The following is a 72,089-nucleotide window of genomic DNA, read 5'->3' as shown; positions in this document are numbered from 1 at the left end:
CTAGTTGTGCTTCACAAGAACGGTGTTTTCTAAATCCATGTTGACCGCGTGTCAATAGACAGTTTTCTTCGAGGTAATCCAAAATGATCGGACGCAGTATATGTTTCAAAATCCTGCTGCTAATCGACGTTAATGATCATCATCATCATCATAATCATCAGCCAATTCGATCATTAGATGATTTGGCCTCTTCGAGTCGTGGATTCAGGTAGGCTTTCAGAAGTCTTCTCCAAGTGGGACGATCTTGGGCAGTTCTCTGCCAGGTGTTACCAGCTATCTTCTAGATGCCTTTGTCCCATCTGTCTGGTGGTCTTCCTCTAGGCCTCCGGTGCTCTCTCGGACTCCACTCCAGTACTAGCTTCGTCCACCTGTTGTCTTTTCTTCTTGCGACGTGGCCAGCCCACTGCCATTTCAAGGAACCTACTCTCTCTAAGATGTCATTAACCTTCGTCACAGACCGGATGTCATGTGCCCTTTTCCTATCCTTTCTTGTATAGCCCAGCATTGATCTCTCCATGGCTCTCTGTGCTGTCCTAAGTTTCCCTTTTGTGAATGAGTTCAGTGTCCATGTCTCGCATCCGTACGTCATCACAGGAAGAATGCATTGATCAAATACTGCTTTCTTCAGATTTACTGGCATTTTTGATCTGAATACTTTTGAATTCTTCCCAAATGCTTGCCAACCAAGCTTGATGCGTCGGTAGATTTCTGGTCTTATGTCTCCCTTCATATTTATAATCTGGCCAAGGCAGACATATTCACTGACCTCTTCTAGTAGACTGTCCTTGACTTTCACATCTCCAGCTGGGACCCATTTGTTGGAAATTACTTTTGTTTTGGAAAGGTTCATGTTCAAGCCAACCAGCTGACATTCCGATGCAAGATCTGTAACTAAGTTTTGGAGCTCTGCGAAGTCTTTGGCCAGTAAAGCAACATCATCAGCAAATCTCAAGTTGGTAAGCCTTCTTCCATTAATTCTAATTCCCTTACCTTCCCAGCTCAGCTTTGACATAGCCATTTCCAATACAGCAAAGAACAGTTTTGGGGAGATAGGATCGCCTTGCTTGACACCCCTCATGATGTGGAATTCTTGAGTTGATTCGCGGATGTTAACATAAGCTGAAGAATTCTCGTAGATTTTCCTGAGCACTTCAATGTATGCTGCTCCCACTCCTTGCGCACTCAAAGCTTGGAGGACAGCTACATGGCTAACGGAGTCAAATGCCTTTTCAAAGTCAGCAAAGGCAATGCAGAGAGGCAGTTAATGATATGACTCTGTAATTTAGTGGATTACTCCTACTACCTTTCTTGAATACTGGTGTGACCTGTCCAACTTCCCAGTCTTTGGGTACGGATCGTTCGCCTAGCGAACGGTTGTATATGATTGTTAAGTATCGAGCTAATGCATCAGCGTACTCCGAAAGGAACCTAATTGGTATACAGTGTGGACCAGAAGACTTGCTTTTATTAAGTGATTTAAGTTGCTTCACTACTCCGAGAATATTTACTTCTACGTTACTCGTGTTGGCAGCTGTTCTCGATTCGAATTCTGGAATATTTACTTCGTCTTCTTTTGTGAAGGCATTTCGGAAGGCTGTGTTTAGTAAATCTGCTTTGGCAGCACTGTCTTCGGTAGTATCTCCATTGCTATCGCGCATAGAAGGCATTGATTGTTTCTTGCCGCTAACAAACTTCACATACGACCAGAATTTCTTTGGATTTTCTGCCAGGTTTCGAGACAAAGTTTCGTTGTGGGAACTGTTATAAGCACCTCGCATTGAAGTCCGCGCTAAATTTCGAGCTTCTGTAATAGATCGAAAATCTTGGGGGTTTTGCGTCTGTTTAAATTTGGCATGTTTGTTTCGTTGTTTCTGCAACAGTTTTCTAACCCGTTTTGTGTACCGAGGAAGATCAGCTCCGTCGTTTGTTAATTTATTTGGTATAAATGTCTCAATTGCTGCAGATACTATTTCTTTGAATTCAAGCCTCATCTGGTCTACACTTACAATGTTAATTTGTAAGTAGTAGTGATTGTCTCTCAGCAAGGCATCAAGTGAATTTTTATCTGCTTTTGGGAGTAGGTATATTTTTCGTTTACTTTTGGAGGATTTGTATGTCACAACATTCAGTCTCGTTACGACAACCCTGCGTTCACCAATCCCTGTATGCATTTTGATACTCGTTATTAACTCAGGATTATTTATTGCTAAGAGGCCAATCATGTTTTCAAAACTTTTTACTATTCACGTGGGCTCATGAACTAATTTCTCGAAATAAGTTTCAGAGAACGCGATTGGCACAATTTCGGATCATGATTTATGCGTACCTCCAGAATTAAACATGTATTTTCACCAACGTATCGTGGGTAGATTAAAGTCACCAACAACTGTAATCGTATGAGTCGGGTATGTGTTTGAAACAAAATGTAAGTTTTCTTTGAAGCTTTCAGGAATTGTATCATCTGAATTGGGAGGTCGGTAAAAGGATCCAATTATTATTTTATTCCGGTTTCCAATAATGGCCTCTGCCCATACTAACTCACAGGAACTATCTACATCAATTTCGCGGCAAGATAAACTACATCTAACAGCAGTAAACATGCCACTGCCAACCGTGTTTAGCGTATACTTACGGAAAACCGTTAGGTTATTCGCAAAAATTTCATCTGAGCTTATCTCCGGGCTTAGTCAACTTTCAGTGCCTATAACGATTTGAGCATCAGTGCCTTCTATTAGCGCTTGGAGCTCTGGTACTTTCGCAACACAGCTACGTTCTTCTTGTGTTCGGCCTGCACCCTTTTTGAATGAAGCCCTTTTTGTGTTTTCCCCATACCCTCTAACCCAAAAAAAACCGCCCAGTCCACGCCACACAGCTCCTGCTACCCGTGTAGCCGCCTCCTGCGTATAGTGGACACCTGACCTATTCAGCGGAAACAGAAATCCAACCACCCTTTTGGCGCAAGTCAAGGAATCTGCAGCCTACAGGGTCACAGAACTGTCTGAGCTTCTGATTCAGACCCTCCACTCGGCTCTGTACCAGAGGTCTGCAATCGGTCCTGTCGACTATGCAAATATCACAAGCAAAACTGGCAGTCTTTACCACTTCTGTTAGCCGCTCGAAATCAGAGAGTCTTTTCTGATCCAAAGTGACACACGTCATTGGTACTGACGTGAGCCACCACTTGTAATTGGCTGCATCCTGTGCTCTTCATGGCATCCCTGAGGACCCGTTCCACATCTGGAATGACTACACCCGGTATGCACACGGACTGAACATTGGTTTTCTTCTCCTTCTTGGCAGCCATGTTTCTAAGGGGCCTAATGTTGGAACTCCCAACACTATCAATAATACCACCCTCTGTCATTGTCCAGATCTTGCAGGCTGAGAGTTTCCCTCTGAAACAGGACAGGTGACAGCATCTGGCTCATTGATGGTGTCAGCTACAGACAAAACGTAGAGCCTGTTTGTCAGATTAACCAGGGAGGCCTTACGTACGGGCCCCTGGGAAGTCTTTCGTCACCTGCTACGCCCTGGGGTGACCTCCCACTCGATCACAGGTGAGAGGTCAGCCTCAGTGCCAGCAGTAACTGGGTTGGTCACCGGTGAGGATCGATCGGTGGACTCGGACGTTCTGGACGTCTGTTGGATCCCTGCGGCTCGCCCACAACAGTGGTGCCCATCCACTGCAGCCTTAAGCTGTGTAACCGAAGCCGTCGCAGCCTGGAGCTGCGAGCGAGGTGTTACCAACTAGGCTAGCATCCGCGCACAACTATCACAGTCTGTATCCATACTAAAGTCCATTGAAAACTAAACTACCCAGATAAACAGAATATCGGCACGTGCTGTGGAACTCTACTGTAGAAACTGACGAAAACGCAGTAACTGTGTTTAATAATTTAGATTAATACACAGAGATTAAAAAACCTAACTATTGAGGCACTCAGGTGCAACTAAATAATTCGCCCCTGATTAGGAACTTGTAATATGTCACAAAATCTGTTTATTTTCTGATGCAAACGAAAAGGTGACGACTGTGGTTATTAGATATTAAATTAACTCGCAGAAAGTCAAGAAACTAAGCTATTAAAGCACACAGATGACATTGTAAAAATCGCTCCTGGTTAGGAACTCGTAAAAGTCACAAAATCGGTTACTTCCCTGTTGCTGTGTTTGTCTCGGCCAGCTGCTGCTGCCTGACTAGAACCACAAATAGCTAATAGCAGTTAAAAGTAGCATTTAATATTCAACGTCATCTGCCATCTGTCGCTCGAAATTGGCCAAATAAATGAACCAATAAGCTGATTTGCTCTGACAAAAAACACTTGGTGTTTTACCTGGCAGCAGTACTAATATGTTTAACACTACTGTATTTACAACACGGATATTTTTTCAGTACTCAGATAAACTTTCGTATCTTTAGCTATTCCACTTTAACTGTTCTTGTCGAAAACTTTTAATTGTGAGATCTGTACTTCATACTCATTTCACTTGCCAATCATCAACCTTAAAACACTTAACCAAGACTTTGTCAATAAGTACATGGCCGAAAATCTAGGGTAATGGGACGGCTTTAACAAGTGGGGAACGGAATTTTCATGATTCCCTTATTGTATTTCACATTTATTCATCATCCCGTTCAAACTGCATAACGCTTTTTAAGCGAGACATTGTTGACATATCATTTTGCGCATGTTACAGGCGAGAACACATCATTTCCGTTACACTGACATAGATCACCTGGCATGATACGCCATTTAGCAATGCCCGTTTTCAGTTGCTTGTGACTAATCATAGCGTAACACTTACGGTGATAAATCATAGAATCTTATTTTAACATTGGTGGACCGCAGGGGGATACAAGTTGTGAATTCGTAAAATGTGGTTTTAAACCGTGTCAAACCGCAAGAAAAAATTGCAGTTACAGAAAATAGCATTTAATCAAATTACCGATATCGGGAAGTCACAATTCAGTCCATCCCCAATAGCAAAACCGATCTCGTAAACTGACATACGGCCGGGAGAGCGGTGTGCTGACCACATGCCCCTCCGTATCCGCGTCCAGTGACGCCTGTGGTCGGAGGATGATACGACGGTCGGACGGATTTCAGTTCCAATAACAGCAGAGTGCAAGCGGGAAGTCTCGTGGTGCAGATGAAGGTATAAATTACTTTTATTATTTTTATATTTTATAACAATTTAACTTTGAATAAGACTGATGTTATTTCTTTTGTAAATTTTCGAAAATTATTGTATATCTAAGAACTATGGTTATTCGTAGTAAAGCACGTAAATAGATGTTAATGATTTTCTTACGTATGTGACGGCAATTTAATATATTTGTGCCTAATTGATTTTTGTCTGTTACCTTCGTGCTTCCTTTCTTTGTAATGGTGAGTGGAATGTCACGCGCAATGCAATGCCCTGTACTTGTTATTCTTCTAAAGGTCAGTGTTAAGTTTTCTATTTACTGTAATTGAACAGTGGAAAATTTCATACGTTCCGAAGTTGTAGGCTCTATACGATTGATTATGAATCGCTACTATACCACTTCCTGTAATAGGTACGTGAAACATAAATGAGATTAATATTCAACGTATACTATCGCTTACAGATCAGTAAGTAAGAAGATTATAATTCTCACCAAAATATATTTAGACTCTACTGATGCCTTGACAACAGTTAATAAAGCACGTCAATTCCAATAATCATTCTGATTATAGTCTAAAGTGTAAAGGAATCAAATTTCGTCTGTAGGTGTACTCGCTGAAGCGATATTTTCCTGTATATACATGAAATTTGGTTGCACTGTTTTGATTCTGTTATTTTACTTTAGATTTCCTATCAATGTAGCTAAATTAAGGAAAACATTGGAATATGAAAGCAGGTTTTTCGTGTCACATACTTCTCTTGTTGGTTATTCAAAGCGTAGAACAAAAAGAATGTTACATCAAAAAGGGGAAATGTGTCTAATTGCTGGATCAAATATGCACTTAAGACCGAAAAAGCGTCTGAAAATAACTTCCTGTCGCTTATTATTCACGAAAGCAACGTAAAATTTTCTATTTGAAACAAGTGTTGTGTGCCAACGGCAGAAATTCAGGACAAGAAGCAATTCTCTTCTAACGTTTTGGGGTATCTAACATGGTGGCGCCAGCTTCAAAGCAACGTACAGCTTAAGTCCGAAGTGCGATCTCCCAGAATTACAGAGAGCGCGCAGAATAACGTGACGGGTAGATGCACAGTCGACAAGGCAAGTGTGCCGGAGAGCAGTAGTGGTGAGTGGTGAGAGTTGCAGGCAGGTGGTGTAGGGGAATTGCCGAGTGCCAGAGAGAAAGTACCGTTCTAAACGGAAACTTATACTCAAAGGTTCAAAGGGCTCTAAGGACAATGGGACTTAACATCTGAGGTCATCAGTCCCCTAGACTTAGAACTACGTAAACCTAACTAACCTAAGGACATCACACACATCCATGCCCGAAGCAGGATTCGAACCTGCGACCGTAGCAGCAACGCGGTTCCGGACTGAAGCGCCTAGAACCGCTCGGCTACAGCGGCCGGCAAACTTATACTCACATTTGTCGCAAATATTAAGTGGAGCCCCTTCAAGCCTACACTTGCATCGTGACCATCCAAAAGATCTACTGTCACCTCTGCTGTGGTTAGTACCTAAAAAGAATTCCGCTGAAAATGCAACAAAAACAGTGATTTATTTCAGCATGGCTTATAAATCATTTGTAACTTTCAGAGGGGTGTCGTCAGTGGCGAATTTTAAGTAAAACCTACAGTTGTCTTGTTACCATGTTAAAATTTGCTTCTTTTGCCAAAAAACAGTGCAGTTTACACACTGTCACTTCAATAACATATTGTACAGACACAGTTGCGACAGAATTCTGAAACAGTTGTTTATTAAGTGAGGAACTGAGGAAAGTAAGGTCAATAGCTTATGAAGAAGCAAATCTTCGGTTCAAGAATAAACGTGGAATGTCTTCACTTACGTTATTCCAAAACCCACAGCATTTCTCGTTTCACCAGCTATCGATGGCCCTTAAAAATTATAGTATTTCATCTAAAAGCTCTGCAGTTTGTTCAATGACATGGTAGATAATGAAGTTTTATGTAAGAACCATATGGCAAAATACCCTCCTCTTATGTGCTATCACTGGGCAAAATTTCATTTCCATATTTCGAACTATTTATGAGTTATAAGGAATGTCGTGGCTTTATTGCTGGTGCATGCGATCGCAAATAAGTGTGCTACGTAGATCAGTTTTATCTAGACTGATGACAGAGACTCCCACCCACGACTAAAGAAAAATTCGATATGTTAGCTAAATTTCATATGCAGCAACATGTCATGTAAATGCACCAAAGGCAAAATCATAGCGATCCCTATTTCTCACTGCAAACTTTTTCGAATTTTACGTAGTGTGTTACTTAAATGCAAATATCACAATAACTATGACTATTTACGCAGTGGTGGGCACGTCATCATGAAGATGATATTTAAAGCTATAAGTAATGCAAAAATTAAATTTTGTTACCCAATAGTTATTGTAAAATCGTTTGAAAAAGGATGCAAGAGTTGCGCCTAGATTCTGTCATCGCAGCGCATTACCGATTGACCGAAAGCGGGCAAACAATGTCGGCCTCCCCTTGCGAACAAACGAATGAACTCTCCCAGCGCTGAGGACAAAAACTGATCACCGGACATCGGCCACCGCATCCTGCACGAACTTTACCTTCATGATTCTGATAAAGAAGCTATCGGACAAACGACAGTAGCAGCGATAATAATGTGCTCGGAAGCGTTCTTAACTGCGATTATTCGACAAACAATTACTATGACCTGCACTTGGCGAACAGCTTTCTAAAATACGAGGGTCACTACAAAAGAAATGCACACTATTTTTGTAAAAATACAGTTTTCATTTTGCTTGTGTGAAAGTTTTACAGTGTGTAGATACATCCTTCCCGCTTGTTTTCAAACTTAGTTCAACCTGTTCCCGTGAGTGGCGCCGTCACAGCATGTCTTCAAGATGGCTGCTACACTTGACGCTCGTCAGAAGCAACGTGCTGTCATAGAATTCCTGTGCTGTGAAAACGAGGCAGTGGGAAACATCCACAAGACGTTGAAAAAGGTGTATGGAGATGCTGCTGTCGATCGCAGCACAGTTAGTCGGTGGGCAAGCAGGTTACGTGGTGAAAGCGGGCACGGCAATATTGAGGATTGTCATTGCAGCGGCAGGCCTCGTATTGCACACTGCCAAGTGGAACCACCATGAATTCAGATGCATATGTGACGATACTGAAGAAACTTCAAGCTCGACTGAGTCGTGTTCGAGCACATCGGCAAAAGCAGGATGTTTTGCTGTTGCACTACGATGCACGACCACATGTCAGTCAAAAAACCATGGAAGCGATCACAAAACTCGGATGGACAACACTGAAACACCCGCCTTCCAGTCCTGACCTGGCTCCATGTGACTATCATGTCTTTGGGAAACTGAAAGACTCTCTTCGTGGGACAAGGTTTGAAGATGATGACTCCCTTGTGCACGCTGCCAAACAGTGGTTCCAACAGGTTGGTCCAGAATTTTACCGTGTGGGTATATACTGGCGCTGGTTCCAAGATGGCGTAAGGCAGTTGAGAGGGATGGAAATTATGTGGAGAATTGAAAATATTGTTCCTAAAGGATGTATCTACACACTGTAAAACTTCCAAACATCCAGAATAAAAGATGGATTTAAAAAAATACTGTCATTTCTTTTGGTGTGACCCTCGTACTACAAAAGTCTGGCAACCACGACGCTTTCTGTGGCTACATGTCTTGCAGGATTGGCGGAATGAGTGCCGTTCCTTCCGCAGTTGCCTTACCCCGCTACTGCCGTCGAAGCTGTCAATGCTAAAGTAGCTCTGGACGGATTACGGGCAGTGCGCGAGCGCGCGCGGTAACACGGAGGCAGCAGAGGCGAGGGGGTCCAGGCCGCGGGGCCCGGCAGCTAATGACACGGCCGCCCGCGCCATGCATTATTCATGCACGCCGCTTCCCCGCGCCAGTCCGTCCCTTTGTGAGCTCGGGTGCGTGCTGCGTGCCGTATGGGCACGCATTTGTCCGCAGCCTCTCGTAAGGCGCGGCCGCAGATAAATCTTGGGACGCGTCCCGTCCGCCACAGACTCACAGCTTTTTCTCTCTTTAGCGGGAGCGAAATGGTTTCTTCAGGAGCAAACAAAAGCCTCAGGGTCTACGGACTGTGCGCCGTGTGTAGACTCTAGCCGACCGCGAGCTAAAGCCGTGCTCACATTCTCACGCACGTCTAAAGCCCGGTGGAATGCTGCGAGCTGTAATTTGTTGTCATTACCGCTTCGCCTCTTACACCTGAAGCAGACGAATATAATACGGACGAAACAGAGTTTTTTTTATTAAAAGAACTTTCTATATCTGCACCTGAAACGTTCTTACGTCTGTGTGCCGGAGGATCTGTGACGATGCACAAACTACGAGTGCTATCCGAAGTGCATTATTGGCCATTGAAATTGCTACACCACGAAGATGTCGTGCTACAGACGGGAAATTTAACCGACAGGAAGAAGATGCTGTGATATGCAAATGATTAGCTTTTCAGAGCATTCACGCAAGATTGGAGCCGGTGGCGACACCTACAACGTGCTGACATGAGGGAAGTTTCCAACCGATTTCTCATACACAAACAGCAGTTGACCGGCGTTGCCTGGTTAAACGTTGTTGTGATGCCTCGTGTAAGGAGGAGAACTGCGTACCATCACGTTTCCGACTTGGATAAAGGTTTGATTGTAGCCTGTCGCGATTACGGTTTATCGTATCGCGGCATTGCTGCTCGCGTTGGTAGAGATCCAATGACTGTTAGCACAATATGGAATTGGTGGGTTCAGGAGGGTAATACGGAACGCCGTCCTGGATCCCAACGGCCTCGTATCACTAGCAGTCGAGACGACAGGCATCTTATCAGCATGGCTGTAACGGATCGTGCAGCCACGTCTCGATCCCTGAGTCAACAGATGGGGACGTTTGCAAGACAACAACCATCTGCATGAACGGTTCGACGACGTTTGCAGCAGCATGGACTATCAGTTCGGAGACCATGGCTGCGGTTACGCTTGACGATGCATCACAGACAGAAGCGCCTGCGATGGTGTACTCAACGACGAACCTGGGTGCACGAATGGCAAAAGGTCATTTTTTCGGATGAATCCAGGTTCTGTTTACAGCATCATGATGGTCACATCCGTGTTTGGCGACATCGCGGTGAACGCACATTGGAAGCGTGTATTCGTCAGCGTCATAATGGCGTATCACCCGGCGTGATGGTGTGGGGTGCCATTGGTTACACGTCTCGGTCACCTCTCGTTCGCATTGACGGCACTTTGAACAGTGGACGTTACATTTCAGATGTGTTACGACCCGTGGCTCTACCCTTCATTCGATCCCTACAAAATCCTGCATTTCAGCAGGATAATGCACTACCGCATGTTGCAGGTCCTGTACGGGCCTTTCTGGATACAGAAAATGTTCGACTGCTGCCCTGGCCAGCACTTTCTCCAGATCTCTCACCAACTGAAAACGTCTGGTCAATGGTGGCCGAGCAACTGGCTCGTCACAATACGCCAGTCACTACTCTTGATGAACTGTGATATCGTGTTGAAGCTGCATGGGCAGCTGTACCTGTTCACGCCATCCAAGCTCTGTTAGACTCAATGCGCAGGCGTATGAAGGCCGTTGTTACGGCCAGAGGTTGTTGTTCTGGGTACTGATTTGTCAGGATCTATGCACCCAAATTGCGTGAAAATGTAATCACATGTCAGTTCTAGCATAATATACTTGTCCAATGGATACCCGTTATCACCTGCTTTTTTTCTTGGTGTAGCAATTTTAATGGCACAGTAGTGTAGATTACGTTTTCGCCTGCAGCAACAATGGGTGGGGCTTACGCGGCCATATTATTGTCTGAATGTTTGTCTCTTCAAGCGGCATCCAGTCATGCCAGACTGAAGTTCGTGTTATTTCACAGTAAAAATTTTAATTGTGTGCCGCAACTGAAAAAACCGCGAGTTGTGAAGTGCAGTCAGTAACCAGGGTTTTGGGCAAGAAGTCTCAAGACTGATTGAATTTATCGCCAACTGCTTGAAGTGTACGAAACAAGATAATCGCTGAAGGGGGAGTGCGCCAATGGCGCACTAGGTTTAAAAGTAGCCGAATTGATGTTCATGATGAAGAGCGACGACTAAGTTTTGTGACTGACAAATTGGTTACACAGCTCTTCTTTTTCTCTATCGTTTGCCCCGTTTAGTGACAGGATTCGCTGAGTGGATTCGCTGTCTCCATTTTGTTAAATCCTCAGTCATGTCTGAATGAAGATTACAGGTTTCAGGTCGTTTTGCAGTGTGTCTAGATCGCTATCTAGATCGTCCCTTGGGTCTCTTTCCCATGACTTGCACTGTGTATGCTGCCTCTTCAATGGTATCGTTGTCTGCGTACAGCACATGTCAAAACCATCGCAGACGGCTCCCTCACATTTTCATCTGGACCGGTGCGATCTCGAAACGTTACCTGATAATGTCGCTCGAAACGTGATTCAGTCGAGTGATGCTACTTGTCCACCTGGCCATCTTATTCTCTAGGACCCCCACTGCCTCTTTTGGCCAATACTCGGTGACGTAGAGAGCAACGGGACGGATGACCGCTCGGTAGTTCTTTGACTTCAGATGGTTCTTAATCCGACGATCGCAAGTGATGCCTTTTTAGTTCACCACTTCACCCAGGCCGCCTGCGTTCTTGCGTTGAACTCGTCTGTAAGCTCGCCATAGTCTAGGACCGACTTACTTAAATTTTGATACTCGTGGTAGATGTCATAAACGCAGGTTTGTTTTTGTTTAGCCACTGGCCATACCGCACGAGTCGGTCGTTTCACTCTTGTGTTAATACTGGAGATAAAATTTGATCTCCACAGCCAACATGAAATCATCATCATAGAGAAGTGTCCATAGTAGTAGCATGTGCAATGTCTGATATGACAGTGTCCAACACAAGAATATATAGCAATGGTGATAACGCCGTGTCTTAGAGGACTCTTACTATGATGCGGAAGTCGATAGTCGAAAAATTCGATGTAAAGATTGAAGGGAACCAGCCGACTCACGATGACAGAGCTCTCGTTTAGTTTTCCACAAATTTCGTGAAGTTTATTGCGTTAAATCGTTGCACAGAAGCTAAGCTGGTCACAAATTTTGTGCACGATGGTGACTGGTGACTCGTTATTTGTTCTAAACTTCGACTTGAATCAAACATGGGAACTGCGAGACCAAACTGCAGTCTATGGAGAGGGGCACACAAATCCCCCCCCCCCATACCTAAAAAAAAGCAAGAAAATGCTTGCAGACGTTGTCTGCAAGAAAGATTATGGCGACTGTTTTTAGGACACGAAAGGGGTGCTTCTTGTCGATTTTATTGAGCGTGGCACAAAAATAAACTTGAAACGTCCCCTTTGAATAATTTATACAAGACTGTGCTTATAAACCTCTTACACTATTTGCTTTTCAAACAGCTGAGCAAAACTGAACGTACTCAAACATTCACTAAAGTGACACACAATGTTTTTAGCGCAACGCAATCTGACTATCAAAGATCCCTGAAAAAGAATGGTCCTGACTAACATTAAACTATACCTTTCAGAAATCACTTACCTCACAAAAATCTTCATTACTCGAACTACTGCAATACTGCGAGCGCCACTACTGCCAGCTAAATAAAAGATTCAAACTACGGAAGGCACTAACTACTGATAGAGATAGTTAGCAAATGAAAGATATTAATAGAGAACAAACAATGTATTTACCTTAATAGTCATAATATATATAGCAGTTCATGACAAATTACAAAACTCCGCCATCTCTCTCCCCACATCCACCACTGCTGGCGGCTCACCTCCAACTGTGCAACGCTACGCGCTGTTCACATCCAGCTGCCGCTGCCTAACACTACAATGGCAGACAACAATGCAAACTAGCCACAGGCTGCACACAGCACAGCCAGTGATTTTCATACAGAGCGCTACGTAACGTTGCCAATAAGAAAACATAAACAGCCTACTTACATAGCCCCCATGCTCCCCACAAAAAATTTTACAAGATGGTGTTGGGCACTGGCCAATACAGATTTGAAAAAATTTTTCACAATTACAGTAACAATGATATAAAATGCACACACTTATTGATACAATGTTGGTCAAAAGCTAAAATTTTCTCACAGTCCATAAAGAAAGTCCTGATCATTCATCATAATAGTAATTACAGGTTTTTTTCACAAAGTCTCATTAGTAAAAAAAATTGCACACAGAAGTAGTGGATTTGCATGCAGTCTTGAAGAAGTAGTGGTGTCCTTCCAACGGAAAGACAGTGCTGACTCTTGACATGCTGACAGGTAATGGGCCACAACAGAGCAAACCCACAGCAGAGTCATTCGACGTTTTGAAGAAGATTGGTAGGTAGGTCATCACAGAGTAGACCCACTGTAGTCCTGGTAGAGATTGTGGTATTGGTGGGCCACCAGAGGTGCAGACCCACTGCAGTCCTTGTAGAAATAATGGTATTGGTGAGTCAGCAAAGGTGTAGACCCACTGTAGTCCTTGTAGAAATAATGGTATTGGTGGGTCATCAAAGATGCAGACCCACTGTAGTCCTTGTAGAGATGGCCAGCAGCCATCTGCTGCGACTGTGCAGGTGCACAATCACCATCGAAGAGTCTTGCAGAGAAAATAGCAAGTCCATAAACCACCACTTGTGCACGCACAAAGTTTTTCGAATTGTCCTTAGAAGTCTTGCAGACAATATAGCAAGTCCATAAACCACCACTTGTGCACTCACAAAGTTTTTCGAATTGTCCTTAGAAGTCTTGCAGACAATATAGCAAGTCCATAAACCACCACTTGTGCACTCACAAAGTTTTTGGAATTGTCCTTAGAACCAGCAATGCTGTTATCCAGTCCCTTGCTGAATTATTAACACACGTGCAAACACTAACAGTCCCTACTTCTCACATATTGTCCATATACTATGACCAACAGAATGTGTGCAGTGAAATGTAACGTACAAGTTACTTAATTAGATGAACTGGTGTCAATTACAATATTATAACATAAGAATACAATTACAAAGATACAAAATACACCATTAAAGAACATAACAATACAGATAACATTTGTAGTACAGGCTTTACAAAAGAATTGAACTAACGTATACATCAGTGTTACAGGAATTATGAGATAAGTACATACATAAAAGATCAGAATCACTTTCGAAACATCAACTCCACACATGAGCATTAAAACAGAATAAATAATGTCTGACATCTTTACAAAGTAAATAACATATTATTAATGCCAATTATATTTGAGGATAACAGTATTCCTCATCATAGTGAATGTAGCTTAATATTAAAAGAAGAAACAATTCTATGAAACTACACAGAGACAGGAAGAAAACAACTACACAAGGGTACACAAACACATAGTGGGATAACACGAAAGGAAAGGACAGGGTTTGTTTCATTGCAGTATTTTGCAAACAAAACTTTCTTTGCTTCTTGGAGATCTCCCTTCAATTCATCATTATTCCCAAAAGTCCTATCTAAGCCTGCCTTCTGTATTCTGTTCACATCCTCTGTCAAAAATAGTTTTCTCCACTGTACAGTATCCTTCTTTTTCGCCCAAACCATTTTCATATAGCTTCTCAATACATTTCTTCCAAGTCATCATAGTTAGTTTCTTATATAGTCTACCCCTCTTAAGCTAACTTAAATCTACTGAGCTCAGATATATATACCAAGGGTCGAGGCAATGCAGCATCACATAAAACAATTAATATAAACAGCAATGAAAAAAAAAAACGCAATTTGCGAAGCAAGCAGCATTAAGAAATTAGCAAAGCAAGCAGCATAAATTACAACTAATATAAGGCAATGAGCAGCAAACAATAAAAATGAATTATTAGTAAAACTGGCTTAACAGAATAATACAAAGTCAAATTCAATAACACTATGCCTGGCAAACAGCAGCAACTTATACCTAAACATGACATAGCTCAAGCAGAAAAAATATTACAGTAAAAACAACAATGCAGATAAGGGAAATGTATATTCACATCTTAATGTCTATGTAATCAAAGTGGTGCACCACAACAACTTATTGTAAAAAAAATATTACCATGTACTTGAAAAGAAAATTATGTGTCCAGTTACTGTCACTAGTCCCTTCTTATTGTTCTTTCCTTTCCAAGTGCTCCTTTTTTAAAGAATGTGGATTACAAAATTATCATTTAATAGATCTGTTGACAGAAAGTGTTCACATTAGCAAATGCATTTTATTTTATAAAACTAATGCTGCAACACAGCTGGAAACCAGATATTAAACAAAATGAGCAATCTCTTAACTACAAAGACAATAGATGTAAAATGTTTCTAATCATTTCATTAGGCATTTTAGTAAATATCATAAATTACGAGCTCCACAGTGTAATCATATGTTTTCAAGTTCGACCATGTCGTTTTTGCGATGCTTTCTACAAAGGAATGTCATTAGCGGGAGTATAGGCCTCCTTTTTTTTCTACCTGTGCTTCCGGAAAGGCACACCCTAATGGCTAGTTCTCCAGGTGTCTGACACAGCTGTGTGCCGACGATGCACGTGCAGGTGGTCACTTAACTTTCTTACGGAAATATTTACGACAGCAGTTTCCGCTACAGTGACAGTCTCATATAAAAATTTCACAGGTCGAGAATTTACGTTGCAAATGTGTAGAAACAAAATCCTATGAATATAACAGTGTCCAAAAAAATTTTCGCCGGCATTGTGATACATTCATGCATTTACACACATTTCATAACTCTTAAAGTACGATTCTTGGTTTCCAACATCCTTTTTCACAAGTCAAGCGTCGCTAACTTCTATTCATTATTCATATACATATAAACACGTAATCACATTCCTCATATATGGTAGCATCATCTTATTGACATAAACATAGCTCAACAGCATAATACACATCGTCGTCGTAAAAATAACATCATAACACCTTAGTCAAATCTCAAAATCGTCGTAGCTTCCTCCAATAATTTCAAAACCTAAAGAAATTCTCTGCTCATTTCAGTAGTGTCATCTACCTCAAACGTACTTTAAAAATCATGATCTCATACCAAATATATCATTCAAAGCTCTCATAGTATCACAATGGTTCCAAAAAAATATGAACAGTGCACAAAGTACAGACAAAATACAATTTCATAAGTGTGAAGTTATCCAACGGTGTAATTGAGTAAACATGTGTCACTGATGTAGTAAAAAAAAATGTTTATCTCTCAGTTAAATGATCAGATAGCTGTGTAATTTGTGTGTTAGAGAAATATGGTACCGATGTGTAAAGTTGTATAAATCGGGCGCTGATAACCACGCAGTTGAGCGCCCCACAAACCAAACATCATCATCATCTCAAAGTTGTATAAGCAAATACCATATTAGCTAGGGCTCCTTGTGCTTGCCAAACACATGGTACACAAAGCAGGCGTGTACCCCCCTGAGGATTATTGTAATTATACCCTCAGCTGTTACAGATTACAGCAATGGAATGAAATGTATCACGGAAAACTTTCTTTGTAATTCAAAAATCTTTAAAAATAAATGTTTTAAGTACAAAATTAATCACTCAAATACGTGTCCTGTAGCGCTATATGTGCGTCTTGCTGTAAGATAATCTCTGTGGAAGTGTCGTAGTTATCGTCCTCCAAAAGCTAAGTTCTGCAGAAGTCAATGTACTTACCTCATGATAAACAAAAGTGAAATGCTTTGCGTATAGATATCTTAGTTACTACGCTTATTGTTGTGATGAAGAAAGTACTGTGCTGTAACGTATTGTTGTGCTACAGAAAAGGCTGTCTCCTTGTAGCTGTACCACAAAAGTTACTACTAAAACATGTTTTGCTTTCCAGAAGAATTCAGAAAAACTGTGCAGATATAAAACAGATACACCGCAAAAGCAACATTGTAAATTGTCACACATTAGTAGCGTCGTGATAAAATCGTGTAGCTGTCACATAAACTAACCACTGTCTCATCTGGTATCTCACAGAAAGTACTTTGAATCCAGAATGCATTTTCAAGTACACCAAAATGGTGCATTAAAATCTCATTAGCAGTACTGGTAAATGTTCTAAGTATGTAAGCCTTATAGTCGTTACGTAATCGTGCAACTAACAAGCAAGAATGCACACACACAATAACGCTGTGTCGTCTGTTCACAATAACAATGCATTCGTAATTTCTGTTTAAATAAGTTCTCTTGGTTCTTGACTGGATATTTAATTTCAAACATTGTTGCATGTTAACAGTTTCTCAGTGTGACAAATTGTACAAGTAGCGTGAAGTGAAAATTGCAAAGACTAAGTTAAAAAGCAGATTATCTGTCAATAAATGGTTTTACATGTGAAATGTGGTGTAAACCTTTACTCTTCCTAGTACGCAGAGTTTCAACTTCAACGCAATTATCATGTGGTATACGTCGGATTCTGTAAGGTCCATTGTAAACTAGAAAGAATTTGTGACTCAAGTGTTTCTTCTTATGTGACAATGAATGAGCTTTAATGAGAACTTTCTGACCAATGCATAATTTCTTTGCATTTACTTTACCGTGTAGTTTTCTCCTTTTGTCTGCTGCAGATTTTATATTTTTAAGAGCCATCCAATTATGTCTTTGTGTCGAACTTTACGTGTATTTGGGAAAGGTACAAGCTCTCCGATTCTGTTCGGAGGTTCTACATTCTTTAGTACAAGAGTAGGTGGTAAAGCAGTGGAATCATGAGGCATTCAGCACATTTTGAAATAAGTGTAAATATCTGTCCCAATGCTGATGCTTTCTGTGACAATAAAGTCTGCAAAGCTTTTTGATTTCTTTCATAATCCGTTCAGACGGGTTACAATGTGGTGAATACAATGAAATAAAAACAGGTTTGATTTTATGATTCCGAAGCATGCGTGACCAAACAGCAGATCTGAATTGCGGTCCGTTATCTGAAATTACTTTACTAACGTGTCCAACTTCACGTAAGAAATTTTTAACAAAGGCGTTGGATACAGACCGTCCAGTGGCTTTACGTAACGGAGTGAAAGAAACAAATTTTGAAGTAAGTTCAACAGCGACTAGAACGTACGAAAATCCATTCGATGTTCTGACAAGGGGTCCCAAGAGATCAACAGCAGCAAATTCTTTTAATTTAGAAGGAATAATTGGAAACAACGGAGCACGATGTGAGATAGTAGACGGTTTCGCCTTTTGACAAAGTTTACAAATAGACAAGACTCTTCGAATTCGCTTTTCCATATTGTTAAAATAACAAGTCGTTCGAAGAATATGATAACATTTTCGTGGGCCAAAATGTGCATAGCTGAAATGAATGTACCAAATGAGCTTATTAACAAAATCGTCTGGAATGCAAAGTACCCATAGCTTGTCATCAACAGTGCAGCGTTTGAAGAGTATGTTGTTTCTAACCAGGTAATAATGCCGAATCTGAGTGTGTGTCTTTTCATGCCATTTACTTTTGATGTCTTTCCAAATCGGATCTTTATCTTGTTCATGAGCAATGTCCTTTAAAGATGTGGTGATGAAGTTTTCAAAGACGACTTTCTGAATGTAAAGAATACTGAAATTTTTCTCGAGGTTGCCTTCTGTGTTACTTTTCTCAAGCCCAGCCGGTGCGCGTGACAGTGCGTCCGCAACAATGTTCTCCTTGCCGGGAATGTAGACTATTGTGAAGCGGAATTCTTGCAGAAACAATGCCCAACGTTTTAACCTGTCATGATTTAATTTTGAAGACATAAGAAATTGTAATGCACGATGATCACTGTATACTTTTACGTGCTTACCAGAAAGAAAGAAACGGAATTTGTTAAATGCCCAAACGATAGCTAAAGCTTCTAATTCAGTAATGGAATAATTTTTTTCAGATTTTGTTAGCACTCGGCTAGCAAAAGCAATGGTTTTCTGAACAGTAGTGTCATTTTCTATGGCTTCTTGAAATAAGTGGGCACCAAGACCGACTTTAGAAGAATCCGTGCTAAGGCAGAAATCTTGTGACAGATCTGGATGAGCTAGTATTGGCGCATGGAGTAACGCTTCTTTCGAAGAATTGAATTCCAACTGTGCTTGTTCGTCCCAGTTCCAAATAGTATTTTTTCCAGTGAGAGAACAAAGTTTTGGTGTAACTAGAATTTGCATATTCAGAAAACGACGGTAAAAATTTACGAGACCCAGAAAACTGCAGACTTGTTTTTTTGTGGATGGAACTGGAATGACTCTGATTGCTTCTAACTTTTCAGGATCCGGCTGAATGCCTTCAGAAGAAATAATATGTCCCAAAAACTTCACCTTTGACCTACCGAATTCAGACTTTTCCAAGTTAACTGTAATTCCAGATTCTGCAAAAATACGTAACAAACTGTTGAGGATGCGGTTATGTTGTTCCCATGAAGCTTCTGCTATTAGGATATCGTCCACATATAAGGTGATGTGCCGTTTTAAGAACTCAGGTAATATGGAATTTAACCCGCGAATGAATGCTGCCGAAGAAATGTTCAAACCAAAAGGAAGTTTCCGAAACTGATAACAAACGCCGAAACAAAGGAAAGCTGTGTATTTTCTACATTCTGGATGAAGTTCGATCTGATAAAAACTGGATCTGAGATCAATGGAAGACAACACTTTTACACCATTAAAATTTTGAAGAAGTTCTTCCATCGTCTGCGGCCTGTCTGTTTCAGTAATGATGATAGTATTGATTTGTCTCGAATCTAAAACAAGCCTGATCGATCCATTTTTCTTCTCAACAACATGTAATGGGTTGTTGTATAAGCTTACTGCAGGATCAATAATGCCCTCATTAAGCATAGATTGTATTTCTGTTCTAACACGGTCCCTATAATGCGCCGGAATTACGTATGGTCTAACACAAAATTTAGTATGCTCACGAACACGAAATTGGTATTGAAATCCCTTGATTGTTCCTGTTTTGTGAGTAAAAACTGTGGAATGTGCTTGTAAAATCTCAAAAAGGTCCTGCCTATCAGTGTCATTACAATTCTCAATTGTTTGAATTTTATTCTGAATTAACTCATTGGTTTCAAATATGCCGTCGGTATCATCCCTGTCAGTACTTGCAGAGTGATTGTTAGTGTCTAGTTCCGTAGAAAATTCCGAACTGTTGTCTAACAGAAGGTAAAGCCGATTAATTTCCTCATCATGGTTTGAGAGCCAGTCTTCAAATTTCAAAGCTATTGACTTACCTTCTTTCTCTAAAATTATTTCAGCATCGTGAAAGCTTAAGATTGCTTTGTATTCATTCAAAAAGTCTACTCCCAGTATAATTTCCGTCGACAATAATGGAACAATAAGAAAGTTCATAGAGAAGCTGTGGCTTTGGCAAAAGAATTCTAAGTTGGTTTGTTGGCGTACATCTACACTTTTTCCAAAGATTGCACCTTGTAATTTAATCTTACATAATGGAAGTGTGGGGCAATCATTCGATTTGTTGCACTTGCTAAAAGCTGTTTCACTAATTACTGAAATGGGACTGCCAGAGTCAAGTACTGCCGTAAATTTTACGTCATTTACTGTAATGTGAATCACAGGATATGCAATGTTGTTATGTTTTACGTCGTGTTCCTGTAGTAAGATGTCCCTAACGTCTTCCATTTTTACGTAATTACTAGCTACGGCAGCTGTGTCTTCAGTTTCATAACTACGTTTTGTGGCTGCCAGCGATGTGAGTCATTGCGTATTGTCTCTTTGTTGGCGCGCGTCATTATTGGGATTAGGGGGCCTAACTTCCACAAATTCGCCTTGCCGAGAGGGCCCAGCTCTGTTAGGAACCCGCCAGTCCTGATGAAATTCACGTCTGTCGTTTTGTCGGTAGTTTACATAGTTTCTTGTTTGTCGGTCATGTGGTGGAGAATTTCTCCCTGAATTACCACTGCACGGTGGACCGTTGCGTCTGAAGTTATTCTGTCTCTCATGATAATAATTGTTCTGGTTGCCAAATTGTCTGTTTCTATGAGTGTCTCTGTCATATTGATTACTATGGAAATAGGATCTCTCTCTGTAACTATTACTCTGCCAGTGGTTGTCATATGGGTGGTTTCTGTTTTGGTCACGATTTACGTTGTAAGAATAGGCTTGTCGTGGCCATTTATTGTTTCTGTCGTCACGGAATTGTGACGGATGTGACCTGTAGTGATTGTTTTCCTGTTTTCGCATCCCGCGACTGTCAGTGTCAATTTCTAGTTCTTGTAACAGTCCCTGAAAAACTTCAATGTCGTCTTTGCAACGTCCTGCCAAAATAATATGCCGTAAATGTTCAGGTAGTTTGATTAAGCAAATGCGGATGAGTTCTGAGGGGCTGTATGGGTTTGAAAGATACTGATTCTTGTGCAACATGTCTTCAAAATATTTGACAAGACTGGAAAATTCAGATTGTTCGAAATGTTTCATTATTATGATGCTATGTTTTACTCGGTCTTGTGTAGCTTGAGACCAATATGCTGAGAGGAAGGCATGATAAAATTCTCCTTCACTGTGACAATCGTGAATGACCGATCGCATTCTTACAGCTGGTTCATTCTCCAAGTAGCCACACATAAATTCTAACCTGTGCTCCAATGACCAGTTGGGAGGAAAACAATGAGAGAATTGATGGAGCCACGCTTGTGGATGAATGTCGTTGGCAGAATTCTTAAACGTTTTGAATTTACGTGTAGTAATGAACAGCTTATAGTCAAAATCATCGTGTCGGCGAGTAGCATGTCGGTCATTGTTACGTCGTGTCGGCGGTTCGATCTCAAAATTCGGTGCACATTGCCAATTTCTTTCATAACTTCCGAAATGCCCTGTGTTATTATTTTGTGGCTGTTCCGTATTTCTATGTCCCTCTTCCCGTATTGGAGCGCGAGTGTGTCAGCTGATCTTGTACTTCCCGGATTTCTCTTTGGTGTTGCGTATTAATTTGATTCAGATTTTGTTTCAGTTTCCTAATTTGTTCGCACTCTTCTGTGTGATTAAAGACTACCGGTTTTGTGTCATTCAGATTATCATCTACCTTCGTAGATAAGTTAGTGACCTGATCCGAAAGTTCGGCTACTTTCTCTGATAATGAACTAATTTCCTCCATGTGTCTTTCTGAACCAATTTTCAGAGTATCTACTGTGTCCTTTAAGTTTTCCTGAGTTTTTGCAAGTTGCGTAACCGAATCGGTAGATGCAACTGAGTCCATTTTAGCTTGCAAGGTCTCATGATTTTCATGAACAGTAGTTTGCAGTTCTTTTATGGCTGCTTCGTGATTCTGTAATGCATTTTCATGACGCGAAAAAATAGGTTGGAAATGGTCACAAATTTGTGTTTTTACGTCATTACAGACTTTTTGACATTTCGATTCGATGTTATGTAACTCAGTAGTTAAATCTTCACGTGTTTGTTCAAGTGTGGTGTCTAACTTTTGAAGATTTTGTTCCATTGTGTCTAACTTTTTAAGATTTTGTTCCACTGTGTCTAACTTTTTAAGATTTTGTTCCACTGTGTCTAACTGTTGCTGTGTTTGTCTCTGATGTTGTTCCATTGTGTCTAACTTTAGAAGATTCTGTCCCATTTGTCTCTGATTTTGTTCCATTTGTTGCATTAATTGCAATAATAATGTATTAGTGTCTGGAATCTGTTTCTCTCTGCTTTTTGGCAGTGCATTTTCACCGGCAACATTCACATTTTGACAAGCAGAAAATGTGTCTTGACTCATTTGAGAAAACGGTGAGGACCCAAAACCGAAGTCTACAGTATTTGCAGTATTGTGTTCTGTCATTTCGGATTCCTGAGGCGAGCTGTTGCCGACCGATCGATCGATAATGCTTCCCTGTTCACTACCTGTTTCACTGTCTACACCATTATTTGCCGCCCGCTCCATTTCCCTATGCACAGTTACCAAATTACTACTTCGAATGTCTGTTAATTCACTACCCAGTGGTGCTGATAAGCTACGCTCGTCGTCACTATTATTTCTCAGTTTACTTTGGAGCCGAGTGTTACGTTTTTCACACGCCATTATTGTCACAATATTTCACACGACAACACAGAAAAGCACAATTTGAATAGCAAAAATAAGAGAACACATTAACATAGCACTGAAAATAATATGTAGTTAATTGCAAGCGCAGCTGCGAAATACTTGGTGCAAATCTACATGCATGCCACAACTGTTTTACTGTACAACAATGAAAGGCTGCAACTACAAAGGAGATTCTCTCTACAATTACGCGCTAGCAATAAACAAAATCTACACTAATTACACAAACTACAAGAAAAAATCAGAAGATTCCAGAGAGGTATCCTAGGCTAAGGGTCGACATATGAAACGTCCCCTTTGAATAATTTATACAAGACTGTGCTTATAAACCTCTTACACTATTTGCTTTTCAAACAGCTGAACAAAACTGAACGTACTCAAACATTCACTAAAGTGACACACAATGTTTTTAGCGCAACGCAATCTGACTATCAAAGATCCCTGAAAAAGAATGGTCCTGACTAACATTAAACTATACCTTTCAGAAATCACTTACCTCACAAAAATCTTCATTACTCGAACTACTGCAATACAGCCAGCGCCACTACTGCCAGCTAAATAAAAGATTCAAACTACGGAAGTCACTAACTACTGATAGAGATAGTTAGCAAATGAAAGATATTAATAGAGAACAAACAATGTATTTACCTTAATAGTCATAATATATATAGCAGTTCATGACAAATTACAAAACTCCGCCATCTCTCTCCCCACATCCACCACTGCTGGCGGCTCACCTCCAACTGTGCTACGCTACGCGCTGTTCACATCCAGCTGCCGCTGCCTAACACTACAATGGCAGACAACAATGCAAACTAGCCACAGGCTGCACACAGCACAGCCAGTGATTTTCATACAGAGCGCTACGTAACGTTGCCAATAAGAAAACATAAACAGCCTACTTACAAACTCTACTAGGTATTGTCAGATTTGGAAGACTTAAAGAGTTCAAAATAAGCGCAAAGGAAAGTGTAGCTCAAAAATTATGTTCTTGTACGACAACGCTCGACCACACACAGCAAATCGTACTCGGGAATTACTTGATGCTTTCAAGGGGGAGGTGTTTCCTCGTTCACCATGCAGTCTGGATCTTGCATCTAGTGACTATCATCTGTTTTCAACGACGAAGACCTGGCTCGCAAGGCAGCTCTTTGATGATGACACGGAACTTCACGAAGGCGTAACTACCTCGTTGTAGTCTCAGGCGGCAGAATTGTATGACACTGGAATTTCAAACTACTTCGCCCTATGATAAATATCTAAATTTGTGTGGAGACTATGTTGAAAAGAACTATTGTGCGTAGTCTATATACTATATGTCTGATAGCGGCCAGTTTATATGAACTTCTTGTGTATTAATCATGTCTGTGTAAATGTTATCTGTCAATTGAAAATCTCTATTGTGTGCATCTAACATCTGTAAAAGAAAGTGTGTGAAAGAGATTGAAAATGAATATAAGTGATAATTCACAACCATATATTTTTAGATAGTTAGAAAACTAAAAGGTGCTGCCAAGAATTACTACAGACATTCTAGAAAAATACGTACAATTTGTTTTCTTTATGATGCTGTAATTTACCGTCTAGTAAGGTCATCCGAAGACCAGTATCAGTTGCAAAGCGCTTTAGAAAAGATTGCTGTATGCTGTGGCAGGTGGCAGTTGACGCTAAATAACGAAAAGTGTGAGGTGATCCACATGAGTTCCAAAAGAAATCCGTTGGAATTCGATTACCCGATAAATAGTACAATTCTCAAGGCTGTCAATTCAACCAAGTACCTGGGTGTTAAAATTACGAACAACTTCAGTTGGAAAGACCACATAGATAATATTGTGCGGAAGGCGAGCCAAAGGTTGCGTTTCATTGGCAGGACGCTTAAGAAGATGCAACAAGTCCACTAAAGAGACAGCTTACACTACACTCGTTCGTCCTCTGTTAGAATATTGCTGCGCGGTGTGGGATCCTTACCAGGTGGGATTGACGGAGACATCGAAAGGGTGCAAAAAAGGGCAGCTCGTTTTGTATTATCACGTAATAGGGGAGAGAGTGTGGCAGATATGATACGCGAGTTGGAATGGAAGTCATTAAAGCAAAGACGTTTTTCGTCGCGGCGAGAACTATTTACGAAATTTCAGTCACCAACTTTCTCTTCCGAATGCGAAAATATTTTGTTGAGCCCAACCTACATAGGTAGGAATGATCATCAAAATAAAATAAGCGAAATCAGAGCTCGAACAGAAAGGTTTAGGTGTTCGTTTTTCCCGTGCGCTTTTCGGGAGTGGAATGGTAGAGAGATAGTATGATTGTGGTTCGATGAACCCTCTGCCAAGCACTTAAATGTGAATTGCAGAGTATCATGTAGATGTAGATGTAGATGTAGAGCCCATTGAGGATGCCTAGAGGGAATAGGCGAAAAATGTTTGCTTTGACGCAAATAATAACATTCAGTTGCAAAAGACATACTTTTCTTATGTACGTGATGAACATCAAATTGAAGTAGCAACTGAAGAAGAACTGCTGCAAATATTAACAATGTTGTAGCGCTCCACTTCAAAGGGAATATGAATGCTGTGAACTACACTCTGAACATAACATCCTGTAGCCTATTGTCAGCTGATATGAAGAAGTACATACAAGTATTTTTCACATCCTTTTCGACCAGACTAGAAGGTGACGTATGAGATGAGTCCTGTAGAAACCTCTTCAAAGAACTGGGTATACTAACTACTGCCTCTCAGTATATTTACTCCTTAATGAAATTTGTCCTAAATAATATATCTCTTTTTCCAACAAACAGCTCAGTTCATACATACAATACCAGGAACAAAAATGATCTGCACAAGGATTTAAAAGCACTTTAGTTCAAAAAGGTGTCCACTACTCAGGAACACTCATCTTCAATAATTTGCTAGCAAGCATAAAAAAATTAGTTACAAATAAAGAACAGTTTAAAAGGTGCCTGAAAGACTTACTAGTGGCCAACTCCTTCTCCTCCATTGACGAATTTTCTAATAGAAACAAATGATGTATTGTATATATTCACACTATTAGTATTGTTATTTCAGCTATAAAAAAATAAAAAAATTGACATATTCTACATCCACGAGGATCTGCTCAGCACGGATCTATGGAACGAAAAACTAATCTAATTTAATCTCATGAGCATCATATGGCCAGTCGACGGAACGGCGACGAGCAGTGCTTTGCAGAGAAACATAACGAGCACTTCGTAGGCGCTGCCCGTAAAACTGGCTGCTGTTCAGATTATGGTTAAAGCTGCTTGTCAGTGCGTTCCACTTTAACAAGGCTAATTTCCGAAATAACACAAACGCTTCATTTTAAAATATGTTTTTACAGTCCTCCTCCTCCTCTTCCTCCCCGTCTTCCTCAATGAACAAATTGCTATGTCTAGGATCCTGTACTACTGCATCCAAGTCTTCTTCTACATGTGCAGAACTTAAGGACTAAAGTAACTTCCGCATGATGTGTCATTGCCAAAAAACATAGCACGATGAATCTTGGACCATACATAGAGTTGCTACAGCATAGTACGGAAGGTAATTGGAAAAAATACCCAACAAGACGAAGAGAAATGATACTTTTATTCAAAGACAATAATTACACTGAAGTCACCGCGATTTATACTGGTCCCTTGGATATTACAACAGGCGCGTCATCTCTCTTAGTAGGATGTGCAGCCATCACAGATGGCAGTGTATGCCCTGCAATGTGCTCCCACGAGGTCGGTCAGGAGTTCTCGTGGCAGGGCGTTCCATTCCTCTACCAGGGCGGTAGGACAGCTGCTGGATGGTCGTCGGTGCACACGCATGTGCTGCAGTACGCCTCTCCAACGCGTCCCGCGTGTTCTAGATGGCATTTAAGACGGTGGAACGGGCAGGGCAGTCCGTTCGCCGACTGTCCTCTGCTTCATATCTCAGCCATCTGCCCTGTTGGACACGTTCGTCCATTGTCGTCCATAAGAATGAAGTCAGGGCCGCACACATCACTGAAGAGATGGGCATGGTCGTACGTAAAATCTATAAACGCTACAAATAATCCAATACCTTCTCTTGCTGACAGTACGGGTAATGTAACTAATGATAAACAGAAGGCCGAAATTCTAAACCTAGCTTTCAAAAACTCGTTTACGATAGAGGACTGCAGCACCATTCCCCCTTTCAATTATCGAACAAACGAAAGGATGACTGACATAGTATTTAGTATATCTGGGATTGTAAAGCAGTTAAGATCCTTAGACGCCAGAAAGGCATCTGTCTCAGACGGTATCCCCGTACGCTTTTATGTTGACTATGCTACAAATATATAGCACCATTCTCATCCGTAATCTGTCAGAGATCATTGGAATGGCAGAAAGTTCCACGGGACTGGAAGAAGGCCCAGGTCATAGAAATCTATAAAAAGGGTAGAAAATCGGATGCACATAATTACCGGCCAATTTCACTGACGTCGATTTGTTGTAGAATCATGGAACATATGTTCAGACATAATGACCTTTCTAGACTCTGAGAAGCTCGTCTGCAGAAACTAGCACTGTTTTAGGAAACAGCGGTCATGCAAGACACAGCTGGCCCTCTTTGTGCATGATATACAACAGGCTCTAGATACCGGCTCCCAGGCTGATGCCATATTTCTAGACTTTCGAAAGGCGTTCGATTCAGTTCCGCACTGTCTCTTGCTACAAAAAGTGAGCGCTTACGGTCTATCCGATGACATATGCGATTAGATAGAAAGTTTTCTAACAGACAGGGAGCAGTATGTCGTCCTGAACGAGGTAACTTCGACAGAAACAAGAGTAACTTCAGGTGTGCCTCAGGGCAGCGTAATAGGTCCTCTGCTTTTTACGATTTACATAAACTATCTGGTTGATGGTATTGACGGCGGCCTTAGCCTGTTTGCCGATGATGCTGTAGTCCACAGGAAAGTAGTATCACACGATAGTTGTGAACAAATCAATGAGGATTTGCAGAAAATAAATGCGTGGTGTAATGACTGGCAGTTATCTCTCAATATTAGTAAGTGTAACCTACTGCGTATAACAAGGCGAAAATCCCCATTAATGTATGAGTACAAAATAAATGATCAGTCTTTGGAAGCGGTAACATCAGTCATGTATCTGGGTGTGACTATTCGAAATGATCTCAAATGGAATGATCAGATTACACAAGTAACGGGTAAGGCGAACTCTAGATTGCGGTTTATTGGTAGAATCCTGAAGCGATGCAGTCCTTCAACAAAGGAAATAGCTTACAATACGTTAGTTCGTCCAGTCTTAGAGTATTGTTCGTCTGTATGGGACCCTTACCAGTTGGGTCTGATTCAAGAGATTTAGAAGGTCCAAAGATGAGCGGCAATATTCGTGACTGGTACATTTTGCCATCACGAGAGCGTTACAAATCTCGTAGAAAGTTTGAAGTGGGACACACTTGCAGATAGACGACGCGCTAAACAGAAGGGGCTGCTCACTAAATTCCGAAATCCAAACTTCACCGAGGATGTAGAGCATATATTATCACCAACAACTTTCAAATCGCGTAATGATCATAATTCAAAGATAAGGGAAATGAGAGTTCGTACTCAGGCGTTCAGACAGTTGTTTTTCCCTCGCGCGATCCGCGAGTGGAACAGAGGGGGACGGGGAGGGGGGGGAATATGACTTTGGCGCGAATTGTGCCCTCCGCCACACACCGCTTGGTGGCTAGCGGAGTATATATGTTGATGTAGATGTAGATGAGTACAGTGTCACAATAATGCTGACCGGTGAGTGTTCAAAAATTTGGAGTTCAGTGCGGGCGTGTAACGTTATGCTTTCCCGCACCATAACATATGGACCTCCAAAACGATCATGTTGAGCAACGTTACTGGGTGTATTACAAGTTCCCACCTCTCACTATATGAGGGTAAGTCCAGAATCACTACTCAACCTACATCTATTCTTATCTAAGAACTGCACGCGATCACACTTCTCGTGGGTCCACTGCCTACGCTATTGGCACCGTGGCAAATGGTGCTGCTGATGTGCAGGTGACAACGAAACACAACGTGCTGATGGTGGAGCAAAGATATCACCCCCAATGAGTCGCTTTGCCACTGTCGGTCTTGATATTGCTTGCCTTTCAGTTTCTTTAAATGTGGCTGCAGTCATACCCGCTCTTTGACGTCAGTCTTTTCTTGCCTGTTGTTCATTGTAGCGGGGATCTGTCGCTGCAGTTGACCGTGATCCGCCACTTCATATCCGCCCACATCTACATCTATATGACTACTCTGCAATTCACAATTAAGTGCCTGGCAGAGGGTTCATCGAACCATCTTTAAGCTATTTCTCTACCGTCCCACTCTCGAACAGCGTGCGGTAAAAATCTTTCTGTACGAGCTCTAATTTCTCTTATTTTATTGCAATGATCATTTCTCCCTATGTAAGCGGTCGCCAACAAAATGTTTTCACATTCTGAGGAGAAAGTTTGCAACTGAAATTTCGTGAAAATATTTCACCGCAACGGAAAACTACTTTGTTTTAATGATTGCCACCCCAGCTCTCGTATCATATCCGTGACACTCTCTCCCTTAATGTGCGGTAATACAAAACGAGCTTTCCTTCTTTAAACTTTTTCGATGTCCTCCGTCAGTCCTATCCGATGTGGATCCCATACCTCTCAACAATACTCCAGGAGAGGGCGGACAAGCGTAATGTAAGCACTCTCTTCAGTAGACCCCCCTGCATCTTCTAATTGTAAGTATTCTGCCAATAAATCGCTGTCTTTGGTTAGGTTTCCCCACAGCACTATCTATGTAATCGTTCTTGTTTAAGTTGTTCGAAACTGTAATACCAAGGTATTCAGTTGAATTGATATCCTTTAGATTTGTATGGTTTAGGGAATTCCTTTCACTACTCTGGTGGGTGACTTTTCGTTGTTTAGAGTCAATTGCCACTTCTCGTACAATACAAATATCTCCCCTAAAGCGTTCCGCAATTGGTTTTGATCATGTGATGAATTTACGAGTATATAAATGACAACATCATCTGTAAACAATCTAACAGGGCTGTTCTCATTGTCTCCTATATCTTTTAAATAAATTAACAACAGCAGAGAGCCCATAACGATTCCTTCTGCAGCGCCAGATACCACTTCTGTTTAAATTTCCATCAATTACTGTGACTTTTCCGACAGGAAATCACGAACGCAGCCACACAACTCAGACAATACACCGTAGCCACGCAATTTGATTAGAAGCCGCTTGTGAGAAACTAGGTCTAAATCCTTCTGGAAATATCTCCGGTAAAACCCGGTACCTGTGTTTACACAGTTCTTAATGACGCTTTGGTTTTGCCATTATTCACGGAAAAAAAAGAGCCGACACCCATAACGTCCGATTGCAGTTCTGAACAAAAACACTAAAACAAAAGTTCTTTACGGAACGAGCCGCGGGAATGAAACTAAGAACTTCGAGAACCTAGGTCAGGCAGTCCATTACAAACAAAACAACGAAAACCACTGGCTTCTAGAATAAATAGTTTCGTAAGTATACTTGGTCAAGTGAGTCAACGTGCAATGGATGTGAATAAGAAACGACGATAAAAAAACTCAGGAGAGATTGTTTTCCCCCGTTAAAAAGTGTATGAGACTATGCAGGACTTCCCGTAGATTTTAATAAAATGAAATAAAATAACAATCAATCTGTTTTCATTTTCTAACCCGCATCTCCCCGTTAGTGTACGATTGATACCTCTCTATCATCATAGGTAACAACAAGCCTGTGGCAGTTGTAGAATGGAATCTCTCTAAGGAAAGCGCCGTACTATTGAATCAAAGATTTCCAACGAAAACACAATTCGTAGGTCAGACTGTCCACTATAAAACAAGGAAAGCCACGTCCTTTTAGAGTAACCTGTATGTAATTCATTAGGAAGCAAGCTTACAATGCAGGTTAAATGTATCGTTATTCCTTTTTACTTTCTTACTAATGTTTTCCCATTACTTATTTATACTTCTGTGGCAAAATTGCCTTCAAAAAATGGGTATAAACATTCAAATATACAACGGTGACACCTGTAGAAATATTACAATTCTAAACAGTTTCTGTCCATAGAACTGATACGGTACACATTACAAATAAATTTATTGCTGGGTAAAATCCATACTAATCTTATAAATGTGGAAATAACTCTGTCTGTCACGCTTTCGTGACTAAACCAATGAAACGATTTTGATTAAATTTGGTATGCAGAGAGCTTGAACGCTGAGGAAGAACATGGGCTACTGTAGAAAGCGTGTGGTACAACGTATTTATTGATTTGAAGAAAATAACGCGAAATAGGGAACAATAATTATTCTTTGAAAAAGCTATTTACTCTTTTACTTTTGAACTTTAGCACATTTGTGAAAATGCGTGTAGTGTTTGATATATTCTAAATAATACTATTCAACATAATGAATACAATGCTTATTACAAACCTCCATGTGTTCAGTTCATGTTACTTTACTGAGAATGTCATTTCACGTTCACTCATCAGATTGTACAAGCATCAAATAATAAATTAGCGCTGGTTGGTATTTTCTGCCATCTCTCTATGGCATTTGACCGTGCGAATCACAATATTCTCGTAGATAAATTGACGTTTTATGGGACTGATGGTACAGCCAACCAATGGATAATATTATATCTAATAATCAGAAGAATGCAGAAGGTTGAACTCAGTAACTCAAGCAATAGAGTCCAGGTATGTAATTCTTACTGGGGAGAAATCACGTATGGGGCTCCCCAAGGTTCAGTCTTAGGTCCACTACTGTTCACCATATACAGTATATGGACGATCTTTCATCTAGTATACAACAAGCAGTATTAGATCTTTTTCAGACGATACTAGTATTGTAATCAATCCAAGCATATGTGCAGAAACAGAAGAAATGGTAATCAGAGTTATTAAAAGTATCATTGATTAGTTTCCAGCGAATGATCTCACCCTCAGTTTTAAAAAGACGCAACATACTCAGTTCTGCACATCTAGAGGTACTAGAAGAAAGATAAGTGCAACTTAGGGTGAGGAAATTATAAATAGGGTGAAAACTTCCAAGTTCTTAGGGATTCACATTAATGGGAATTTAAATTGCAAGAAACACATTATGGAACACCTAAAAAAAACTTAGTTAGCCACAATTGCGCTTAGAATCATTGCAAATCTTTGAGGTAGACAAATCAGTAAGTGACGAATTTTGCATATTTTCATTCTGTAATGTCATACGGAATAATGTTCTGGGGTAATTAATCCTTAAGAAAGAAAAATTTATGGCGCAAAAACGTATTGTAAGAATAATATGTGGTGCTCAACCATGATCATATTGTAGACGTCTGTTTAAGGAGATGGGCATTCTGACTACTGCTTCATAGGACAGTTATCCCCTAATGAAGTTTGTGAAAGGTCTCTGTTGGATTCCTTTCATGTTTAATTTCTTAAATCTGTTGCCATTTATGGAATAAATTCCTCTTCTAAATGTACTGTGGCGTTTCTGACTATCTGGGAGGAGACTGAGCAGTGGAACGTGTTACTTTTACACATAAACAAGAACGATCTGTCACACTACTACACTTTAAAGCACAGTTTATATGTAATTCTTATATGTAATTCATGTCACACAGTCTCATACGGAACCTACATCCGCTTTCTTTTATATACTGTATATGATAAGATACTGTCATCCCCCTTCCCTTTTGTGTGAGAGGATGAATGAGCATATGTATTTCTAGTTGCATGCTTGAGGGTAGCAGACAAGGCTGTCTGCTAGAGAACAGTAGGACCAACGTCGGAACAGGTAGCTACGCTTCCTAAAAGCAAAGAGGTTTCTATCCTTAGTATGGTCCTGTCCGTCCGTTGTCATGTTGGTATAGGAAGCTGCCCCTCTGGGCACTTCCGTTGGTCTTTGTGAGCCACCCTCAGGAAGCAGTAGGGCAGTAGGGCAGTTGAAGTGTGGCCGTGGCGAGCGTCTGAAGTGGTAAGATCTCCGGCTAAGCGCGTGTCTGTTAAGTCCGTAGGACAATGGATTTCTTAAGTTCAGCCTAACTGAAAATTTAATCACCTTGATTTCAGGTTTAGCTCTAAAATATCTAATGCTATCTTAAAGTGCAGCGGAGTGTAATTCTCGTGTTAAATTCAGATTATTTTGCGGTAGTTGCTTTGTTACTACTTTGTGAGTAAAGTGGAACCACGTGTTGATCAGTAACTCTAACTAAGTTCATCAATCTTAAATGCGAATGCTTGTGTGATTATAACGTCTCGTCTTGACTATATTTTCAATATAGCAACTTTTCTTTATGTTCAGCCCACGTGGGGTGTACTTTGCGAGACCACTACCACGTGCTTATATAACTGTTTGACCCATCAGGTTAATAGTAAGACGTTAGTAACCAGTTCAAGGTTTTTCTTTTGTCAATTTCTTTTCGATCTAATGTATTTTAATTATCAAAATTATTGTGGAGTTGTACGCTTTGTGTAAACCAAGTTGACCACGTGGAGCATGTGGTGTAATCATCAAAGTAGCCCTCAGCTATTCTTTTTGCGAAGACTTCACAAAGAGTTAATATGAATTTAGTATACTAGTGTGTGGTAATTACATGACGGACAGGATTGTGGTATGAACGTAATTTCTTTGGGTAAAAAACTGAATCTGTTGGTTGTGGTTAATTTCTTCTTGCTTATGTTTCAATGTTCTTCGTGTGTTATTTTATGAATGCAGTGTGGTATGCAGTCTCCCAATCTTGGCTCCATATTTTATGTGTTCCGTAAGATTACAATCTCACATTTTTTCAATCGTAAATAAGGCACCAGCTCAGTTATAACTCACGTATAATATGCTGAAATTTCAATGAACAATCTTAAAATAAATTTCCAAATATAAACTGATTTCTTTCCTTTTATTTAAATTCTCCTTTTTATATATATATATTACCGGTTTTGTCTGCTTGGTAAACCTAGACTAAATATCTGATGAAACAGTTGCCCAGTAATCCACGGTTAACGTCCCCAGACAGATCACGGCTTTTAACCCAGCTTTTATTGTCTATTAGCACCGATCTCAGCATAACAAAATTAAAGTAACAATATTACACTTCAGCATAAGAAAATTAAAGTTGCAATATTACACATGGCGACCCTGTTCTGTGATTCCGCTAGACTCTGGAATCTCTGAAATGTTAGATTGCGAGCGTGTTATAATCTTAATTTTTTTTCCCTACAGCGCTCAAACAACTTCTGCGTTGTTTCCGAGCAGACTTTCAAAAGGTTCACGGCGTTGTTGATCGGCGTTGCGTTGTTTGTCTTGTTGTGTTTTTTTATATTTGTGTGTTTTATATGTCTGTGTGTTTTTTTATTCTCGCTTGTAAATTCCACTGTTTCGATCTAAGATAAAAATTTGTTTTGCGTGTGAAAAAGTGCGTACTAGGTTGGGTATCTTTCGTGTGACTGTCGTAATTTTTGTGGGACACATTTATTTTGATTAGTGTGTCGCATACCGGTTATAAATTGCACTAATGCAGACACGTAACCAAACTAAAAGTAAGCGGTCCGACAACCTAACCAACATGGACCAAGGGGATAATTTAATTTCGAATGTTAACGCGTCGGGCGGTTCCGAAAATGCAATGCGAAATACTTCAGACGAAATGCAAGACAGGACGAACGGGCTCACATCAGAGCCACAAATTAATTTGCCTCCAACTAACCAAATTGATTTGGCAGAACTCATGAAAGCCTTATTGCAACAAAATAAAGAATCATTTGAAAAATCGTTCCGAGAACAAAAAGAATCATCAGAAAAATCGTTCCGAGAACAAAAAGAATCATCCGAAAAATCGATCCGCGAGCTAGGCGAACAAATAGACGAAAAACTAATCCATCAGACAAATAAAGTCGACAAGTCGATGCAGAGAGTGTCCGATGATATCTCACAAAGAATAAACAATCTGGCAAGTGAGATAAAAAGTGATCTTATGAAAGAATTAGGCCGTACATTTGAACAAATCGATGATCGTCTGCAAGCTTTAGAACAGAGCAAGCGGAGGGGCGATACCGAATCTAAAGAAAGCGAAGAACGGCTACTTAGGAATTTCCAAGAGCTGAGGGAAGAATGCCAAAGGGAACACCAGCAGGTAATCTCGAGGGTTCAAGAGGCGGAAACGCATTGTCCCACGTCCGTTAGCAACACAATAGCGGACAACAGTTTAGCGATCCACGCGTTGGAACAGCAAATTGAACAATTGAAGCAGACTGGGGCGGAGGACAAGAGACAAATTGATGATAAGATTGCGGCATTAGCGGACACTGTAGGCACGATGAAGCTGACGGAAAGCGAGAACAATACTACACCGGTAGCGGCCGCAGAGACTGAAGAAGTGCGTTCGCTTCTTAGATTTCAGAAGGGACAGTTTGAAGTGAACAGACAACACAAAGCTGTAACAGGCGAATTACAAGAACGCGTGGCGCATCTGGAAAACCGCATGGCGTGTGATTCCGAACGCGCCAATAGCACTAAAAATAGCCGTACGAACAGTGCAGAGAGGGACTCCGGCCACGAGGGAGATTTTGACGACAGGGAAGAATGTAATTTAAGGGGCAGACATGAGAGAAACAGAAACATTCAAGGGCCTCGCCAGGAGGAAATGCGGGGATTTGATTTCAAACATTTCCTTACGGTAAGAAAGTTTGAGATATTCCGAAATTCGCAAAAAGGAATACATCCACGTGCATGGCTCGAGCAATTTGAGTTTTGTCTTCCCCTCGACTGGGCAAGTTCACATAAGATAGAATATATGTGTGGCTATTTGGAGGGCGAACCGGCGATTCGCATGAGGTCGGCAGCGCGTCACTGCAACTCCACTCGGGAGTTTCGACAAGCCTTTCTGTCCGCCTATTGGTCGGAAGCGGCACAAGATAGGGTCAAACATGGCATAATTATGCTGCCAAATTTGAATCAGTCTGGTTTCGGCAGCCCTGTACGCCTATTCGACCACATGCTGCAGGCAAATCAATTCCTATACGACCCATACGGGCCTGCGGAACTAATTAGGATATGCATCACCAAATTGCCGATGCACTTGCGGCACGTCATTCTTGCGGGACGATGCAAAGAGGACGTGGAAACGTTTAAAACACTTCTCCAAGAGTTGGAATACAATACAGGAGAATGCCCGCCTAATCAGGCACAAAGTTATTACGGGGCACAGCAGCGCGACCGCAGTCGTGGCCGTATTACTAATCAACGGCGTGACTGGTCGTCGCGACGCGAACGGAACAATAATCGGGACAGGCCGTATAGAAACTGGGGTGACAGTCGCGAACACAGGTGGAACAACGGAAATGATCGAGGACGTGGACAGAATCGTGAACGGAACAATAATCGGGACAGGCCGTATAGAAACTGGGGTAACAGTCGCGAACACAGGTGGAACAACAGAAATGATCGAGGACGTGGACAAGATCGTGAACGCTACAGGTACGGCAACCAGAATCGATACGATGAATACGGTGGGAATAGGACTGTAGGCGGAGCATCTCATGATGTCGAAATTCGGCCGGCTAACCCTAAACATAATCCAGCAAATGGAAATGAACGAAACCGGCAATGACAAACGATCAGCGCAGAAGGCGCCCAATCGGAACAAATGAGCGACATGGCAAATGACTAGAAAGGACAGTGAGAAGTAGAGAGGACGGTGAGGAGAAAGAATTGATTAGTTGAAATTTGTGACGTATGCATTTTGAATAATATGTTGGTAAAAATAGTGATAAAGATGTTTCTATGTGATGGATTGAAGTGATGTTTTAATTTTTTTTTCTTGTGCAATTAGGATTTAATTTGATTCAAACGTGAAGATAAAAGGTTTCTTTGTGAACGAGTAAAATGCTGTTTATGTTTTTTTTTGTGTGTAAATTGAATGGAGTCGCTCCTGAGAGAAGCAAGATCGTTGCTGAATTAGTGCATAAACTCAGGGGAATATCCGATCTGTGTGTATTATGGGTCTGGCAAACCCAGGTCCCCAGCTGTTAGTAGCCTTGTTTCCGATTTTCTGCTTTCAGTGCTACTATCTATCTATTACTATTCTATATCTGTCAGTATAAATGAGGATCTCTTACTATAGTATGCGTGCTGTATGAATATTTTAAGATAGGAGAACTCTGAGAAAGGAATGAGTAAGTTTGGAATCTTGAAAACAGGATGCGATAATACGATTGTTGAACCATTGGCTTCCAATATGCGAGGATATGTTAATATTGATGATATGTCTTTTTTGTTCTTTATTGCAGAGTACGTAAAGTGCTGTCTGTGGATTTCGTAAGTATATTGATTCCCTTCAAGGTGAAAGAAGAATTGTGGTTTGTGTAATTTACGTGGCTCTGAAATATTATTGTGGTAGTCAAATACGAGCAGCTTTTCAGCAAATGGAGAATGGAACGGAAATATGGATCCTTTTTGTAGTCTTGATTGATGTTGAGCCAAAGCCTAAAAAATTATTCTGCGTTAATACTTGTCCTAGAAAAGCGACGTTTATGTGTTTTGCTGATGCTGTGAGCATTACAGCTTACTGTTTTCGCTGGTGCGGGATGCACTGCAGCCTATATGATTTGTACTGAGGAAATTTCCCTCTTGAAGGTAGAGGATGATTAAATAATTTTGATTATGGGAACGAAGGAAAGCTTGGTTTAAGGTAATAAGGATAAAGCAAAACATTTGTCATTTAAACTACAGGAGGATTCGGATCTTTTGTGTCTGTTGTAAGTTCAATATGTTAAGATGATACTGTTTTACAGAATAGAGGTGACCACAATTTTGCCATTCATGAGAAATGAATCCAGAATAACCACCACAGGCGAAATAACTGGTTTGGAAGCGAAAGGTAACGTAAAGAAGGAACGAAATCGCAGCAAAATGGGTAAGGAAATGTAATATAACCTGTATAATGCAAATATTTTTAACCTTGTCAGAGTCATCTGCGTGATTAATTGTTGTGATAACGTAATTTTAGGTGAAATTTTCTTACTGTTTTATGTGTGAATATATGAGTATGATAAATGTATAATTGCGAGTCTCTTTTCAGGTGTGCGAACTGGTATAAATGTTTTGGCGTGTAAATAACCATTGTTCTTTTTAATGTGTATGTTTAAGGAAAGTTCTCCATATTTATCATGTGACAAGACATATGCCGCGAGCGTCAAGAAGAGGATGAATTAGAACAATGTTGTAGTGGTATATACACGGTGTTGAAATAGCATTGAAGTAGCTTATTGGGTTAACTAGTAGTGGATAGAAGTAGAATATTGAGTAATGCATGTTTATGGGTAGTTAGTTTTTAGAATAGACAACAGGTGTGCATGTATGTGTGTGTAAATAACATGTGAACCCTATGCTGTCCTGACCTATAGTTGCACAAGGCATAATCCTATTCATTTTAGTGAATTAATAAATAGCATTTGATTTATTAAAACGTAAGTGAACCACATTAGTGATGTGGATTTAAATATTATATTGTCAGTTCATTTAAATTTTTATTTTTATACTGTCAAGTCATTTCACTTTTATTTTTTTTACATTGTCAAGTCATTTAAATTGTATTTTATATTGTCGATTCATCTAATTTTTTTTATTTAAAAAAAATATTCAGTCTCACTTTGTTCTTAAAAATTGTGAAAGACAATACTAAGTGGTATTATGTATGACATTGTGTAACCACATAAGGATGATGAAAAATTTCTGTGAATGCAGTTGAGAACGTGAAAGCGAACCGGCAAAACTCTTAAGAGACAGCGGGAGCAGCCGGACTAGTTGTAAACTGGCGGGTTTCCCAGCGGGACACGCTGTCATCCGGGCCACTTTGGGAGCGCGGCCGACAACAAAAGGAGAGTAAGTGGCAAACACTTTCCCTTGTACCTGGAGCTAATGGGCGGCCGCCCCGGGCGACCTTTCCTCGAGGCGATGATCTGAGATGGGCGAGCGGTCCACCGCGCGGAAATCCATCTGCTGGCAACGCACCACACGCACGCGACCGTGACGAGACGGCCGCGGTGAAACAACACAAGGGGTGTGGAGCCTTTTGACAGGTACTGCCCAGAGGAACTTGCAGACGTCAACGACGCCTATCGACATTTCCTGATGGATGCCTACTGTCAAGCGACAGTAAATCATGGTTCGATGTTCTCTGGTCGCTAAGGGTGGCACAAAAGAAGAGCCATTAAGTGTCATCCTTGCCCAGGAATATCAAACCGGCGAGCCAATTGAGGACAACCCAAGAATGTAACAACACAAAGGGCATGGAGCCTTTTGACACATACTGTCCAGAGTAACTGGCAGACTTCAATGACGCCTATCAACATCTCCTGACGGATGCCCACTGTCAAGCGACAGTAAATCATGGTTCGATGTTCTCTGATCGCTAAGGGTGGCACAAAAGAAGAGCCATTAAGTGTCATCCTTGCCCAGGAATATCAACCTGGCGTGTCAAGCACGAATTTGACAACACAAACATGGAACCAAATCGAGATGACGTGACACGGGAGAAACTTCATGAGAGGGCAGAGACGGCGGGATCGCACGCAACAGATGGACAAAAAAATCCCTACTGACAGCTGCGGCGACGAACCCCCCCTCTTTTGCCTATATTGTGCCTCGGAACAGTGGAAGTACTGAGTGTGTCAGTGAACAGTGATTATACGGTTCTTAGTCCAGTGCATATACGTGTGTTTCTGTCAGAGAAACTCTGACTCGTGTGTTTTGCAGGAGTTCGATTTATTGGTGTTTATTAGACTGACTCTTGTATTTTGCAGGTGTTCTATTTATCTTTTTTAGACTTTGACTCTTGTATTTTGCAGATGTTTTATTTATAGGTGTTTTTTGTTTTAGATGTTGACTATTGTACTGTTTTATTTATCAATGTTTGTTTTTGTGTGATGTATTAGATTTGTGATATTTTGTTTCGTAAATTCATTGCTGTGGCATTGCTTCGTTTATCAGTCAGATAGCTTTTTATTCTCATTGAACTGTGATCGATTAGCCTTTGCATGGGGCATATTTACTGTGAGGAACCCCTTAAGGGTAACAATCACATAATTATTGTAGTTTCAGTATAACGACAGTGCTCATTGTTTGCTAGCTAATTGAAATGTAGTAGAGTGATTAAATGAGTGCCACATAGTTATTTTAATTCTACAAATTATTAGTTTTATACGATATAAATTTTTTTGCGATAACCACTTTGTATAACATGTTTTTTCTCTTATCATTTTGTTGCTTTTGCAGATTGTGCATTGTTATGTTCTGCTTTTTAATACCGATGTTATTTGATGTTCTTTTTTTAATTGCTGCGGCACCTTTGCTATTTTCATAAATTTTGCTTGTTAATAAACAGTCATAAATTTTCCTGTGATCAGTTGGCTCTTGCAATGAGCAAATACTGGTGAACTCCATAAGGGTAACAACCAGAAATTGTTTTCATATTAATGACACAGGAACCATTGTTTTTACTTGCTGACCGAATTAGGTCTACACTACCTTTTAAATAGGTGTCACAGATTGTGTTTTTTTTTCTGTTTGAAATTGGTAGATTCTAAAGATGTGTTGAAATTATTGTGTTTTAGCAAGTAGCTGGTGTCCTTTTGCCTTTTCTTTTACACTTTTGGTTTAAGTAGGGTGTGAGAAGCCTGCTTGGGAATGTCCTAGCATGGCCAGAAAATTCCCTGCACAGTCTTTTCCCGGAGCGTTGGGGTTATGAAAGGTCTCTGTTGGATTCCTTTCATGTTTAATTTCTTAAATCTGTTGCCATTTATGGAATAAATTCCTCTTCTAAATGTACTGTGGCGTTTCTGACTATCTGGGAGGAGACTGAGCAGTGGAACGTGTTACTTTTACACATAAACAAGAACGATCTGTCACACTACTACACTTTAAAGCACAGTTTATATGTAATTCTTATATGTAATTCATGTCACACAGTCTCATACGGAACCTACATCCGCTTTCTTTTATATACTGTATATGATAAGATACTGTCATCCCCCTTCCCTTTTGTGTGAGAGGATGAATGAGCATATGTATTTCTAGTTGCATGCTTGAGGGTAGCAGACAAGGCTGTCTGCTAGAGAACAGTAGGACCAACGTCGGAACAGGTAGCTACGCTTCCTAAAAGCAAAGAGGTTTCTATCCTTAGTATGGTCCTGTCCGTCCGTTGTCATGTTGGTATAGGAAGCTGCCCCTCTGGGCACTTCCGTTGGTCTTTGTGAGCCACCCTCAGGAAGCAGTAGGGCAGTAGGGCAGCTGAAGTGTGGCCGTGGCGAGCGTCTGAAGTGGTAAGATCTCCGGCTAAGCGCGTGTCTGTTAAGTCCGTAGGACAATGGATTTCTTAAGTTCAGCCTAACTGAAAATTTAATCACCTTGATTTCAGGTTTAGCTCTAAAATATCTAATGCTATCTTAAAGTGCAGCGGAGTGTAATTCTCGTGTTAAATTCAGATTATTTTGCGGTAGTTGCTTTGTTACTACTTTGTGAGTAAAGTGGAACCACGTGTTGATCAGTAACTCTAACTAAGTTCAACAATCTTAAATGCGAATGCTTGTGTGATTATAACGTCTCGTCTTGACTATATTTTCAATATAGCAACTTTTCTTTATGTTCAGCCCACGTGGGGTGTACTTTGCGAGACCACTACCACGTGCTTATATAACTGTTTGACCCATCAGGTTAATAGTAAGACGTTAGTAACCAGTTCAAGGTTTTTCTTTTGTCAATTTCTTTTCGATCTAATGTATTTTAATTATCAAAATTATTGTGGAGTTGTACGCTTTGTGTAAACCAAGTTGACCACGTGGAGCATGTGGTGTAATCATCAAAGTAGCCCTCAGCTATTCTTTTTGCGAAGACTTCACAAAGAGTTAATATGAATTTAGTATACCAGTGTGTGGTAATTACATGACGGACAGGATTGTGGTATGAACGTAATTTCTTTGGGTAAAAAACTGAATCTGTTGGTTGTGGTTAATTTCTTCTTGCTTATGTTTCAATGTTCTTCGTGTGTTATTTTATGAATGCAGTGTGGTATGCAGTCTCCCAATCTTGGCTCCATATTTTATGTGTTCCGTAAGATTACAATCTCACATTTTTTCAATCGTAAATAAGGCACCAGCTCAGTTATAACTCACGTATAATATGCTGAAATTTCAATGAACAATCTTAAAATAAATTTCCAAATATAAACTGATTTCTTTCCTTTTATTTAAATTCTCCTTTTTATATATATATATTACCGGTTTTGTCTGCTTGGTAAACCTAGACTAAATATCTGATGAAACAGTTGCCCAGTAATCCACGGTTAACGTTCCCAGACAGATCACGGCTTTTAACCCAGCTTTTATTGTCTATTAGCACCGATCTCAGCATAACAAAATTAAAGTAACAATATTACATTTGTTGTAAATAATCCACTGCAGCTCAGAACGAACAATGAGGTACATAATTACAATACCAGAAGGAAAATGACATTCATTACCCCACATTAAGGTTGGTGGTCTTTAGCATAAAATGGGGTCAGAATGCTGCAACAAAAATTTTTGTACACTTACCCAGTGGTATAAAATGTCTGACAGACAACGAAGGTTAAAATGTGATAACAAGATGAAAAAGTTGTTCCTTGACATCTCCTTCTATTCCGTATACGAATTTCTGTTACTATAACGTGTAGAATGTGGTGGTTAGGAATTACTAAATCACATCTGTATATCTTTTTTTCTTTCCGAAGGAAAAGCTTAGAAATGTTCGGAACGTAACTGTATGTGTAAATTAATATGTGATATGAATGTAAAATGACTCGGTCCACATCATAACGATCTATCTTGCAAAGTGATACATTGAACACGTAACTCGTTAACTAACATACTTCCATACTAATATCAGTCACAAGCTCGTCACGTTTTAGCCGCTGAGTGTCATGCGTCGTTACATCTCCTTTGCTGTGTTTACATTTGTGTAAACAGCTCGTGGTCACGTGGTTAGCGTCACGCGTTCCCACCCGCGTCCGTTTCTTTTTATTCTGTTTGCGTCTGGATGTGTGCGTTGTCCTCATTTTATCGTCATCGTCCCGCAAGTCACCGAAGTAACGTCCGATGAAAAGAACTGCACCAAGCTGTCGAACATCTCGACTGGGATCTCCAGGCCAATACAGCTATATGTACGTCTCATTTCATTCTACTGATACGCGAGCGCAGCAGAGGGAAACAGAATAAAATGCTTACACAATTCTCAACGTTCTAAATCCATGCCAGTCTATAGTTCCATTACAAAGTCAGTCCATTTCATTTTCACGACTGATCTGCTGAATCGGCATCGATGAAGTTTGGCGTGAGATAGCTTGAATCCTGATGAAGAAGATAGGCTACTTTACCAAGTGTGTAGTACAAGATATTTATTGATTTGAAGAATGTTACTCAAATTAAGAAAAAATATTTAGTTCTTGAAAAAGCCAATTAGTCTTTCAATTTGTAAAATTTGTCATATTTGTGAAAATGGTTTTATCGGTTGATTTGTTCTACGTGGTATGATTCAAAGTAATTAATACAATGCTAATTCAATTCTCAAAGTGTTTAATCCGTATTTCCATACTAATACCAGTGTTATTAACTGCGAAATTAGCTCACTCCGTTTCGTTTTCACGACGCTACCGCTGAACCGATTCCGATAGTATCTGGTATTGAGATAGCTTGAACCATGAGGAAAGCATATGCTACTTTAGAAAACTGAATCTTTTTGAATATTAGTAACATTTTTAAATATGTGAGTGGCCTGCAGACGACGCTGACACGATGGTCGGCTACTCTTAGCGTCTGTAGATTGTTCCGTGACTGTACAAATCTAATGTTATTGTGCTCGTAGTTTGTGATATTGAGTTCCTACATCACCTGGCACAGCTCCAGAGTTTTGTTGGAGACGTGACAGTAAAATTGGATGCCACTCCTGAGAACCATATTCAAAACTATTAGTATAAGCCCCGCAAACGTAGGTCTGATTTGGCTCATAGTTATAAGAGAGCTCAAGCTGCAAAATTTACTCGAATCCAACAGACCACAGAGCAATCTCATGTCCGCCGGAAGGCAAAACGTCAGGCGGCCGTAAGAGCTACAGAAACTTTAAAACAGTCACAAGGCCGTTGCATTTTAGACGTCGAGTGCCACGCGTCTCTTACAGCTTCTAAAACGCTTGCACGCTCAAAACTACGTCGTTATTTAAAGGCTGTACGACAAACAGAGAGTCGTACCTCTACATATGTGATGTGAGAGGCTTTTGGTGAGGCTGCATTTGATTATGATCTGTTAGCTGACTATGTTAATCGTAAATTAATCATCATACGGTGATGGATAAAAAATGTAGGCGCCGTAATGCGTTAACATGGAAGGGAGAAACGGTTGGTATGTGTTGCTCTGGTTGCAAGATCTCAAATCCAGTACCAGTTTAACCAGATAAACCCCAAGGAACTCTACTTCTGCACGAATGTAACGAATCGAAGAATTTCAGAATGAGAATTTTTCACTCTGCAGCGGAGCGTGCGCTGATACGAAACTTCCTGGCAGATTAAAACTGTGTGCCGGACCGAGACTCGAACTCGGGACCTTTGCCTTTCACGGGCAAATGCTCTATCAACAGAGCTACCCAAGCACGACTCACGGCCCGTTCTCACAGGTTTTACTTCCGCCAATACCTCGTCTCCTACCTTCCAAACTTTACAGAACCCCTCCTGCGAACATGGTGGAAGTAAAAGCTGTGAGGACAGGGCCTGGGTCGTGCTTGGGTAGCTCAGTTGGTAGAGCACTTGACCGCGAAAGGCAAAGGTCCCAAGTTCGAGTCTCAGTCCGGCACACAGTTTTAATCTGCCAGGAAGTTTCAATCGAAAATTTTTTTGAATATTATTAGAAAATATAATAAATGCTTTCAGATTCGATGTGCGGCAAAATAATATAAACACATTCAGTATGTACCTCCTTACCGGCACTGTATAAATTTTTATACATACGTCTCTACACCACTACAAACACATATATCTCGTAAACTACCAACTTACTTACTCACCATCACTCCTCATAATAAAACTAATGACATGCGAGCGAAGCAGCGGGGAGCAGCTGATAAGTTCATAAATAACGTACAGACAGCATTAAGAATACTGATGGATTGCCACCTTTATAAATGCATACATTCGTTACAGAAACACTACGGAAGTACACCGAGGTGACAAAAGACATGGGATACATCCCAGTTTCGTGTCGGACCTCCTTTTACCCGACATAGTGCAGCAACTCGACGTGGCTTCGACTTAACGAGTCGTTGAAGTCCCATGTGGGAGTACTGAGCCATGCTGCCTCTATAGCCGTCAGTAAGCGAGAAAGTTTCGGCGGTGTAGGGGTGGGTCTCTTTGTGTACAAAGTGACCTCACGATTAGGTGCCACAAATATTCGATGGGATTCATGTCAGGCGATCTGGGTGCCAAACCATTCGCTCGAATTGTCCAGAGTGTTCTTCACGCCGGTGAGATGGTGCATTGTTACCGATAAAAATTCCATCGTTATTTGGGAACATGAAGTCCAGTAATGGACGCGAATGCTCTCCGACTAACCGTACATAACCCTTTCCAGTCTGTGATCGGTTCCGTTGCACCAGAGGACCCAGTCCATGCCATTTACCCACAGTCCACACCATTATGGAGTCAACACCAATTTGCGCAGTGCCTTGTTGGCAACTTGGATCCGTGGCTACGTTGGGTCTGTGCCACACTCGAACCCTACTCTCAGCTCTTGCAACTGAAATCGGGGCTCATCTGATCAGGCCACGATTTTCCAGAAGTCTAGTATCCAATCAGTATAGTCACGAGCCCAGGAGAGGCGCTGCTGGCGATGTCGTGCTGTTAGCAAAGGCACTCATGTCCGTCGTCTGCTGCCACAGCTCATTAATATCAAATTTCACCTCACTGTCCTAACGGAACAGAGTGGAACAACCGACAAGAGGTGCACAAGTCACACACAATCCTAAAAACAGATTGCACCTTATATGTAAATAGTTAACAGCATCTCCATGTCTAATAAGAGCTTTAAAGCTGGGTACCTCTTCAAGGGACCTACGCCTTCCGTTAAGAGGCAGCGCACAGTCTGGATGGAAGGATCTTAATTGTGGTCCCTCTCTTTTGAGCCCAACCCGACGGATACCTATGGTAGATTGGGGAAAACCACCGTTCAGGCTGTGTTGCTGGCTGGGCCGGAAGGTGCTAACTGCCACACCACGTATCATTGTAAGTCTCATTGGCTCAGCATGAACTGTTTGTACAACCAACCTACACAGCCTATACCTCAACCTCCACGACACTAATAAATTCTGATCTGAAGCTTAAAGTTAGGCACCTCTTCAAGGGACCTACGCCCCCTGGTAAGAGGCGGCGTACGTCCTGGATGGAAGGATCTTAATTGTGGTTCCTCTCTTTTGAGCCCAACCCGACGGATACCTATGGTAGATCGGGGAAAACCACCGTTCAGGTCGTGTTGTCGACGGGGCCGGGAGGTGCTTGCGCCTGATGTACTCTACTAGGAGCCTTGTAGGCCCAACACAAACCGTTAGCGTCATTACCTTATTACTTTTACCACAAGTACCCTTTCATTAGCAACTTTGAGCCAAGCACAAAATCAGTTACCTCTCTATTGTAAATCGTAAATAGTTTAGCAGGCTGGACATGGAGGTCTTAGTCTTAGTTTCTAGCTTTAACGTACTCTAATCTCTTCTAGTTAAGTTAGTTTTTAGGATGGTAGATGTTAAAGGCATAGTGAGCGACGGCCAGCGTCTTGAGGGTCATTCCAAGACCAGGGCCGCCGCCCACAACCAGGTGATGGGCAATATTATACCTATCCCTTCTCTATTCAGTTCTCTCCCTACCTTCTTTCTAAATATTTAATTTCGTTTTGTTTATTAATATCTTATTTGATTTTGTATTAGTTATAAGTTTTTCTAATGCTGCACACAAAAAAAATGATATCAACTGGATCCAAAAAAATAGAGCCCGCCGCCTCCACGTGGCAGGACACGGGCAACGGTGTGAGTGGGGACGGGAGCCGGGGTGGTGTTACTTTCAGTCACTCCGGACCCCGGACCCAGTCACAGCGGCTAAGTGGCAACATACGACCCACCACAAGAAATTAGACGGTGGGTCATAAAATATAAGCAGCTAGTGGAAAAAAAACATCTAGTGAAAAAAAACAGCTAGTGAAAAAAAAAGTGTCCTAACGGAGATGTTCGCCGTGCATCGCACATTGATTTCTGTGGCTCTTTCACGCAGTTTCTTTTCTGGTACCAGTGACAAATGTCTGCCAACGCCGCTGCTCTCTGTCGTTAAGTGTAACCAGTCGGTCACTGAGTTTCCCGTGGCGAGAGGTAAAGCCTAAAATTTGATACTGTCGGCACACTCTTGATATTGTGGATCTCGGAATATTGAATTCCCTAACGATTTCCGAAGTGGAATGTACCATGCATCTAGCTCCAACCATCATTCCGCTTCCAGAGTCTGTTGGTTCCCGTCGTGCGCCCATAATGAGGTCGGAAACCTTTCCACAGGAGTCACCTTAGTACAAATGACAACTCCGCCAAGTCACGGTCCTTTTTATGTCTTGTGTACGCAATAATACCGCCATCTGTATATGAGTATATCCCATGACTTTTGTCCCCTCAGTGTGTAATAACCGTTTACTTTCTCCTGCGATGAAGGTTCTAAAACGATACCTTCCGTTGAAAAGTCTTTAAACTATATTTTTAGTTCTTTCTATGTACACGATATAATGTTTCTTTTAATTAGCTTTGCTGTCAATGTTTTTCTATGTCCCATGAAGCGTCTCCTATCTTGTGAGGTATGAAGACAGTGAGTGATGCTGCAATTTCCGCTTCTGTTGATTTTGTTGAAATACCGACGCACCTTTCTTAATTTATGGCGACCATACACTAAAAGTAATTATTGACGTTTTAGTGCGACGAACTGGCTTTCATAGCAGTATATGAAAGAATATTCAGGGGAGACAAATATTTTTAATTTAGTCACAATCGGCGATTTTAATCATATTTGATCGCAACGCCCGATATATATCCCTAGAGGCGCGACCTTTATTTCACAGAAAAGACACATTAACAGGTTTGCTATGCAAAGTATTGTTACGTATAGCTGACACAACAACTCTTCTATGCTCATAAATCACTGCCGAGCGGTTCTAGGCGCTTCAGTCTGGAAGCTCGCGACCGCTACGCTCGTACGTTCGAATCCTGCCTCGGGCATGGATGTGTGCGATGTCCTTAGGTTGCTTAGGTTTAAGTAGTTCTGAGTTCTAGGAAACTGGTGACCTCAGATGTTAAGTACCATAATGCTCAGAGCCATTTGAACCATAAATCGCTTGGAGAAACTGTACAATCTTAGCTGCCTGTAATTACACGTTCTTTGTTCACATTTATACATCTTTTTCACTAAGTGTTACTCCTTGGATCGTTGAAATCACATTTTGATACATTCGGTGTCCAGAAAAACGACGCCATTACTCACTGATTTTCAGCTGGTTGTTCCTCTGGTTTTACACAAATATGAATTTCTCTGGGCATACCGCCGATAGAACAGGAATATGTCCGCCGCTCGTGGTCTCGCGGTAGCGTTCTCGCTTCCCGAGCACGGGGTCCCGGGTTCGATTCCCGGCGGGGTCAGGGATTTTCACCTGCCTCGAGATGACTGGGTGTTTGTGTTGTCCTCATCATTTCATCGTCATCCAGGAAAGTGGCGAAATTGGACTGAGCAAAGATTGGGTAATTGTACGGGCGCTGATAACCACGCAGTTGAGCGCCCCACAAACCAAACGTCATCATCACAGAACAGGAATATAAATGTAAAACACTTGTGAATATACAAATTTGTATGTTTGAGGTAACAGCAATAGTATAAACTAAAGAAAAAGAAAAATATATAAATAAATGAACCTATGAATTTCGTCACAGGACTTGTAAGAAAAAGACCACAAAACCAGGAAGCAACTGTTTCCTCCCAGTACGCAGCGTGGTTCTTATTAGCTCTAAAAACCTCCGAAGTGACAAGCAATTTAAAATAAGGCACATGTTGTCGAAAATGTCGGGAAATACCCGAAAGATGGATGAGAAATATTGAAGATGTGACGTCATCAGATGACGTATCTCGACGAACGTTCAGCTGTTGGGGTTGGGCGTGAAGGGATGATTGAGCGATGAAATACTTGGATTCAAGCAAACGGAACAAATTTAGAACGTGTTTTGTAAATGTTACCTGTTTTGAAGACAGAAGTTACAAAATTATTGTCCTCGATGTAACCAAATATACGCAGTTCTCATTTTCTTTTTCTTTCCTTTTGTCCCGCTTTTTTTGTTTACAGACAATATTAAGTCAAGAAAACGGAGGTCATTTACTGGTAACGACGCAGTTCGGAAGCTTATACTTATTTACTTGTGAAGCAATACAATAGGTTTTTGTTGAACTGTATTTTGCAAAAAACCAGGAGAGAGAGCGAGACCGGCAAATAAAATAATAAAGCTTACCTCAGCGTAAACACGCAGTTCTCTAACACAATGAAAACAAATACTGCCTGCAAGACGCGAAACCTGAGCCCCACGCGTTAAAGTCAAGCACTTATGCCCAGAGCCACACCGACGCCTAAATTTGACTTGGGTTTGTATGATCAGGTGCGACACGGGTCTAGGCTCAACCGCTGTACGTACGGGTGGTGGTCACAACTTCAACATTTGTCATCCACTTTTGTGGTATTTCCCGACATTTGCGACCCCATGTGTCTTACATTAAATTAATGGTCTCTACCTCATCTACGTCGCTGCGGATGTTATATATATATATATATAGGGTGTTTCAAAAATGACCGGTATATTTGAAACGGCAATAAAAACTAAACGAGCAGCGATAGAAATACACCGTTTGTTGCAATATGCTTGGGACAACAGTACATTTTCAGGCAGACAAACTTTCGAAATTACAGTAGTTACAATTTTCAACAACAGATGGCGCTGCGGTCTGGGAAATAGTACGATATTTTCCACATATCCACCATGCGTAGCAATAATATGGCGTAGTCTCTGAATGAAATTACCCGAAACCTTTGACAACGTGTCTGGCGGAATGGCTTCACATGCAGATGAGATGTACTGCTTCAGCTGTTCAATTGTTTCTGGATTCTGGCGGTACACCTGGTCTTTCAAGTGACCCCACAGAAAGAAGTCACAGGGGTTCACGTCTGGCGAATAGGGAGGCCAATCCACGCCGCCTCCTGTATGTTTCGGATAGCCCAAAGCAATCACACGATCATCGAAATATTCATTCAGGAAATTAAAGACGTCGGCCGTGCGATGTGGCCGGGCACCATCTTGCATAAACGACGAGGTGTTCGCAGTGTCGTCTAAGGCAGTTTGTACCGCCACAAATTCACGAAGAATGTCCAGATAGCGTGATGCAGTAATCGTTTCAGATCTGAAAAATGGGCCAATGATTCCTTTGGAAGAAATGGCGGCCCAGACCAGTACTTTTTGAGGATGCAGGGACGATGGGACTGCAGCATGGGGCTTTTCGGTTCCCCATATGCGCCAGTTCTGTTTATTGACGAAGCCGTCCAGGTAAAAATAAGCTTCGTCAGTAAACCAAATGCCGCCCAGATGCATATCGCCGTCATCAATCCTGTGCACTATATCGTTAGCGAATGTCTCTCGTGCAGCAATGGTAGCGGCGCTGGGGGGTTGCCGCGTTTGAATTTTGTATGGATAGAGGTGTAAACTCTGGCGCATGAGACGATACGTGGACGTTGGCGTCATTTGGACCGCAGCTGCAACACGGCGAACGGAAACCCGAGGCCGCTGTCGGATCACCTGCTGCACTAGCTGCACGTTGCCCTCTGTGGTTGCCGTACGCGGTCGCCCTACCTTTCCAGCACGTTAATCCGTCACGTTCCCAGTCCATTGAAATTTTTCAAACAGATCCTTTATTGTATCGCTTTTCGGTCCTTTGGTTACATTAAACCTCCGTTGAAAACTTCGTCTTGTTGCAACAACACTGTGTTCTAGGCGGTGGAATTCCAACACCAGGAAAATCCTCTGTTCTAAGGAATAAACCATGTTGTCTACAGCACACTTGCACGTTGTGAACAGCACACGCTTACAGCAGAAAGACGACGTACAGAATGGCGCACCCACAGACTGCGTTGTCTTCTATATCTTTCACATCACTTGCAGCGCCATCTGTTGTTGAAAATTGTAACTACTGTAATTTCGAAAGTTTGTCCGCCTGAAAATGTACTGTTGTCCCAAGCATATTGCAACAAACGGTGTATTTCTATCGCTGCTCGTTTAGTTTTTATTGCCGTTTCAAATATACCGGTCATTTTTGAAACACCCTATATATATATATATGATTATTTCAACCGTGTACAAAGTCTAGGGAAGATCGATGAGCGGATAGGGGACAAAAAAGGTCTAGCGAACTTATGTCCGGAAATGCATGGTTTGCATGTTAAAAACCATTTATTCAGTCATACTTTGTTACGACTGCGGTGTAGTACGCGCTGTAACATGCAGCCACAGTTGCATGGTTTCCTCCTAGAGGGTGGTACTGTTCCTCATAAGTCATGCCCTAGCGCGCTCTCCTGCCACAGTAACTGGTAATACTGTGTCGGATTCACTTCTCTTGCTGATTCACCTTGTAGTGGATGTGATACAGCGCAGTAGGGCCTACACATGGTTCCGTATTTGAATCGAGAGCTTGTCGACAGGCCGGTGGGCATCAACGTTGTACCATCAGGACACCTATCCCCGCCGACAACGACGACAGCATTCAATGTTTTGCAACAGTGTTTCTCCGTTTGCCTGAGACAGGGTTGTTTCAGGAAGGAGGAAATCATGAACGACATACCAGACACCAGACTTCGACAAAAATGTGACTAACACTATGGAAGGCGACCGCCGTGCCAGTACCAGGGAGTTGGTCCGTCAGTACAGAGTAAGCGGGACGGCCCTGTGGAACATACTCCATGACAGCTGTTACTATCCTTATCACTTACAGCATGTGCAGGGCTTACTAGCGACAGACTTTCCACATTGGGAGCAGTTTTGTTACTGGTTTCTTTACCAGGCAAGCACGATTCCGGGATTTGTGTCATCCATTTTATTCGCAGAAGAAGCTCCCTTTGCGTGGAGTGGTATCTTTAACTTCCATAACATTCATCTATGGGATAGTACGCAGAACCCCCAAGGTTGGTGACAGCGATTCAGCAGCATCGCTGCAGCAGGAATGTGTGGACCGGGATAATAGGCGATCGTATTTTGGGATCAGTCTCCCTTCCACGTCACCTAACCAATCGGAACTATTGGCGTTTCTCGCGGGTGACTGGAAGAAGTGCCATTGATGATTCAAAGGGTTACGTGGCTACTACATTATGGTGTTCCAGCTCAATTCGCCGTTAACGTCTGGACGCATCAGAGTTGTGTCTTCCCTGGTCGCTGGATCGGACAATTGCAAGGCCTTCTCGTTCACCAGATCTTAGCCAATGGGATTTCTGGATATGGGGCCATCTCAAAAGTATCGTGTAGGAGGAGCCCATTTCACATGTAGGGACAGTGGAGCAGCGTATTCTACATCTACATCTACATTTATACTCCGCAAGTCACCCAACGGTGTGTGGCGGAGGGCACTTCACGTGCCACTGTCATTACCTCCCTTTCCTGTTCCATTCGCGTATGGTTCGCGGGAAGAACGACTGCCGGAAAGCCTCCGTGCCCGCTCGAATCTCTCTAATTTTACATTCGTGATCTCCTCGGGAGGTGTAAGTAGGGGGAAGCAATATATTCGATGCCTCATCCAGAAACGCACCCTCTCGAAACCTGGACAGCAAGCTACACCACGATGCAGAGCGCCTCTCTTGCAGAGTCAGCCACTTGAGTTTGCTAAACATCTCCGTAACGCTATCACGATTACCAAATAACCCTGTGACGAAACGCGCTGCTCTTCTTTGGATCTTCTCTATCTCCTCCGTCAACCCGACCGGTACGGATCCCACACTGATGAGCATGCTGCCTTTGACAGTGTTCAGATGCAGCCTGATCGATGTGGACGTGTGTGACAGAACATGCTACGGCGCGTACACGCATGTGTTGATGCACATCGAAACCATTTTCAACAAATACTGGAACTGTGGCTGCGTGGTACAGCGCTTATTAAACCGCAGTCTCCTTAACAGTGTATGACTGAATAAATGGTCTCTAGCATGGAAACAATGCATTAGACCTTTTTTGTTCCGCATCCTCTCATCAATCAGTCCCTATAGTTAGTACAAAAAAATCACCCTGTGTAAGAAATTCCATAGATTTTAATGAAATGAAGCAAAACTTGTTTGCAGAACGAATTTTCACTCTGCAGCGGAGTATGCACTGGCTAGAAAGAACCTGGTACTTGTTCGCGAAAGGCAAAGATTGCAGGTTCGCGCCCCGGTCTGGCATACATCAAATGGTTCAAATGGCTCTGAGCACTATGGGACTCAACATCTGAGGTCATCAGTCCCCTAGGACGTAGAACTACTTAAACCTAACTAACCTAAGGATATCACACACATCCATGCCCGAGGCAGGATTCGAACTTGCGACCGTAGCGGTCTCGCGGTTCCAGACAGAAGCGCCTAGAACCGCTCGGCCAGACCGGTCGGCGGTCTGGCACACAATTAAAGAGTTTCCAGAATGAGATTTTCACTCTGCAGCGGAGTGTGCGCTGATATGAAGCTTCCTGGCAGATTAAAACTGTGTGCCGGGCCGAGACTTGAACTCGGGACCTTCGCCTTTCGCTGGCAAGTGCTCTACCACTAGAGCACTTGCCCGCGAAAGGCAAAGGTCCCGAGTTCGAGTCTCGGTCCGGCACACGGTTTTAATCTGCCAGGAAGTTACACAATTGAAATCTCACAGGAAGTATCTAAACTCGATTTATTGTTTACATTTCGCGCGTCGGGTCTCTCGTGACTCCTCTGGCTCCGGTGGCAGATGACAGCGAGCGCTGGAGCAGCCGAGCAGCCACCAGCTGCGGCCGCCGTCGCCGTGCCGCGTGCCCGGTGTTCGTCACCTCGCCGCCTACCGGGAACTCGCGCGCTCCTGCCGCCTCGGTCAGGCAGCGGCGTCTCGCACAAAAAGGCGGTCGGCGTGCGCAACTTGCCGGCTCGCAGAACGCGCGCGCCACGCACCGCCATATGCCAGCAGCAGCTCACGTCACCCGTCCTGGCCGCCTTCTGCGGCCCGTGGCGCTTCCGAAACCACCGGAAGACTTATTCTGAAACTGAAGAAAGTGATTCCGTTCCTTCAACTCACAACACTCCTAAAGAATAAGCTCAGTAACTGCAGTTTGGAATGGATCTTAGCAACATTCAAGATCAAGAATGGATTTGTCGTAAGGACTATGGGACCAAACTGCTGAGGTCATCGGTCCCTAAAAGAATGGACTACCACAATCTAGCACCATTACAAAGCAGCCTCTACACTAGCGATATCCTTTACATAGTGAGCAAAAAATTGGGATATGCTGATGATCTGGTCATAGCACTTGCACTGCGCCGGAATTGCCTGCGAGTGTCGTCGTATCTAACCCTGATAAAACGATCGGGCGTCACCCCAACCCATTACAAGAGGAAATCGAGAAAAAAGTTAAATATACATGCAATAAACTGTTGATAATTCGTGGACAGGCGCAACAGGTCTCCATCTAACCTCCCAGAAGATAACAGGTTCTTGGAAACATTGTATGAGCATAAGAAGTTAGGCTTCTGCGATCAGTGTCATGGTGATTAAAATTCTTCTGGGTATTATGCCGCGTCATTGCTAAAAACTAACAACAATAATAAACTAAAACCGACATTTCGGCCGAATTGCAACGGTCTTCCTCAGGGCGTGACTGGTTTTGCATGGGAATAGTTGCTTCTATTTATTACAGACTATCGATGTCTGTCGTCACTGTTGTAAATCTTTTAATTGGCCCTCTAACATAATTGGATAGTCATGACGTACGGGACGATGGAAGGAAAGAGGCTTTCGTGGATATCCATGTCGTCAACGATTGGTAGCTGTCCGCCAGTCAGCGTTCGGCTTCTGGTCGGCAAGTTTTCCTCCTGGTATGCGCGGAAGTGGACTGACAGTTGCTCTGGAGCTGTTTGTGCAGGTACGCCCGTGTCCCGTGTAGCTTCTGCCCCGCGACCGCTCGCAGCCCGTTGGACTGGGATGGCCGGCAACCAGGACGCCGGGAGTTTGTAGCCATCTTCTCTGTTGATGTTGTCAGGCTGCTTAATAATTTCGATCGCCTCCCGTATTTTGCGCTCTCGCACCCACGATTCTTTCGCCACTACTCGGGCTTCCTGGAACCTGATAGGTTGTCCGCAGTCACGGTGGTGTTCCGCTATCGCCGATTTATTATATTGTTGTAATCGTACATAGCGTTCGTGTTCTGCTACTCGTAAGCTCACAGGTCTCCCTGTTTCTCCTATGTAGGGAGCTTCGCACTCACACCGTAGTTCGTAAACACCTGCAGTGTTAAGAGTGTTGACTACATCCTTGGTGAAACCTATCATTTCGTCGATCCTGTGACTGCTTCGAAAAATCGGTTTGAAACCTCGTCGGCGGAGGGCGTTGCCTAGCCGTTCACTGTTTTACAACAGTGACGACAGACATCGATAGTCTGTAATAAATAGAAGCACCTGTCCACATACAAAACCAGTCGTGCCCCGAGGAAGACCGTTGCAATTCGGCCGAAACGTCGTTTTAGTTTATTACTGTTGTTAGTGTTTAGAAATGACGCGGCATAATACCCAGAAGAATTTTAATCACTGTATGAGCAATTCAGATAACTATCAACACTCGTGTACCTGATCGAATTGGTAAGTAACCTTTCCAACACTATAATACTACAACGATACCATGAATCTTTCTGAGTTAAGCTCATAAATAATTACAGAGATCATCAACAAACGTGAGTACCGTACAAATTACTATTAATGAAAATTATACGGGACAGTCGTACTAAACCACGTAATATTCACACCACTTAACTCGTTACTCAGATAATAACATCGTTGTACTTGGCATTAAATTATTTACCTAGTTAATCCTACTTCTTAATTGCAGTACCTGTTGTTGTTGTTGTTGTTGTGGTCTTCAGTCCTGAGACTGGTTTGATGCAGCTCTCCATGCTACTCTACCCTGTGCAAACTTCATCTCTGAGTAACTACTGCAACCTACATCCTTCTGAATCTGCTTAGTGTATTCATCTCTTGGTCTCGCTCTACGATTTTTACCCTCCACGCTGCCTTCCAATATTAAATTTGTGATCCCTTGATGCCACAAAACATGTCCTACCAACCGATCCCTTCTTCTTGTCAAGTTGTGCCACAAACTCCTCTTCTCCCCAATTCTATTCAATACCTCCTCATTAGTTATGTGATCTACTCATCTAATCTTCAGCATTCTTCTGTAGTACCACATTTCGAAAGCTTCTATTCTCTTCTTGTCCAAACTACTACTACAGTACTTACACATTCCAAATTGTGTAAAAGGTTCTGCAGTTATTTTTTTTCTATAAACCAGTTGTCGCCTCAGGCCAAAGATGTATTGACTACTATGGAAACAAACAACAGTTATTTGCATCCTCTGATTATCGATACATGTGCTAATAAATTTTAAATACATTCTTTTGTATTAAATCCGAATTCTCTAATAAGCAAATCTTTGAGTATTCGTTTACAATTCTCAATATTTTTTTTTTTAACTGTAACTCCGCCGGCCGAAGTGGCCGTGCGGTTAAAGGCGCTGCAGTCTGGAACCGCAAGACCGCTACGGTCGCAGGTTCGAATCCTGCCTCGGGCATGGATGTTTGTGATGTCCTTAGGTTAGTTAGGTTTAACTAGTTCTAAGTTCTAGGGGACTAATGACCTCAGCAGTTGAGTCCCATAGTGCTCAGAGCCATTTGAACCATTTGAACCTGTAACTCCAATGTTACCTTTCAAGACAATACGTAAACAGTAAACTTTGCGTCGTTATACTTAGAGATATGACACTTCTCTGCTTTCCTTTTAAAGACGCGTCATTTATTTATTTATATTATGTCGCTTACTTGCGCGTGATTGCTCTACTTGTTATACGTCAGATCATTAAACGTTCAACTTTTTTTATTTCCAAAGATCAAAATTAGATTTCAATTAATTTAGAATAGTGGGTAAAATGACAATTCGGGGACTTGGTTTTAATTTTAACGAATCAGAGTTTATTTAAAATGAAACAGATTTTTACATTGGCAGACGTCGATGTAAGCGAGTGACCACAAATCTAGTCTCCACACTGAACGAGACGGAAATAAAACTGAAATAAGAAAAAGAAATCACGACATATAACCTACGCGCCACCATCACTTTTAAGCTCAGCTTAAAATCAGGTTTTCAAAACGCAACCACTTCGGATGTTGGCTTCTGGCGTACCCTCTACAAACGTAATTGAATGTCAGGCGTCAATTACTACTAGAATAATGGTAGCAGTTGGGTTTTCTGTCTTCAAATGGTTCAGCTAGGGCAAGGGAATATCTATAATTGTGTCGCTAACAATGAGTATGGGCAACACAAACCGGTAATCACAATTCATTTTCGGTCCGTCTGTTCCTGTACTTGATCCTACGACCAAGAAAAAAATCCACAGTATACAACTAGTTATTACCTCTTAGTAACACTCTCCTTCACAAATCTACGCAAATCTAGCACTCAAATACTTTACAGTGTGCTTACCCCAAAATCTTCAAACTGTAAGCAATATTCAAATCCTTTAGCGTGGGCAACAAAACTGGACCTCGTCAGACAAAATGGCTGACATTAAAACTTTCATTCACGGTCGTCCCCGACACACAAATACCAGCCTTCAAACTAACACGGCGTACCAGCAACGCTACACTAAACCCGTCGCTCAAAGATCGCTTGACCACAGTTCAAGTAGAAAACAAAATTACGAGGAGCTACATTCAAATAAAATTCACCAAACTGTTCCACTCATTGTGCCCCAGTATCGTTACTGCATCATTTAATCTTGCATTTAAAAATTTAAATCCACTCATTACAAGCTTCCGAAACCTCTCCGACGAAGTTCAGGGAAAAACTCCAACTGTCATGATAGTCGATACCGAATGGCGAAGTATCGATAGTGACACATAGAAACGTGTCTCGAGGCACATGCAGTAACACAACAATCGTCTTACCAACTGAAGCTCACGTGCTCTTGGGCTCTTCAATAGTGAATAACTGCTTCTTTCCACAAAACCACAGCTGAACCATAAATCTAGACTAAAGTAGAGCACAAACATTGTGCTTTAACAATCAATATAATATTTCTTGTAGCTGTCGTTTCGTTGTATAGTGGCCAGCTCGCTCGGGGTGATCTCCGGCGTGCGTTGCCGCGGTCAGCCACCGCCGCATATATGGTCCTTGCCGTTTCTGGGTGAACACTCGAACAGCTGTTTACAACACTGCTTTTTCTAGAACATATACACACACTGACTTTAGTTACAAGATATAAAGCGTTTTTACACCCTCTTTCGCTTTACAACGATTTGCTGCTGTCATAATAGACTGAAACGGCCACGTTACTAACGTAACGACACGAAACTGTTCAAAATTAATTTTAACACGTTACATACTGCAAGGTAAATCTCATGAGGAACGAGCAACGACTGATGATCTTGAAACCCTTAACAAATATTACAGAAAGGTAGTGCTTGTGCCAGAATCCAACTAAGACTGACGTTTCTGATTTCATCTCAACAATATGTTGTTGTTGTTGTTGTTGTTGTTGTGGTCTTCAGTCCTGAGACTGGTTTGATGCAGCTCTCCATGCTACTCTATCCTGTGCAAGCTTCTTCATCTCCCAGTACCTACTGCAGCCTACATCCTTAAGGTCACCAATAAACAACTGTAGGTGTTTTTTAAACAACGGAGAGTGAAACGCAACTTCTGTGTTAAATATCTGGGCGTTACGTTGTACGGGTCCTTAAGTTATAAAGACTCTCTCACTGTTGCTCCTGGGGTATCGGCGAGGACCATTCGCAACCGTCTCCATGAAGCTGGGCTACGGTCCCGCACACCGTTAGGCCGTCTTCCGCTCACGCCCCAACACCGTGCAGCCCGCCTCCAGTGGTGTCGCGACAGGCGTGAATGGAGGGACGAATGGAGACGTGTCGTCTTCAGCGATGAGAGTCGCTTCTGCCTTGGTGCCAATGATGGTCGTATGCGTGTTTGGCGCCGTGCAGGTGAGCGCCACAATCAGGACTGCATACGACCGAGGCACACAGGGCCAACACCCGGCATCATGGTGTGGGGAGCGATCTCCTACACTGGCCGTACACCACTGGTGATCGTCGAGGGGACACTGAATAGTGCACGGTACATCCAAACCGTCATCGAACCCATCGTTCTACCATTCCTAGACCGGCAAGGGAACGTGCTGTTCCAACAGGACAATGCACGTCCGCATGTATCCCGTGCCACCCAACGTGCTCTAGAAGGTGTAAGTCAACTACCCTGGCCAGCAAGATCTCCGGATCTGTCCCCCATTGAGCATGTTTGGGACTGTATGAAGCGTCGTCTCACGCGGTCTGCACGTCCAGCACGAACGCTGGTCCAACTGAGGCGCCAGGTGGAAATGGCCGTTCCACAGGACTACATCCAGCATCTCTACGATCGTCTCCATGGGAGAATAGCAGCCTGCATTGCTGCGAAAGGTGGATATACACTGTACTAGTGCCGACATTGTGCATGCTCTGTTGCCTGTGTCTATGTGCCTGTGGTTCTGTCAGTGTGATCATGTGATGTATCTGACCCCAGGAATGTGTCAATAAAGTTTCCCCTTCCTGGGACAATGAATTCACGGTGTTCTTATTTCAATTTCCAGGAGTGTATGCACCCATATTTCGTGAAAATGTAATCAGTCAGTCAATGAATACCCGTTTATCATCTGCATTTCATCTTGATGTAGCAATTTTAATGGCCAGTGTGTAAAACGTTCACCCTAGGGAAGTCAATGACCAAAAGCGGCAGTATCCTTTCTCTGAAGCTACCCAACCCGGTACCGCTCCACGTTTCAAATACCACAAATGGAGGCCACTTTTGAACGAATTAGCTATTGTAAAGTCCGGCAACTGTATTGATACAAATACTGTTTAGTAAACAATGGTGACCATCAGTCTGCAAGTCGAAACTCTAATACTACAGTTCGTAGTGAAAACTTTAGTAACTTCTTGCTCTCTATACAGGTGGGAACATACGTAAATTCACTCCTTGAAACAGAAGGCTTATCAAATAGACTGTATTCGATAAGCTGACGCTACAGAAGTCTTAGTACATTCTAAAATGGACGTGAAACACTGACTGATAAGAAAAATATGGGCATCCCTATGTAATGTGGAATTCACCGCTAGATGTCACGAGAGGTCAACCCCCCCCCTCCCCCCGGCAGCATAAAAGGAGGCGATGAACATTGTGTTGTACGGTGTGGTGTCTAGGAAAGAGCAACGCATAATCAGCGCCCATCCGATCTTCACCCTCCCCCCCCAGGACTGGGAGGACATCTACCGAGTCTCGGAGATGTGGGTGAAGGAGGAGTGGCGCTCAGGCAGGAAGAAGGCTGTCCCTGAAGACCTTGCCGCCATCGCTTAGTTCAACAAACAGTCGAGTTACGCCAGTTCAGCCCGCCTGGCTAGCCGCGTGGTCTAACGCGCTGCTTCCAGAGTGGGAAGGCGTGAGAGTCACAGGCACGAATCCGCCCGGTGGATTAGTGTCGAGGTCCGGTGTGCCGGCCAGCTTGTGGATGATTTTTAAGGTGGTTTTCCATCTGCCTCGGCGAATGCGGGCTGGTTCCGTTATTCCGCCCTTGCTACACTGTGTCGGCGATTGCTGCGCAAACACTGTCTCCACATACGCGTACACCATAATTACTCTACCACGCCAACATTTGGGGTTACATTCGTCTGGAATGAAACATTCCCAAGGGGGGGGGGGGGGGGGGGGCGCTGGGGGCCGAACCGCATATGGCAGTTCACAAGAGAGGTCATCACATCACCAGAGAAGATCAAGGGCCCGCATCTCGTGGTCGTGCGGTAGCGTTCTCGCTTCCCACGCCCGGGTTCCCGTGTTCGATTCCCGGCGGTGTCAGGGATTTTCTCTGCCTCGTGATGGCTGGGTGTTGTGTGCTGTCCTTAGGTTAGTTAGGTTTAAGTAGTTCTAAGTTCTAGGGGACTTATGACCACAGCAGTTGAGTCCCATAGTGCTCAGAGCCATTTGAACCAGTTTTGAAGATCAAGGAGGAACAGCAGCCAGGTTGCTTACCCTCCGCCATACTCGGACTCTACGATCAGTCCGCTACTTAGTGCAGTGTGTTGTCAATAGAGAACCAATAACTGCAGAACGGGTCTGTTAGGTGAGTTCTGTGACAAGTCAATGGATATTTCATGAGCAGCAAACCTATCAGGGACATTTCAACCATTCTAAAGCCGTCCATGTCGACTGTTGGTGGAAGGACTGTGAAGTGGAAACGCGAAGGAACAATCACAGCTTAACCAAGACGAGGCAGACCCCACGTACTGACGGACATGGACCATAGAGAATCAAGGACGGTGGTTCTAAGAAATCGCATCAAAACGGTGAAAAGAATCATTCATGAGTTTCGTAGGACTACCAGTAGTCCACCTAGCACAACGACTGTGTGTAGGGAGTTAAAAATAATGGAGTGTAATGGTCGAGCAGCTTCTCATTTCTGTAATCAATGTTAAGTGACGCTCGAGATGATGTAAAGAACGACCGACGCCAATGCATAGTGGGTAACTGGAAGCCAGCGATTTGGGCTGATGAATCAGGCTATACCGTGTGAGAGTGCGACGGAAGAGCTTGTGTTTGTCGAATGCCTGGAGACCGTTACCTGCCATCACGTGTAATGCCGACAATGCAGTACAGAGGAGTTCGTAGTTAGGTTACGGTCCTCTTATTGCACGTAAGAGAACGCTAAATACCGAAGAATATTAACATACTTTGCGGCATTCTGTACTGCTTACTGTAGGGGAAATATTCGGAGGCGACGACCGTTTGCATCGACATGACAATGCACTTTGTTATGAATTAGTGTCTGTGGGGCAATGGTTTGTGAACAATAAGACTACTGAAATGGACTGGTCTGCCTAGAGTCCCGAACCCCCCTTTGAGATGAGTTATAACGTCGATTTCGCTGCAGACCTCAGCGTCCAGGACCACTGCCTTCTCTGGATTCGGCTCTTGAGGAAGAATGGACTGCCATTGCACCACAGACATTCAGATTCGTCATTGAAAGAATTCCCACCAGAGTTCAAGTAGTCGTAAAGCGGAAAGGTGAACACATCCCATATTAATAATAACTAATAGGTGTCTGCACACTTTTGATCAAATTGTGTGTGTTAAAAAACTTTTGTGTGACAGCTTGGACAACCACAAACTGAAACTAAATACAAATCAGACCAAAATAATAGTGGTAGATAAATCAAACAGACAAGGTGGACACATCCCACATGAATAACAACTAATAGATGTAAGCACACTTTTGATCAAATTGTGTATGTTAAAAAACTTTTGTGTGACAGCTTGGACAACCACAAACTGAAACTAAATACAAATCATTCGTGTGGCCGGTTATAGAATATTTCGCAAGTGTGTGGAACCCTTACCAGACGGGACTGACGGGGGATATTGAACTTATACAGAGAAAGGCAGTACGAATGGTCACAGGTTTGTTTAATTTGTGGGAGAGTGTCACAGAGATACTGAAGGAACTGAACTGGAAGTCTCTTGAAGGTAGACATAAACTATCCCGAGAAAGTTGGTAAACAAAGTTTCAAGAACTGGTTTTAAATAATTACTATAGGAATACACACTATGTGATCAAAAGTATCCGGACACCCCCAAAGACATACGTTTTTCATATAAGGTGCATTGTGCTACCACCTGCTACCATCAGCGACCTCAGTAGTCATTAGACATCGTGAGAGAGCAGAATGGGGCGCTCCACGGAACTCACAGACTTCGAACGTGGTGAGATGACTGGATGTCACTTGTGTGATACGTCCGTAAGCGAGATTCTCACACTCCTAAACATCCCTAGGTCCACTGGTCCCGATGTGATAGTGAAGTGGAAACGTGAAGGGACACGTATAGCACAAAAGGGTACAAACCGACCTCGTCTGTTGACTGACCGAGACTTCCAACAATTGAAGACGGTCGTAGTGTGTAATAGGCAGACATCTATCCAGACCATCACACAGGAATTCCAAACTGCATCAGGATCCGCTGCAAGTACTATGACAGTTACGCGGGAGGTGAGAAAATTTGGATTTCATGGTCGAGTGGCTGCTCATAGGCCACACATCACGCCGGTAAATGCCAAACGACGCCTCTCTTGGTGTAAGAAGCGTAAACATTGGACGATTGAACAGTGGAAAAACGTTGTGTACAGTGACGAATTACGGTACATAATGTGGCCATCCGATGGCGGGGTGTGGGTATGGAGAATGTCCGGTGAACGTCATCTGCCAGCGTGTGTAGTGCCAACAGTAAAATTCGGAGGCGGTGGTGTTATGGTGTGGTCGTGCTTTTCATGGAGGGGTCTTTCACCTATTGTTGTTTTGCGTGGCACTATCACAGCACAGGCCTACATTGATGTTTTAAGTACCTTCTTACTTCCCACTGTTGAAGAGCAATGCGGGGATGGCGATTGCATCTTTTAATACGATCGAGCACCCGTTTTAAATGCACGGCCTGTGGCGGAGTGGTCACACGACAATAACATCTCTGTAATGGACTGGCCTGCACAGAGTCCGGACCTGAATCGTATAGAAAACATTTGGGATATTTTGGAACGTCGACTTCGTGCCAGGCCTCACCGACCGACGTCGATACTTCTACTTAGTGCAGCACTTCTTGAAGAACGGGCTGCCATTTCCCAAGAAACCTTCCAGCACGTGATTGAACGTATGCCTGCGAGAGTGGAAGCTTTCATCAAGGCTACGGGTTGGCCAACACCATATTGAATTCCAGTATTACCGATGGGGGGCGCCACGAACTTGTAAGTCATTTTCAGTCAGGTGTCCGGATACTTTAGATCACATAGTGTACTACTGCGCCCTACGTATCGCTCACATAAAGATCGTGAGGGTAAAGTTAGAATAATACCTGCACACACAGAGGCATTTAAAGAAACATTCTTCCCGAACTGCATACTTGAATGGAACGGGAAGAAACCCTAGTAACTGGTACAATTTGACCTACTCTCTGCCGTGAAGGGCACGGCGTTTTGGAGAGTATGTATGTAGATGTATATATAATTTTTGTAACTCGTCGCTGATTGGCAAGAGTACCATGGATTCTGTACGAATCTGTGAAAGTGAGGGCATGGAAACTTCGGGGAACGCACGAAGAGAACATTTCGAATGGTGTTAAACAGATATGTCCTCTGTCTGGTGAAGCGAAGCGCACGTGTCCCAGAGCAGTTAGCCTTGCAGTAGCTTGAGCCTTTTGTCGGTGACTAGCTGTCCGCGGCATTCAGAACGTGGGTGTAGCTGCGTTCCATCACGCGGGCAGCGGCGGCGGCACGCAGGAGGGACTCCGGCAGCCGGCCACGCCCTCGCTGTGGGTGGCGGCGTGAGGAAGTGCGACGGACACGTACGCGTTCCTCATGGGGCTGACGTTCAGCGGCGGAGTCGACAAGAGACGCCACGCAGTGCAAGGAAAGTGGTACCGTCCCGTTACCAAGGACACGACATTCACGCTCGCTTACTAGCAGCAGAGATTTTCGTTTACATGATCGTTAGTCTTATAGGTCGTTCTATGTTGCCCTTAGATTTAACTTAACTCCGCCCGAACAGGCCATTAAGACCCCACGGAACCGACCGGTCGCCGTGTCATCCTCATCCCACAGGCGTCAATGGATGAGGATATGAAGGGGCATGTGGTCAGCACACCGCTCTCCGGGCCGTATGTCAGTTTACGAGACCGGAGCCGCTACTTCTCAGTTTGCCTCACAAGGGCTGAGTGCACCCCGCTTGCCGACAGCGCTCGGCAGACCGGATGGTCACCCATCCAAGTGGTAGCCCAGCCCGACAGCGCTTAACTTCGGTGATCTGACGGGAACCAGTGTTACCACTGCGGCAAGGCCGTTCGCCTTCATAGATTTACTCTAGCGTTTAAAAATGTTTCCCATATTGTTACAGGAATTAGTAGTCATCAAAATCACAAAAAAGTGTCCCATAAACATATGTTGGGAAACGAATACTTGCCGATATACGGATCGTTTGGATTTTTGAAAAGAACAGTCAGTATTAACGAGGGGGCGCTCCTGCCCTTCATCACCGATTTGGACCAAATTTATGATGCATGCGGAAGTTGGCCGGAAATGAAAGCGACGGTAGTGCGAGCAGTAGATCGCCAATCGTTCAGAAAAAAATAGCATTTTTGGCGCGGGTCAAGAGAGTCATGAAGCTTTTACGTTAGCGTAGGTTCCATGTGGCTAAAAAGTACGGAACAATAATGTGCCATTCGTGCCGTCGAATCCCTATATGGAAACTCTCTTTTGCCTTTTTGTTTTCCATTTCTACATCATCATCACCATTCACGCAGATAAGCCGAGGATTATCATTCGTCGACGTCAGACGATAAAATAAAATATTTACATTCCTATTCGTTTTCTAAGGAAACATCGTGGTCTAGGGGTAGTGTCCTTGATTAGCGATGAAAACTTCCTCGGTCACATGTTCGAACTTCTCCACTGCTCAAATACTGAATAAAAATCATTTGCAATGCCGGTCGAAGACTTGCGGCGTAAGAAGTCACCCTCATTAAGCCAACGACCTTGTCTGAGAGATCGAAGGAGCAGATTGAATTCCAGGACACCCTCATTTCCTTTCGGTGGCAAATTATCACTGAAGGCGGAAGAATCAGCAATGATCAACGGCATGAGGATGCATAAGACAATGGAAACCACTGCTTTAAAGACACACTATGAGTGTCCAAAGGACATGTGGCCTGCAGTTCAGAAAGTCTCATGATTATCTCGCCATTGGCAAAAGATTCCGGACTAGTTCCCCATTCGGATCTTTAGGGGGTGACTCCCAAGGGGTAGGTGTCCATGAGAAAAAGACTGAATAACCAACGAAAGGATAACGTTCTACGGGGCGGGACGAGGAATATCCAAAGTTTGAACGTGGTAGGGAACCTTTGAATATCTGAACGGGAAATGCAAAGACTCACTCTAGATATTGTGGCGGTCGGGGAAGTGAAATGGAAAGAAGACAGGGATTTCTGGTCAGATGAGTATAGGGTAACATTAACAGCAACAGCAAATGGTGTAATGGGAGTAGGATTCCTTATGAATAGGAAGAGGGGCTGGGGTGGAGAGTGAGTTACTGTGAACTGTTGAGTGATAGGATTGCTCTCATCAGAATCGACAACGATTGTTCAGGTATATGTGTGACGTCGCAAGCAGAAGATGAAGAGACAGAGAAAGCTTATGAGGATGTTGAACCAGTAATGAAGTACGCAAACAGAGATAAAAATCTGGTAGTCATGGGGGACTGGAATGCGTTGTAGGGGAAGGAGTAGATGAAAGGGTTACGGGAGAATTTGTGCTTGGTACTGGAGAGAGGAGGGAGACCAACTGAGTTCTGCAATAGGTTTCAGCTAGTAATAGCGAATACTCTTTTAAAAAATCGCAAAAGGAATAGGCATACTTCCAAAAGGCTGGGAAATACGGTAAGATTTCAGTTAGATTACGTCATCATAAGGGAGAGATTCCGAAGTCACATCCTGGATTGTGAGGAGTACGCAGGAGAAGATATAGATTCTGATCACAATTTAATAATGATGAAGAGTAGGCTGAAGTGTAAGAGCCTAGTCAGGAAGAATCAGTGCCCAAAGAAGTGGGATACAGAAGTACTGAGGAATGAAAAGATATACTTGAAGTTCTCTAAGGCTATAGATCCTGCGATAACGAATAGATCAGTAGGCAGTTCAGTTGAAGAGAAATGGGCATCTCTAAAAATGGCAATCACAGAAGTTGGAGAGAAAAACGTAGGTACAGGGAAAGTAACTGTGAAGAAACCATGGATAACGAAAGAAATACTTCGGTTGATCGATGAAACAAGGAAGTACAAAAATGTTCAGGGGAATTCTGGAATACAGAAATACAAGTCAGTTAGGAATGAAACAAATAGGAAGAGCAGGAAAGCTAAGGAGAAATGGCTGCAAGAAAAATGTGAAGAAATCGGAAAAGAAATGATTAGAAGGACTGACTCAGCATAAAGAAAACTCAAAATAACCTTCGGTGGAAGTAAAAGCAAGAGTGGTAACATAAGAGTTGAACGGGAATTCCACTGGTAAATGCAGAGGACAGAGCAGATAGGTGGAAGAGTAGATTCAAAGCCTCTATAAGGCTGAAGATTTGTCTGATGACGTTATAGAAGAAGATACAGAAGTCACTATAGAATCAGGATTTAAAAGAGGTTTGGAAGACTTAAGATCAAATAAGACAGAAGGGATAGATAACATTCCATTATAATTTCTAAAATAACTGAGGGGAGGGGTGGAGGGGGTGGCAACAAAACGACTATTCATGTTGGTGTGTAGAGACTGGTGATACACCATCAAACTTTCGGAAAGACATCATCGATACAATTGCGAAGATTGCAATATTCAACAAATGCAGGAATTATCGAACAATCAGCTTAACAGCTCATGTATTCTCGTTGCTGACAGGAATAATATACAGAAGCATGGAAAAAAAATGAGGATGTGTTAGATGATGATCAATTAGGTCTTGGGAAATGTAAAGTCACCAGAGAGGCAATTCTGACGTTGCAGAAGCAAGACTAAAGAAAAATCAAGACACGTTCATACGATTTGTCGACCTGGAAAAAGCGTTCGACGATGTTAAATGGAGTGGGATATTCGAAATTCTGAGAAAAATATACTTGACTTAATTCCTTTGGCCCCTATGGGGGCATAGGGCATCCAGGAGAACTCGCCATCCGTCTCTGTCTTTGGCCATTTGCCTCATTTCTGTCCAGGTCTTGCCAACTCTTTTTGCTTCCCCTTCCACTGTCCTCTTCCATGTGCCCCTTGGTCTTCCTCTCTTCCTTGTTCCCTGGGGATTCCATTCCAATGCTTTTTTTCTCGAGGGCTCCATCTAGTTTTCTCAAGGTGTGCCCCAACCAGCCCCACTTTCTCTCTCGTATCTGGTCTTCTATAGGTATCTGGTTTGTTATTCGCCAGAGCTCCTCATTACATATTTTTTTCTGGCCACCAGATATTCATGATGCGTCGAAGACATCTATTTATGAAGCTTTGTAACTGGGTTGTTATCTTTTTATCCATTTTCCAGCTTTCACTGGCGTACAGAAGGACAGCCTTCACATTTGTATTAAAAATACGGATTTTTGTTTTGTATGTGATATTTCTATTTTTCCATATTGGATACAATTGTATGAAGGCAGCATTTGCCTTTTTAATGCGGTTTTTCACGTCATCTCCAGCTCCACCATCTTCCGCCACTATACTACCCAGATACAGGAATGAGTTGACAGTCTCCACCCGCTGCTCACCTATTAACAGGGGTACCTCCATGTTCCCTGAATTCACTCTCATTTCCTTTGTTTTGCCTGTATTTATCTTGAGACCAGCAGTCTCTGCTTCTTCTTTCAGCAAGTTTAATTTAGCTTCCATATCAGTCAGCCTTGGAGCTAATAAAACTATGTCGTCTGCAAAATCCAAATCCTCCAGACGTTCGTGGATCCCCCACTGGATTCCTCGTCTCCTGCCTGCTGTGACTCTTCTTATAACAGAGTCTAGAATGAGTAGAAAAAGTGTTGGTGACAAAATGCAACCCTGCCGGACCCCAGTTGTTACTTTTATGGGCTCTGTCATATTTCCCTTGTGGAGTATGCAGCATTCGTAGCCGTCATATAGATCTTTTATGATGTTTATGATCTTCTGTGGTATGCCATACTTCCGCAACACCTGCCAGAGCACTTTATGTTTCACGGAGTCGAAGGCCTTTAAAGATCAATGAATGCCAGGTACATGGTTGCTTGGAATTCTTTGCTTTGCTCTAAGATGATCCTAAGAGTGTTAATAAGATCAACACAGCTGCGTTGTGCCCTAAAACCGGCCTGTTCTTTACGCAGTCTCTTTTCAAGGGATTCTTTAATTCTGTTTAAATTAATTCTGGTGAGGACCTTACTGGGCACTGACAAATTCGCTTGGCAGGTTCAAAAATGGTTCATATGGCTATGAGCACTATGGGACTTAACTTCTAAGGTCATCAGTCCCCTAGAACTTAGAACTACTTAAACCTAACTAACCTAAGTACATCACAAACATCCATGCCCGAGGTAGGATTCGAACCTGCGACCGTAGCGGTCGCGCGGTTCCATTCTGTAGCGCCTAGAACCGCTCGGCAACCGCGGCCGGCTCACTTGGCAGGGTTTGGATCTCTATCTTGTTGTTGTTGTGGTCTTCAGTCCAAAGGACTGGTTTGGAGCAGCTCTCCATGCTACTCTATCCCTCGCAAGCTTTTTCATCTCCCAGTACCTACAGCAACCTACATCCTTCTGAATCTGCTTAGTGTATTCACCTCTTGGTCTCCCTCTACGATTTTTATCCTCCACGCCTCCTTCCAGTACTAAATTAGTGATTCCTTGATACCTCAGAAAGTGTCCCACCAACTGATCCCTTCTTCTAGTCAAGTTGTGCAGCAACTTCTTCTTCTCCCCAGTTCTATTCAGTATTTCCTCATTAGTTATGTGACCTACCCATCTAATTTTCAGCATTCTTCTGCCTTATCCTTGCCGGAGGAGTTAACTGGAGGCTCTCGCTAAGGACGGGAACAATTGGCGTTCGATGTTACATGAGGCCGGAGTGCACTTGTAGTGGAGCGGGAACCGACCACGTGTATGGGGCAGCTTGGTGGAGAGCCTTTCCTGTCGCCTATGAGGAGGCTTGTTGCTGCCTTCAGTTGCTGCGTGCTGCTTGTTCCCGACACGGCTGTCTACGGTCGACCGCTGCCTTATGTCCGCCTGCTGTACCCGACGCAAGCCATATCGGACGTCCAGCGAAAAGTTAAGTGGGATTGCACTTAAGGGCATGTGTGTGAAGGTGTTGAGGGCTGCTACCTCACTTCTGGTAACTGGAAGCGCATGGGTGTTACCAAGGAAGTAAAGGTGTGCCTATGAAGAGTTCATGGTGCTTAAGACATGTGTTAAATATTAATATAGTACACGAGCGTGCCTCATCCAGCTCGTGGGAAATTGTTGTTTGATGTAATACGTAATCAGTTGCAAGGCCGTAATCTGTTTATCAAATATGCTGCATTCGAGTGTTCGATAGCCTTAGCGCAGCGAGCCCCAGTAAAGCTTATAACGAAATTTTCAGAATTGTGCTCGTTACGATTTTCACTGAATAGTGGGCCATAAGAGTTCACGTAATTTAATTGTGACTCATACTGGAGTGCCCGCAGGCCTTGCTAGTAATTGTAAGTTTTTTTAATATCTGAAGAGCAGGCAATTCTCCTTAAGGTTATTGATAAGTTTGCGCTGTTGGTTGTACTTTGCCTGTGTAGTTCATTAGTAGTGGGGCAAAGGCGGTGTGCCGTTTTATTAGTAAATAATTTAACCTGTTATTTAACATCTTTTGGTGGTTGTTCACATTGTCCCTGCGGACCTGTTCTGTGCGTTTGTTAAATGTTACAGCTGGCTGGCTGGTGTTTTGGAGTAAGCGCTACCTTTCCACCTATGGGTACCGGGGCTGTGAAATCCTGGGTAGCGGGAGGTGACTCCAGGTCGAAGCTCGAGAAGCGGGTCTTGTACGAACTGCCGCCTTCCGCCTTGGCTTCTCCAAGTTAAGTTTCGTTCTGCCTTCGAGCGACCTGGCGTCACTCCTCGCTAGTTAATTCTGGTGCTAATTATATTTACTTGGGTATTTATTATTTTTATTAAACCTTGTCTCAAGAGCCACATACGATTGTGAAAGGTTGTTGCTGTGCTACTCTTAGTAAGACTTTGCGCTACCTAATTGTGTTACTGGGCCTTGGTGCCGAAGTTTGAAACATTAGTAAGCCTTAGCGATATTGATTGACTCTTGAGTGTGAAACAAGTGCCTTTGTAGTAACTTCATCCTGCTATTTATTTGGTGCATCTCTGGCAGGTTGTTATTTAGGTAAATCTTTTTGAGAACATCAGTTCTCAGTGTCCGAAGACTAGACAGAAATATTATGTCTTAATTTAAACCGTCAGCGCATAATTGTCAGTGGTTTTAAAATTTTCTTATATATGGAATAGACTTTGTTTCATAAAAAGACATTGGTAGCAGATTCACCAAATTCTTGTGACTTACTATTCTTATTAACTAAAGCAATCAGGATTAAGATATTGTTTTAAAGGAATTTGCTGATATGATTGTTAAATAAAGCGAGTGACAACAAAAAGGGCCCATTCCTTCCTATTGATTCCCTATCCCCTAGCAGAAGACCGTTTCACATACATGGCTACACTCCATACAAATACTTTCAGAAAAGACTTCCTGACACTTAAATCTATACTCGATGTTAACAAATTTATCTTCTTCAGAAACGCTTTCCTTGCCATTGCCAGTCTACATTTTATAACCTTTCTACTTCGACCATCCTCAGTTATTCTGCTGCCCACATAGCAAAACTCATCTACTACTTTAAGTGTCTCATTTCTTACTCTAATTCCCTCAGCATCGCCTG

Source organism: Schistocerca cancellata, chromosome 6 (assembly GCF_023864275.1).
Source record: "Schistocerca cancellata isolate TAMUIC-IGC-003103 chromosome 6, iqSchCanc2.1, whole genome shotgun sequence".
Lineage (NCBI taxonomy): Eukaryota > Metazoa > Arthropoda > Insecta > Orthoptera > Acrididae > Schistocerca > Schistocerca cancellata.
The sequence above is the reverse complement of the archived record's forward strand: the minus strand, read 5'-3'. Positions refer to the sequence as shown.